The sequence below is a fragment of the Pseudochaenichthys georgianus genome, chromosome 6 (assembly GCF_902827115.2).
Source record: "Pseudochaenichthys georgianus chromosome 6, fPseGeo1.2, whole genome shotgun sequence".
NCBI classification, from domain to species: Eukaryota; Metazoa; Chordata; class Actinopteri; order Perciformes; family Channichthyidae; genus Pseudochaenichthys; species Pseudochaenichthys georgianus.
Genome location: NC_047508.1, coordinates 13,059,518 through 13,131,606, shown reverse-complemented (window position 1 = coordinate 13,131,606; position 72,089 = coordinate 13,059,518). Strand labels below are relative to the sequence as shown.

The 72,089-nt window shown below is 42.4% G+C and overlaps 1 protein-coding gene and 1 long non-coding RNA gene across 5 annotated transcripts; one reads left to right on the top strand and one right to left on the bottom strand.

The window, feature by feature from the left end:
- Positions 1–16,517: 16,517 nt before the first annotated feature.
- cbfb (core-binding factor subunit beta) lies at positions 16,518–64,453 on the top strand. 4 transcript variants are annotated; one of them, XM_034084968.2, is made up of 7 exons: positions 16,520–16,945; positions 17,493–17,579; positions 23,831–23,947; positions 47,709–47,825; positions 48,410–48,505; positions 50,453–50,518; positions 61,794–64,453. In XM_034084968.2, exons 1-6 carry the CDS (start codon positions 16,868–16,870, stop codon positions 50,480–50,482), a joined length of 525 nt encoding a protein of 174 aa, XP_033940859.1. In that variant the 5' UTR covers positions 16,520–16,867; the 3' UTR covers positions 50,483–50,518; positions 61,794–64,453. The 4 variants fall into 4 exon arrangements, with proteins under 4 accessions (XP_071059563.1, XP_033940857.1, XP_033940859.1 ...); XM_034084967.2 differs by having other exon boundaries at positions 61,789–61,878; XM_071203462.1 differs by lacking the exon at positions 50,453–50,518 and having other exon boundaries at positions 16,518–16,945.
- On the bottom strand, positions 50,752–61,774 carry LOC139434044 (uncharacterized). Its single transcript, XR_011643441.1, has 3 exons — positions 61,252–61,774; positions 52,557–52,651; positions 50,752–52,028 (listed from the first exon to the last, which is right to left on the bottom strand). It is a non-coding gene; the product is annotated as an uncharacterized lncRNA (long non-coding RNA).
- Positions 64,454–72,089: the final 7,636 nt, after the last annotated feature.

Here is a 72,089-nt window from a genome sequence, read left to right as displayed (position 1 = left end):
AACAAGTGTACTGACAGCGCAGCGTCATACTTCATTAATGAAAAGTAAACTAATATTAGACAAATATGAACTTTAAAGTTCATATTTGTCTAATATTAGTCATCCATGACATACTAATCTAGGATACAAGCCACCTGCAAGGTGAATACAGAACAACTGGTTACAAAATAAATAAACTACCGAGTGTTTGAAAGCGTAACAGCTTTATGATATCACTGCCCCATCTAAGACACGAGTGGATCTGACTTTAATTACATTTGAGTTGAGTGTTTCGTCAACCTAATGTGATGCTTAAAATAATGCTTCTGCATACAGTATGTGATGTGACACTGTGAGTGTTGCACGGCCAGATACGGCTCAGCTGACTCAGATAAGGAGATAATATAGGCTATGATATTATATGATCGATGATCTGATTGAATGTGATATGAATGTTAAGTGCGACACGTCGGCGTCTTCTCTGCATACAGCAGTTTAAACTGTATTTCCTTTATCCTGTAACAGTGGCGGCGCTAGGGGGTGGCTACTTGGGCTCAAGCCCCGGATGTTTTCTGAAAAGCCCCGGATGTTTCACTTAAAAAAAAAAAAATTAAAAACAAAAAAAAATTATATATTTTTTTGAAAACGTCTCGGGAGTAATGTGCAGTACCGGAGTCCACCAGAGAGGCAGCCACTGTGGGACATTAGCCTGCGTACTGCGTAGCCTGCCCTGAAGAAGAAGTGATCCTTCCTAGTGCCTGACGAGTTTTAAGCTAATAGCCTCTACAGTTATGGATATTAGAAAGTTATTGTCATCGAAGCAGCCGGCGCCACAAGCTGCTGCAGCAGCGGCAGCAGCAGCAGCTGACAACAATGTCATCACCAGCAGTGAAGAAATGGATGATGTTTCAGGTTTGTGAATCTAATGGTGATATCTGCACTCTGGCTGACTGAGTAAGAAGTGAAAAAGAGTGATGTAACGTTAATGTTATAGCTAGTAAACATGGAGTAACCACACTAAGTCAATACCCTTATATGTTAGTATGTATCCAGAACATGACTAAAGATTATCCTAAGATGTAACGTTAACCCTTCAGACCTCAGTCTGCTTTTAAGACACTAAAATAACGTATTCCAAATTTATTGTGTTTTCGCGCGTGGAATTATACCGGCTCTCGTTTCAGTACACATAACAACGGAACTGACAGGCAACCCTCTGAATCAGACTCCGATTGGCTGTGACTGCATCCACTCAGAGGGTCCGATTCAGAAACGTGACTCTTACACTCTTTACGTCACAAACAAAGATGGTGGATGAGAATAGATCTATAAAACGATAAGCAATGCGCCAGAATCAAGGTGAGACTATCCGCATCCTTTAAAACTCTACGCACATTCGTTTCACCTTAATAAGTAAACGACTATTTGAGTGAGTTAAGGCATTAGCTTGCTTCATTAAAGGGGGTTAGTGAGTGTTCTCCAGTGCCTTTTGTCCGCTTTAAGGTGTTATCTCGGGAGGAGGCGACGACCCCCCCTAAAGGATGTTCGGTCCACTCCCCACTTATAAAAAATAGCACTGTACCCCTGCACCCCCCCCCCAACCCATCGACTCCTGGGCTAAGCCCCGGATCTCCTACAATCCTAAATCCGCCTCTGTCCTGTAATATGACTTGATAGATTTAAACTCCGCACACTGAGCTCTGATTTTTCAGCAGGCGGTGCTTTCACTGAGTTGATCTCTTTTCTATAGACGCCGGAGGCGGGCAGCGTCAGGTAAAAAAAAAGTGATTTATAGCCTTCCCAAACCTGAGCCTCACGCGCCGCCTATGGGTAAAACCATCATAATTATTCTATATATAGGCTATAATTTACACAGTGCCTGTAAACCGGAGGAGAACGCTGGCATTTCTCCTCCTACTTGAACGACTACGGAGGGATAGGGTCTGCAAAATGAGTTTGTGTGTGTGCCCGACATTACCTTACGGCTGCGTCGCGTCGAAAAATAGACTTCAATCCTATTTCGAGCGGAGCCCAGCGGCGAGACGCTTCTGAGCCGTAACGCGGCGCGTCTGGTGGAATAGCACCCATTGACTAGAGTGGCCGCGATTCTTGCGGACGCCGCGGCCGTAACGCGCCACAGACGGACCCGGTGGAAACTAGGGGAAATGAAAAGACTAGACCACATTTCTCATACTTTAAAAAAAAATGAAATCTGCGTGATTTCTTTCAAAAAATAGTTTGATATGTAGGACACAATCAACAGTGTATATAATGAGATTTATGATGGGTAAATTGCATTCAGCCTCCATTCTTGGCATTATTCATGCTGGTTCACTGTCACCCTGTCATGGCCTCAGGACATTTGAATAGAGCAGACCCGTCGTTATTGTCATCAGTAAAACGTGTGCTTTTCCTGCTATGACAAATCATATTTTTGGCTGATATTGGTAATATACTGTTTTCATGGAGAGCACCACTATGACATCCTCAACAGGCAGACTCTGAATTCAACACTTGGTAAGGATCATTTTGAATTTGTATTTTACTTGATGATCTCACATCTGTCTGTCTTTTCATGACATGTTGAGCCTATATGGCAAAACAGGGGTAGTGGGGCTAGCTTATAGTTACAGTGAAACACAAATAAAAACACCTTCAATTAAATTCAATAAAAGTGACCTGTGTTCGTCGTCCATAACATACGCCTGCCCATACCATAACCCCATCACCGCCATGGGCCACTCGATTCACAACATTACCCTACCCCTAGCCCTCACACCAGATACTGACTGGTTTTCGGACCCCCCCCCAGACCCCCCCAATAAAGCAAAACTGCACGTTTCAGAGAGGCCTTTTATTGTGGCCAGCCTAAGGCACACCTGTGCAATAATCATGCTGTCTAATCAGCATCTTGATATGCCACACCTGTGAGGTGGGATGGATTATCTCGGCAAAGGAGAAGTGCTCACTATCACAGATTTGTTCAGATTTGTGAACAATATTTGAGAGAAATGGTTATTTTGTGTATATAGAAAATGTTTTAGATCTTTGAGTTCATCTCATGAAAAATGGGAGCAAAAACAAAAGTGTTGCGTTTATATTTTTGTTCAGTGTATATTATTCTGAAATGGGCCAATCTGCATAATGATTACTTTTACTTTAATTATATTTTGATGCTAATATTTTTGAACTTTTACTTGAGTAACATTTTGAATGCAGGACTTTTACTCGTAACAGAGTATTCCTACACTTCGTTTCTACTACTTTTACTAAAGTAGAATATATGAGTTATGAGTTATTCTCCCGCCTCTGAAAATGGTGTGACGTATCAACACTCCTTTACCACATGGAAATGTATTGTCAGGTATGCTGTTTGTAGATCTATCATTTAACCCTCACTTCACCAGGTCAAAGCCCCCAGTGAACAAGATTTTGGATATCTTAAATGTATGCTTGTTAAGAAAAAGAGACTGTCTGTGTTTCGCTTTTGAAACACATTTATACAGCTGACTGTGTACACTTGTCTGTACCATAGTGTCTTTTCCAATATTTTCACTAGAGGGCGCCAGCATTTTTAAACAGAAGCACAGTTCAAATGTTAGGATTATGCATGTGCATGACCATTTCAAAATGGAAGCAGCAAATACAACATAGTCCAATCATGGCTGTGTGATGAGAGATGAATACAACTGTAACACTGGACAAATGTTAAAACGATAATGAAAACAGAAATGTTCACACCATAGTTGCACATGTGTGAGGTGTTAGTGGGTTTTTTTGCACTCACAAGGAATATGAGAGCCCCCACACTCCCCACCTTCTTGTCTCTTTGGTGGGGAGACATACAGACAGAAAGACAAACAGACAGACAGACTGGCTGACCGTGACACTGTAACCGATATATACTAAAATACTGAACCATGCGCTGTTCCAAATTCGTCTCCCATGCAGCCACGGGATCCCGACGTCTGACCAAGAATAAACACACACATCCAGGCGTCTCCCCTGCTCTCTACTGTACTGTGCGTGTTTGTGTGCTGGGTAACACAGTAAGGGATTGAGGGGTGTCTGGCTGAGGAAGAAGGTTGATTCTCAGTCGCTGATGTAACCAGACTGGCAGAGTTATGTCACAACGTGCAGCTCTGTTTATGGGGCCGAGCCGCCTGGTAATCCTGTCTGTTGCTAATGGTCATTTAATCCAAAGCAGAGTTATTGACTCTTTGAAGCTGCTGCCTGTGGGCCCAACAAGCTCCACAGGCCCTGTTGAACTTTTACTGACCCTCAACACGCCTCATAATTGGTCGGAGAAAACGGGAAGTTAAAGTTCTTTGTCTAGAGAAAGATGTTGAGAACACATAACAGCGGATATAAGGCATAGTGGAGATTGAGAACAAATCACTCATGAATGATGCATAAGCTTCTTTGGCGCTCTATTTTTGCAGAAATGATTGTGTAGACTACATTTTCTGGTCCTGGTTTCTCTGTCAGAGCCACAGTCAGTCGAGAAACTTGGGAACATCTAATTTCTTTGAACATTATTAAAGAGGAGGAAATAGCACGTAGCCACACACAGAGAGATGAAAAGTCACTTTGTTTATATTCTTGCTCCATCTCCTCTTGTACACACATCAAGGAGATGAGTCGAGAATGGCATACACGTTCACGTACACACACATATTGTCTAGTCAGCTGTGTGTCACTGCAGCATCATTAGCGTTTCCTGCGCTATTGATGCGTTTTAAATTCCACTTCCACAGCAGCAGCATCTTCTAAACTAGCAAACAAAGCCAAGATATTTCTGAATGTGTCCTTGAATTACAATGAAGGAACACATCTGGAAATGTTTGACTTGATGTCATCGATGTTGGATCCACTTAATGTACAGGAGGGAAAGTTGAAGGGTTTGTTACTTGGGCCCCAGACAGCTAGCCCTTAAACATTGTTTTTTTTTGTATTGAAAGGGTACAAAATATAAGAATCGAAAAATACAACTCTTCTGTGACGGAGCGGATCACAGACTGACTGACTCCGCCACCCACCCACCCACACCCACACACACACCACACACACACACACACACACACACACCACACACACACACACACACACACACACACACACACACACACACACACACACACACACACACACACACACACACACACACACACACACACACGAATACTTTATTTGGTTCCACAAATTATATTACATAAGACAGGGAATCAAATATATCGGGGCTAAGCAGCACAGAACACTTAGGGGAACACATAGCATCTCCCTCTCCACACGGCTAAGCTGCAGCTTTAAGGGAACACACACTTTAAGGGAACACACACTTCTCCACACGGCTAAGCTGCCAATAATAGCTGAAACAGAGCAATATTTGGCAATTTGTTTGACTTTTCTCTTTGACATTCCAGCAATTCTCATACCAAAGTGCATTTATTTTTATTTATTTATCCTTTATTTATCCAGGAATGTCCCATTGAGATACAAGATCTCTTCTTCCAGGGAGTCCTGACCAACACGGCACACAACAAGTTTCAACATAAAACAAGGGCATTAAACAAAAAAAACATACAATTCAAATATAAATCCAGAAGGCCATTTGTGCAGTTGCAAGAAGCATAATCACATCAGCAATAGCATCAGGTAAAACAGTTACATGTTTCATGAAGGGCTAATCGTAGCATACCTTTAAAAGCATTTACAGTAGGAAGTGCCTCTAGACAAAGTTTTACCTGCAGCGTATTCCATAAAAAGGGAGCATAGTGGGAGAATGCAGCTTTACCAAGCTCTGACTGCATCAAAGGAACATTTAAAAGCATCCCATTTGCTGCTCGTCTGGTATTAAAAAAGCAAGTATAAAAGGACAGAAGTCTGGAGATATATAAGGGCAGCTTACCTAGCAATGACTTAAGGATAAAAATTAACATGTGTGATTGTCTTCTTTGGTACAGAGAGGACCATCCTAAGGACTGATACAAAGTGCAGTGGTGGGTGCGAGAGCCTGCACCCGTTACAAAACGTATAGCCGTATGGTACGCAGAATCCAGCTTTTTAAGCAGGGAGGAAGAAGCATGCATATAGATCACATCGCCATAGTCTAATACAGACAGAAAGGAACTCTGCACAATTCTCTTCCTGGCTTCAGACAGGAAACATTTCCTTAAACGAAAGAAAAAGCCCAGTTTAGGTCTAAGTTTTCTCAGTAGGTTCCCAATATGAACATCAAAGGCCATCTTTTCATCAATCCATATGCCCAGATATTTGTAGGATGCTACTTTGTCAAGGCATGTCCCTTCCAGTGTCAGAATCGGAGGGACAGCTGTATTAGCTCGAGAGCGAGAGAAGGTCATGTACTTGGTCTTTTTTGCATTAAGGACCAGTCTTAGCCTTAGCAAGGAGTGTTGCAGTGTATTAAAAGCATCCTGTAGAAGCTCTATGGCCTGAGTTAAAGAGGAAGCCACTGTGTAAACAACTGTATCATCGGCGTATAAATGAAACCGTGCTGGGTTTATCCCATTTCCTAGTTCATTTATAAAGATGGAGAATAAGACAGGGGCCAAAATAGAACCTTGTGGAACACCTTTGTTTACAGTAAGAGCAGCTGAGGTATAATCTTCTACTGAGACACACTGAGTTCTTTCAGATAGATAGTTTTTAAACCAGCTCAAAGCCATGTTGCCAAGACCTATGCAGCCAAGCCTCTGCAGTAGCAATGCATGATCCACAGAATCAAAAGCTTTAGACAGATCAACGAACAATGCTGCACAGTGTTTTTTCTTGTCTAGTGCTTCAATTATGTCATTTGAGACTAGCATAGCCGCTGAAGTAGTACTATGGCCTGATCTGAAGCCTGACTGAGACTCGCTAAGAATATTATGGTCAGTTAGAAACTTTTTCAGTTGTTCGTTTACAAGAGATTCAAAGACTTTGGCCATTACAGACAGTCTGGAAATAGGGCGATAATTATTTAGGTCAGAGGGTCTCCGCCCTTTAACAAGGGGAGAACCATGGCCGACTTCCATGAGCTAGGTAATTCACCAGCACAAAGACTGAGATTCAAAATAGAGGTTATGGGTTCTGCAATTAGACCTGCAGCAACTTTGAAGAAGAACGGCTCTATCTTGTCTGGGCCTGAATATTTCTTTACATCTAGGCTCATTAAAGCTTTGTGAACCTGAGAGGTCAAGATGGGGGCAAAGGTGAACAGTTGATCAGGGTCAAGTGGCGGAGGACCTGGCTCTCCTTCTGCAGCGATCATCCCTGAGTTGCTAGAATCAAAGATTGAGCCAGCAGAAATAAAATGATTATTAAAGCTGTCTGCAATATCCATTTTGCCCTTGATTTCACTCTGATTTACCCTTAAGAGATCAGGAAGGCTGTTAGGAGTGATAGAACCTGAGGAGGTTCTAGTTTCCAAAACTTTGCAGGGTTATTCAAATTGTCATGTATTGCATTAAGATAGTAGGCACATTTAGAGTCTTTAATCAGCTTAGTGCATTTGTTTCTTAATGTCCTATACAGATTCCAATCTAATGGAATATTCGATTTCTTTGCTTTAGCCCAGGCAGTGTCTCTCTGTCGAATGAGAGAGGATATAGAATCATTAAACCAGGGGTTGTCTTTACCGCTTATCCTAGATGTCCTAAAAGGAGCATGCTTGTCACATACAGTATAGCCAAGAAAGTGGATTTAAAATAATTCCATGCTAACTCAACATCGGTCATAAGTGAGACAATGTGTAAATCACTATTAAAAACATCATGTAGAAACGCCTGCTCATCGAAATGTTTGAATCGCCTCTTGTGAATGAAACGTGGCTTTCCTTAAAGGCCCTGTCACACTGTCCCGAAATTGACACCCGATGGACACACGAATATGGAATTGTGAATTTCGCACGAAGATGGCCCCGAACCACACACGAAGGCAACATTTACATTACATTTAAGACATACAACTGCAATGAAAGTACCAAAAACAATTATGTTACAGTACTATGATACTGTACTGATATCTTCAGACTTTGTTCTTTACTTTATCCGTCTTTATATGTAGAAAATATTACGTTTTCTCCGTAATGTTGTTTCCATAACAACAACAATTTCCTGTCAACTGTCCTTCAAAATAATATATTATATCCTTTTTAGTTTCACAGAACACAAATTGGATTATTTACATAATATATTTACATGATTTTGTTGTGCAATAAAACAACCCGATGGACACACGATAAAGGAAATGTTCAAATTCGGCTGTGATCGTAGCAACATCGGGCCGTTCGTGAGGGCATCTTAAGCCATCGTATGACCGCCGGCGGAGTTTCTCAGGCTCCGGCAGCAACTTCGTGAGCGGAGGCAAAATCTTTGGCATGCCAAAAAATTGCCGAAGGACCTTGCGAAGGTTCATTTTCGTGTTGAATTCGTGTATCAATTTTGCCCTTCGTGTTATCATCGGTGCCATCGGGCATTCGCCCCGATCAGAGTGAGGGTGAATGCACCGATGATAACACGAAGATGACACGACTTGACAAGATGCCCTCACGAGTGCCTTACGAAGTTGCCGCTCACGAAGTTGCTGCCGGAGCCTGAGAAACTCCACCGGCGGTCATACGATGGCTTAGATGCCCTCACGAATGGCCCGATGTTGCTACGATCAGAGCCGAATTTGAACATTTCCTTTATCGTGTGTCCATCGGGTGTCAATTTCGGGACAGTGTGACAGGGCCTTTAGGGATCTTACAGGTTCTCACACAAGCAATTGCGCAGTGGTCGCTTATATCATTACAAAACGTGCCTACTGCGGAGAAACGGTGAGGTGCGTTTGTAAGAATAACATCAATCAAAGTGGACTTCTCTAAAAAAATGTGGTTTAACCGAGTTGGCGAGTTAACTAGTTGCACCAAACAGAGAGAGTCACAAGTGTCCTTGAAAGAGTTTTTGAAATCCGTTTGCCAGTCCCAGTTTAGGTCTCCGAGTAAAACCATCTCGGATTTAGTCCAGTTATGGAGAAGATTGGAGAGTATATTCGTGGCTTCTCTTGAGGCAGCGGGCGGGCGGTAGCATCCGACCACTATAATGTCTGAACCACTTGGGAGCAATAGTTTAATTACAGAGAGTTCAAAGCATTTTGGTTTTGTTAGGGATTCGATGCAGGTGCAGTCTAAATGGTTTTTAACATAAATCGCAACCCCGCCCCCTTTTCCCACACGGTCTGTTCTAAAGACATTGTAATCTTTTATATTTATCATATCATTTGTAATCGACTTTTTGAGCCACATCTCAGAAAGGACAATGATATCAGAGTCAGTCGAATCGGCCCATATTCTGATGGAGTCCATCTTATTAATCATGCTGCGAACATTAAGGTGAAAAATATGTAATCCGTCTTTTGTTCTAAACTCCTCTGGTGTTTGCAGCTGAGACAGTTCTGGGCCTGGATTCGGTTTCACGTTACCCGACATCAGGAGTAGGACAATTAGAAGCCAGGTCCTCCTCGCTGGGCTGGTCGGCTTGGCAAGTGCGCGCTGCATAGGGGGAAAGTCTCCCATTTCCCTGGGCCCATAGACAGCGTAGTCCTCGCGGCAGAACCCCGGGTAGATGAGATGTCCATGAGAGAAGGTCCTCCGCGAGCAGCGGGGTTGTCATCATGGCAACAACTCTTACTGAATCCGGGGAAGCCATGGTGCCTGGGGTAGGCCACACATCAAGCGCAGGTGTGTCTTGTGGGTGTCCAATGCTAGGAATCGCAGACATGGCCAAGACTTCCAAATATAAGTATGCTATATCTACACTTGTACCCAAAGCTGGTTATCACACACACACACACACACACACACACACACACACACACACACACACACACACACACACACACACACACACACACACACACACACACACACACACACACACACACACACACACACGCACACACACACACACACGCACACACACACTTCCTGCTCTCTTCCGTTCGTCAATAAATAAGGTTAAATCCTCACTAAAACGTCCCTTTTTCCCCTTCCTTTCTGTAGAAGTGCACGCTTGTGAGTCTACAATTATTTAAACATACATTATTACACGATACTTACGTGGGGAGCGGCGGGCGGAGTTTCGCCGCCGTCTCCCCAGCAAAGGGAATATGGAAAAGACCGAGGCGCATCACTTCCATGATTTAAATAGGATGTCATGAACCATGCAATTTATTATTTATTTTGCGTTTATTAATTATGGGAAATGATTGTGTTAAGAGGTAGTTAACCTGTGTATGTTTGGGTCGGATAGTTTCGTCATATCTGAGGGATTACATTTTTGTTGACAATGTGGTTTTGGAGTTAATTGTGTAACCTGTTGACGGTAAGCCTGTGGGGAGGGGCTATGGGTTCAAAAGGGACGGTGTTGGCCCTGGAAGAGTCAGATCGGGAGATTGTTGCAGTGAAGGCAACAGCTAGAATGTGTTTACTTCATGAGTAATAGACAACCACATTTGGTAACTTTGATTTTGTTTATTTAAGTTATACTGTTTCACTTTTATCAAACAGTATATATTCTTTTGTTGCTGTTATAAATAAAGTTTTGGAGCTTAAATCATCCGACTCAGCCTATGTTTTCAAACGGACAAATAGAACCCCGTCACATAATGTCAAAAGTGGGATGGCTAGTCGGAAAAAGCTAACCCGCGTTACGAAGCAACGCACAGGACTACCTTACCAGCGTCAGCAGCAGGAGGAGAACGCAACTGCCAAATCAGAGCGGGCATGGGAGACGATGATGAAGACAGGTCCTGGGTGCCCCCAGCAGCTCCTACGGCCTCAGGGTCAACCAGTGAACCAGGGGGAGAACTACTGTCACTGATGAAAGACTTCTATCAGGGCAGCAAAGGCGAGAGGAGTTCCTGTTGGCAGAGCTCCGAGACCTACGGACTTCTGTTCCAGTTGGTAATCCGTTTCCTCAATCAGACTCCGATAGCCAGCCTGATCAGCCAACGCCTGAGTGGAGGCACAATGCGGAGCCAAAAATTCCACAGTACCAGTGCGGTGAGGACATTGAGAACTATTTATTGCGGTTTGAGCGCATTGCCAAAACGTGGAGGTGGCCAGAAAGAGAGTGGGCATGCCGGCTCGTTCCACTGCTATCAGGGAAGGCATTGGAGGCCTATACTGCAATGGACGAGGAGAGAGCCCACTGCTATAGAGACCTGAGAGAAGCGTTGCTGACAAAGTTCGACAGACGTATCGGGAGCAGTTCCGGTCCATGGTGGTACCGTCTGAAGAGAGCCCCATCGAGACCTAACATCACCTTAAAGGTCTCTACTGGCGCTGGATTCGGCCAGAGCAGCACACCAAGGAGGAAATTGCAGAGGATGCATCATCTTGGAGCAGATGCTTCGGATACTCCCACCGGAAGCGAGGACCTGGGTGAAAGAGCATGAGCCTATAGAGGGTCTTGCTGCTGCCAAGCTGGCGCTCCAGTACATCAACGCCCGCAGAGGAGGACCACCTGCACGCTCAACCACTTTTACACCCCAACCAGCACTCCAGCCCAGGCCTGCAAAGAGAGAGAATCGACCAGAGTCCTTAGGATATCCTAGCACTGCCCCAAACCAACAAGGAGCTGGTAAGGATTTCATTTGCTATTACTGCCATCAGCCAGGCCACATAGCTTCTGTGTGTCCCCTACGCAAAGCTAAGGTCACAGACGCTTGCTATGCACCCCGGGCAGAGTTGGGGATCAAGGGGAACGTGTTCAACTTCATAAAGCTGTCACTGTTAGTGGCCAGCAGGTCACTGCTTTGTTGGATACTGGTAGCTTCATGTCTCTAGTGAAGCAAAGACTTGTGCCAATTGGAGCTATGGACTACAGCAGACAAACAGACATTTTGTGTGTTCAAGGGGACACGCATCCCTATCCCAAAGCGGGCATATCCGTGATCATTGATGGACAATCGTACTTGAGTGTGGGGGTGGTACAGAACTTGCCGGTTGATGCAATCCTGGGATGGGATTTACCAATACTCTTGGACTTGCTGTATGGTTTTTCTCCAGTGTGAATACGACAATGTTTTTTGAAGTGTTTCCACACTCTTCCCAGCTGTATGGTTTTTCTCCAGTGTGAATACGACAATGTTCTTTGAGATTACCTTATGTAGTGAAAGTGTTTCCACACTTCACAGCTGTATGGTTTTTCTCCAGTGTGAATACGACTGATTTTGAAAATGTTAAATGGACTGTACTTATATAGGGCTTTATCCAGTCTTTAAGACCCCTCAAAGCACTTTACATACTACATGTCATTCACCCATTCACACAGAGCAGTGTATATTACTCTAGTTCCTAACATGCATACGCATTCACACACCGTTGGCCATGCCATCGGGAGGAACTCCGGGTTAAGTATCTTGCCCAAGGATACATCGACATGTTGACTGCATGGGCTGGGATCGAACCCACAACCTTCTGGTTGAAAGACGACCGCACTCCCTCGCAGCCACAGTCGCCCCTGAAAAATACATCATATAGCTTTTTTGAATGTCTCATTTAGAGAGAATGGCTGATTTTTTACCAAAAATCAAGACAATGCATTAGGAATATCTTTTACTATCACCAATGGACTGTAGCTAAAGAGCCACTCAGCCTCAGTGTTATTCCAGCGCTATTTGCCGGTAAACAGGAAATCTAGCTTTCCGTGCACTAATCCATGTTAATGGTATTTCACTGACACAGATGTGCAGTTCATCTTCACATCATTCAACAGTCTGTGTTGACTTTGTTTGACTTGAAAAAAATGTAGAGGGACAACAAAAAATACATCTTGGAAAAAGCAAGAAATAAGTTCCAATATATTATACTGTAACGCTTTCACAATGCTGCCCAGCGTGAACATGGTCCACGCTCTCTCCCTTGCTACTTTACCAGCACATTAATTAAGCTTTCAGCAAATTATGCACAATCATGTCACCAATATGCACATGATAACAAATGATAGTAATTTTTGAGGTTGTGCAATAGCTTCTTTGATTGGAGTTGGCCAAACAGCCTTTGGTTTTTCACAGCTTTTTTGCTGTACATGGAACCTTGATTTCCCCGGGAGATTCACCCAAAGGCAGTGATAATAGTAAAGGCAAGTCTTTCTGGGAACAAATCTCATCTCAGATGGCAATATTCTTTATCCATAATATTGTGCAACAGACATTTACTTCATAAGTTGCCACTTAAATGTAAGCATTGATGCAAATGTGTGTTTAAAGTATAATATGGACAAAGTTAACCTATTAGAATGTGAGACTTTAAAAGAAAACAAGGTGAACTTAAGGGAGCTGTGCTCAGTGTGCTGTGTGGAGATGAGAGCAGACTACATGTCAGAACTATTCGCCATGGCAACCACAGATGATCTAATTAATTAATGAGCCTTTTACTGCATCACCAGCTACTGTTGGTAATCACTCACACACTGTTTGGCCTGCAGCTAACACACGCACACACACACACACACACACACACACACACACACACACACACACACACACACACACACACACACACACACACACACACGGCCGGTTTGAGACAAGAAGTGAGCTCTGTGTGAACCTCAGCCCTCGTCTGAATGAAAGAAGGGTTGGCAAAAATCAATGACATGTGTCATAAAAGGAACGTTTATTTTCTTTAAGGGGTTCAGAGCATATGCTCTTGCCTGAGGACTCAAATGAACAGCAATGATTAAAACATGAAGCATTTTACAGAAGAACTACAAGTAGGCAGAACAAAATATATAGTTTCAAACAAATAACAAATCTTACATAACATACTAGGTTTTAGGAACAGTCTAAGAATGCAATAGATGCATAGTCTTCTCTGTTATGGTATATGTTCGTTATGGAAGCTGGTGTCTTAGTTGAATAGTTGATTCTGATCGATTCTGGCATTCAGTGGTTCGTTCTTTTTTCCATTCGGAGTGGAGAGTGCTTGGTTTTGGAGGGCTCCACACCAGAATCTTTTCACTAAAATGAACGGCTGGCCAACCATTTCCCTTCTATAGTTTTATGCATTTCATTTTTTCTTTTCTGTTGTCTCATGGGATCTCTGATACAAACATGCATTTCACTAGTTGGTCTCTCCAAACACACAGACAGCCCTAACACCAGCTGAACAAACAACAAAACATGTCACAACTCAGAATAATTGTATGTGAATGCACGCACGCGCAAACACGCACACACACACACAGCACACACACACACACACACACACACACACACACACACACACACACACACACACACACACAGACAGACAGACACACACACACACACACACACACACACACACACACACACACACACACTCACACACACACACACACTCACACACACACACACACACACACACACACACACACACACACACACACACACACACACACACACACACACACACACACACACACACACACACACCCAATACTATTTTCAACCTGCAGGTTCTTGTTCATAGTTCAATTGAGATCTGTCTAGGTGATGATGAAACTCCTGTGGAGGTCTAATAGTCATATTTACTCTTGTGTTTGTGTTGATACAAAGAAAAGAGCTGTGCTATTTCAGGGGCGTGTTTTTGTCCACCTGATCATTGCATAATCAAACATTCATTCCTCATTATGTTGCAAGGGCCAATAAGTCTCAGCTGTAGTGCTGTGAGATACAATTATCACTGTGTGAATGAATAAAGGTTTGTAATGTATTTCAAATCTATACAAATTCAAATAAGTTAGAAAACACATTTTTCAAACCATTTCCTACATTGAGTGAATTTATAATTCCCCTAAAGAATTTGATTATTGTGCTTTGTATCTCAAAGTCATTTTGCCAAAGCAACCACATTTCAATTACAAGTCAAAATGAGTACTGTGACAAAAACAGAATGTCCCATATTGACAGTGGTATAACTAATGTTATTTACTTACAATGCACTGTGTACACTTTTACAGGTGGCCTATTGCATTCAAAATGTTATTTACATCTGCCATATCTCCTTTTTGGACATGCTAGGAAACAGGAGATTATTTTCATTCAGCAGTTACAGGAAGAAATAATCATTTATTTGGAGTGGTGCTTCTGGTGATAATGTATATCATTTTAATATTCTCTGTCTTTCAGCTTTGTTGTTGTTCTTTAACAACTGCTTAGGAAATATCTTGCTCTTTATTTGCTTCATGCTTAAGCCAGTTTCTAACTGTGTCTGTCTGCAGTTTTAATGCTGGGAAACCCTGGCTGGGGAAAAACAAAGCATTTAACAGATACACTTTGCAAGAGCACCACTTGAGACCGAACCAGAACCAAGTCTAACGATTTGAAGAAATTGTAGATCCTACTACCCAAAGTACAATAGTATACTAACACATGTGTAAGGGATGGAATTTATTTATATAATGTAGCTAGCACATTCCTTTAAACATCGCAAGGCCTATGAAATGGTTGGCAGTGAGTTTTGTCAGATGTAAACCAGAAATGGAGTTCAATGTCCTGGGGTAAAATATCCTGGAAAGTTTTTAAAACAGACAATAAAACCATTTACATTTCCAAAATGGCAGGATGGAGTTTATTTAATTACTAACAATATTTCTTAAAAAATAAAAACCAAATGTCTCATAAATGTATTACAACACTAACACAATCTACTTGATACATTCCTATATTTACACAACATCCTCTTCTCCAAATCTCCACACTCTGGAGGATTTTTAGGATTACTGCAGGATTTAGTTGATCATTGAAACACCAACACAGTCTTTCCTCCCCCTCCTCTTCACGCTCTCCCCTCTTTCCTTCACTCCTCACATAAGGATCCCATAAAGTTTCTGCGGTCCGTGTCACGCATGCGCAGTGGCAGCCCCGAGTAACGTGTGTAGTAGTATTATTATTGTGAATGGGGGGGAGGGGGCGGTATTTAGGGTGTACAGTCACAAGAGCGACTCGACGGAGCCAGGAAGTAGACTATTGATGCCTTCACGTACTTTAGGAATTGTCGAAATTTTGAGTTTTAGCAGCTCTGTGTTAAAACGAGCCTCTGAAGTGTTACAAAGTGTGACATAAAAAAGAGATTACAGAGATTAGTTGCCATATCAACAACAGCTGGAAACATGAACTGGAGCAAAACTATTGTATGGTGTTACGTTGTATTTTATTGTTTGTGCAATTTCTTTTCATTAAGTTTTAGCCATAATTAAGAGTCATTTTCATTAGCTAAATTACGTGAACATATATTTGTTTGTTGGCTGCAACTTTATACTTAATGTCTTAATGACTTAATAGTCTTTATTTAGACTTAATAAATAAAAGCTGCCAACAAAGAACAAACATATCTGTGCCATTTGTTTGTTTAATGTAATACGTCACTTTATGGACTATATGTATTCATGCATTAGGTCTATTAGTGTCACAATGATTGCGTAATAATCGACAGGCCAAGGTGGAGAGGGCACTTGAAATTTGCAGGTAGAGGAGAGAGAGAGAGAGAGCGCGCGCGTCGTTGCCACTTGGGATCACACGCTCGTGAAGAGAGAGAGGTGGAGAGACATAGAGGAAGAGAGGGAGGGAGAGGAGACAGAGCCACACGGTGAAACTGAGCTTTGTCTCTCGCGCTGGGTCACTCAGAAAGAGCCACTTGGAGCCAGAGGCGACCACGGAGCGCTCAGGAGCCGCAGAACGACCCAGACCATCATAATAAGAGCAGCAGCAAGAGAGCACATTGCTGCACAGACAAGGAACACAAAAACACGGAAGAGAAGTGAATGAGGGACGGACGGCAAGACGAGCAGCTGAAGTTTTACTGTGCGGGATAATAAAAAGAGATTTGGCTGAAACTGAAGAGAAAGTGTTGGTGAAGATGCCACGGGTAGTCCCGGACCAGAGGAGCAAGTTTGAGAATGAGGAGTTTTTCCGCAAGTTGAGCAGGGAGTGTGAGGTGAGTCCGTTTCTCCTACACTGGGTCCATTCTAGACGGCGGAAATACAGACCTAGAAGAGGCATGCTGGCTTGTCGACTTATTTTATGTTTTATACATATATTTCAATTCATTGCTTCAGTGCTACAACATCTACAGTTGAAGAAAATCCCAAAAGCAGAATTGTTTAATTCAAACAATGCAATAAGTCTCCATCTGACATTATGAAGTAGATTTCTGTTTGACTTTTTCACTTATTAATCTTATATTCTTTCATTGTGTATATACTCAAAAATAATAAAGCCATTTTTTTTTAAATCCTCTCATCATACAATTGGACAGATCTTTTTAAAGAAGAGCAGAGACAAAGAATGGTGCCTTTTGCCTTAAATCAAAATTCCTGTGGCTTATCTGTAAACTGCAGCCTACTGATGGCAATGAGCATCGTCATTCAAGGCCAAATATCCCCTATCTATTTGGAGTGTTTTCTAGCCAAAATCAAACACCTGAAGTAGACTAAAAATAAATGTATTGGTTGTTTATGGTTTGTTTTCTCTTCTCTTTGTAGATTAAATACACTGGGTTCAGGGACCGGCCCCATGAGGAGAGACAAGCTCGCTTCCAGAACGCTAGCAGGGATGGACGATCAGAAATAGTGAGTAGAAAACTAAATGTATCATTTTCTTTTTTTGTATACACTTTGAAAACAATCGGAAAATTACATAAAGTAAAAACACACTGGCACAACTCATGAAATGAAATAACCATCTTCAACAGCAATTATGAATCTGGCGGTCCACAATGTAAAATACACATTAACTCTTATTATGAGAACACTATGTGCAGCAGCGTACAGTATACATTGTACACTGTGTGTGTGTGTGTGTGTGTGTGTGTGTGTGTGTGTGTGTGTGTGTGTGTGTGTGTGTGTGTGTGTGTGTGTGTGTGTGTGTGTGTGTGTGTGTGTGTGTGTGTGTGTGTGTGTGTGTGTGTGTGTGTGTGTGTGTGTGTGTGTGTGTGTGTGTGTGTGTGTGTGTGTGTGTGTGTGCTTCACGAGGAAGGAGACGTGCTATCAGACATGCAGACCCAGACTTCTTTCCTCTACGTTATGTGGCTGCCATCATCGCCTCAGCACACATTAGCACATGTTAACAAACAGGCACTTTATGGTTTACAACACTCCTAGGGCTGTAATTTTGTGCCTAAAATTGTGCACCGTAACATAAACATTACCTGTCATGTCTAATTTGCAATAGACAGTTAGTGAACAGGAAGATACAAGACAACACCTTTCTGCATGCTTACAAATGCAATTTAGCCCTATAAATACTGCTATCCCTTAAATGCGTGATTTTTGTTTGGAGCTGAAACACTGAATCAAGTTGCAAATATTTTGATTTTAAATTGATCCTATTCTTGCATAGATATCACGTTTCAGCTTCTCAATTGCGAAGATAAGCTGCTTTTCTTTGTGTAATGTGATTGTAAACTGAATTTATTTGAGCTGTTAGTTTAAAAAAACAAAACCTAAATAAGATATCACATCAGGTTTGAAGTTGTGACAGGCATCTTTTTCACTTTTATTGATTGAAATAATTGCAGATGAATCAATATTGAAAATAATAATTTGTCATAGTCCTATCTTTGTTTGGACTCAAGCTGTTTTTGCTGTGATTTTGTCGCTAGATGTGGTGTAGTGTTGGATTAGAAACCTGCAGTGTTTCTCTTTGCTTTCATCCATAGAGGGGCAGCCATCACATAGTTGTTGCAGTGAGAGATAGTTTGTGGCAAAGTGTCTCCCTCCGTTTCCAGACCACACTTCTCTAGCCGCGTCTTCGATTTGCCTCGGATCACATTTTCAATTTGAAGCTTTCAAAAAGCAAATGAGCTGATGTGAGCTCTTTTATCCAATGTGAAAACTACTGTTTAAAATATGATTCATTACAAGTTAAAGTCATGTTTTCAAAATCTATCAAAAAGATAAATAAAACAATACGCAGTAGGTTATGCAGGCAAATGGTCTCTGTCAGAATTGTATTTTTTTATATTGTACTTCTGGTTTATTAATACTCATGCACACGTTAGCATCATTTATAGATTGTTTACTGGATAACAATGCATCATATTTTACAAGCTCATCATTCATTTGCAGAGTAAGTTCTGCCAGGGGATACATGTCGACTTCAACACGTCTGCATGTCTTTCTGTCTCCACTAATTCTCTGCAGTGGTGAGCTTTATTTCCTCCAAGTGAACCCATGTGACCTTTTTTGTCTTCTTAAAAAATCAGTGTGTAGCATTTTGATGTGCAGTTTATAACTTAAGAGCAAGATGGGACTTGTTTACAATCACATTATTTAATTACTCTGTGTGGCCTGCTAAGATCTTTCTATCGAAGTGAAGCGTAGAGCCTTCAGGCTAACGACACAAACATGGGGGCGACTTCTACTGTCTTAGTCATCCTCGAGGTATTTTCCCAAACATGCTGTCATCATCCCAGGAGGGGGGGGGGGGGCACATCTAGATTTACCATATTTTAGTGGGCCATGATGCGTCCGTCCGTCTGTCTGTCCTCACTGTATTATAAGCCTCTTCTGTGAAAATTGATGGCCCCGGTTTAACCGGTTTGATGGCAGCTGTGAAATCATGTTGCTGATTTATCTATCGGCCAGACGCCTGCTATTTTCATGGTCAGTGTGAACGACTACCCGGCACAATGAGACCCGAACGTGCTGTCAAAGACTTTTTTTAGAGGAAACGGCGCAGAAAACAAAAAACTGTAAAAAATGAATACCATTTAGTATAAAACTGAATTGTTAATGTTTAACATCCTTCCTCAGTCAATACAGTGTTTTGTTTGTCGTTTCTTCACATGGATGCTTAAAGATGCATATGCAGATTTTGACACCTAAAGACCGTTTTGACATTCACCTTCTAAAGAGGGAACGTTTTCTCAGAGTAAACCTAAAGTTGGGGGTTTCCGCTTTTGCATACCAGGTCCGCTATTAGCTCTAACAGTTTAATTTTATGCAAACGGCTGACCCCGCAGTTTTCATTATGACACGTTTTGGCAAATAAAAAAGTATCCTACATTGACAACATGCAGAAAGTGTCATAGTGCTTTAATGCAACTTGTATTGCAGTAGTAACATGCAATATGAAAACATGATTACAAATATATAATGTTTGTCTATTAACAAACTAACAAAGGCGCTAGTGTCTGACATGCCAGGCGTTGGCCTGCTTTTCTGCCAAGCCGAGGCCGGCAACATGACGGTGGTCACATTTCATTAGAGTTGGGAGAGAAGAAGACATCGTGTTCATGTACTTTTTGGAGTGATGAGGCAAGACAGCATTTGGTGACAGCCTGGTGGCCCGTCTGTACATTTGATGGTTAATAAATGCTTCAGCTACTCATGACCTAAGCTAAACTCCCGTACTTTGGTTTCCACCTGCTGTTAATAGTGAGGGTGGTTAGCCCTGAAGGTGGTTAGCCCTGAAGCTAGCGACCACAGCCTGGCTCGCTTAAGGTGGACTGACCATAAAGCTCGACCATCTATTCTTATTTTAGCGACACGCCGCTCCACCAATTGTTGGTCGACGTGCCATTGAATGAAGTGGGACACCTTGTGGTACAATTCTGTATACCAGTCTGGTCCGTTGTTTAGATAGATATCAAACTTGTTCGACAATTTTACAGCGGCCTTAGGTCACTTAAAGATGTGTATGTCATCACATCACAACTAGTCTGGAAGCCATGTTTCAAAAGGGACTGTATACAGTCTCTCGTGTACATGCACTGAGAATGGACATCATTTTAAATGGAAGTAGTAATAAGTTATTACAATTTTAATTATTTTACATTTCATGGTTTTCTCTACAGCGTTTTTATTATTGACTAAGGGAATTTTTTTGGCTAAAATAAATAATAACTCTGCATTCTGAATGTTTTAAAATAGGATACAATATTGTAAAAAATAAAACGTTTTTTTGCCTTATTCCTTTTTATTATTAGGAATCTCCCCAATGTTCGCACACACACACACACACACACATCACGCATGCACGCAAGCGCACGCACGCACGCAGGCACACACCCACACCCACACCACACACACACACACACACACACACACACACACACACACACACACACACACACACACACACACACACACACACACACACACACACACACACACACACGTGTAGCTGTAATCACAGGATGACTCTAACTGTTCAAGATTGATCTGATAAATGGAACAATAATTCAAAGTCAATTATCTTCAGCTCATTAGAGATGAGTTGCTTTTCCAAACTACTATTGATTCCCATGCTGCCCTGGTCTCGCCCTCCTCTCTTACACCATCTCCCTCTTTCTCTGTTCACTACTCTTTCCCCTTGCCCCTTATTCTTTGTCTCAATTCCATACCTCAAAGTTATTTCCTCTCTCTCTCTCTCTCTCTCTCTCTCTCTCTCTCTCTCTCTCTCTCTCTCTCTCTCTCTCTCGTTTTCACTTCACAATCTGCTGCTTTTACCACGCTCGCTCTTTTTCCCTCCATTTCTGTCCCTATTTCTAATTTCCTTCATTTCTCCCCCATGCTTTATCCTCCTTTGTCTGTCAGTTTCCTTCCATCTCTCTCGTGTCTCTGCCGCTCTTCCCCTCTCCCCCCCTCCCAGCAGTAGAAGGCAGCAAATGAGTATCAGATGGTTGTAATCCAATACTTCAAATACAGCACAAAATGATGACTCTGTGTTCTTTGAGCTCTTGTTTCCGTGAGTGTGTGTGAGCGACTTTTCTCTTTGTGTGTGTCCATGTACACACATTGTCAAGCTTTTTCCTCCTTTATTTCCCGTTCTTCCACTCTCCATTGTTTTGTCCTTATTCTCTTTCATTCCCTTTCTCTTGTTCTCTCACAGATTTGACAGGGTGCATAATTCATATGCTTCCAGCTTAGTCGCAGCCCTAATGTCATTAGTATTGATCCGTTTTAGCACAGCACAACACAACACACACACACACACACACACACACACACACACACACACACACACACACACACACACACACACACACAGATGCGCATACAAAACAGACATTTCTAACTTGATTTTCTGCCTCGATGTAATTCATTGCCTTCTGACTGCAACAGGGCAATGTATTCTATTGATTTTCATTTTATTTGTTTTTCTCTAAGTGTGTGTGTGTTTGTGTGTGTGTGTTTATCTTAATGGAAATGCCTCCCATTAGAGCAAGAAGCCATTTTATTTACCGAGGAAAGCTGTGTGTGTGTGTGTGTGTGTGTGTGTGTGTGTGTGTGTGTGTGTGTGTGTGTGTGTGTGTGTGTGTGTGTGTGTGTGTGTGTGTGTGTGTGTGTGTGTGTGTGTGTGTGTGTGTGTGTGTGTGTGTGTGTGTGTGTGTGTGTGTGTGTGTGTGTGTGTGTGTGTGTGTGTGTGTGTGTGTGTGTGTGTGTGTGTGTGTGTGTGTGGGGAGCATGACAGTGTTGTTGCACTCTGTTTGAGAAGGAAGTGGTAATTTCATGGTCAGAACAAGAGAGAGGAAAAATTGAAGGGTTAAAGAAAGGAGAGAAATAACAACTTTGATCGACAAAATGTTTAACTCTCCCAGTCTTAGACGCGAATAAAACATTGAAATGTACTCTACCACTGATTTCTGCAAAAATATTTGGAAACTTGGCATGGAGAAGTTAAAATATTAATCCTGGCAAAAAATATATTACAAAAAGGTGATGGCAAAGAAACTCAGCGATGTGTTTATTCTTTGCGTTTTCTTATCCCAAAAACTATTATATAAAATGCATAATTTGAGCCATTTTAAAAAAGAGAAAATGATTTGGTTATAATTGAAACAATAAAAAGTGTTGATCAACTAAGATTTTGTGAACTAAACAATTTAGAAAATAATCAGCAGGTTAATTAAACTGAAAACTAGCCCTTAAAATAATGTTAAAAAAACAAAAAATGGCTGCGTAATATTCCTTCTTATATAACTGAGTTTGACATTCATGTACAGTATAGAGAGTGATTCATAGCGCTGAACCCAATACATCACGCCTCACTCTGCCGCTTTCCCGCCCATCGGTTCTCCAACTGTGCATGGACTGTGTTTCACTCTCAAAGCTCTCATCAGCAACCATAAGCAGAGCATCTGTGTCTGAGCACAATACAAGAGCAAGAGCTAAAGGTCCACGGTCCAAGCAGCTGAAGAGACTTTGGTGGATACATTTTATTTGGCCGACGCTTCTATCCAAAGCCACTCAGAATAAGTGCAATAACCATAAAGATTCAAACTCCGAACAACAAGGAAAGAGCAGATATATTCACTTCAAGTCATACCGTTGTTAGTGTGGTGAATTAGTTACAAGGCCTAGTTTCTGCTGTCCTGCGGAGCTCATTCCACCATTTAGGAGCCAGGATAGCAAACAGGCGGGATTTTGAAGGGTACCTGGGTCCCACTAGCAGTGATTGAGTAGCATGCAGATCGGCTGAAGCAGAGTGAAGTGCACGTGTGGTTGAACCAAGGCCTGGATGTAGGAAGGGGCTGATCCCTTCACAGTAGCAGTGTCTTGAAGCAGCCAGTGAAGGGAGCAAAGTAGAGGTCGGGTGGCGTTTGCAGGTCGACCAGCCAGGAGGGAGTTGCAGTCGTCAAGGCGTGAGATGACGAGAGCCTAACACACCAACGCAGATCTAAAATGATAGTGTAATGAAAGTGACTTTCAAGACATCCGCCAAAATACCTTAAAAAGCAAATAGTATATCAGGCTGTGTTTGAGTTTATATTTGAATCGTTCTGCCCCATAACGGTCATATATCACTAATGCAGCTTTTCTGGAAACTGCTCTTTACTGTCCTTTTTACTGATATTATTTTCTCTCTCCCTCTCCAGGCCTTTGTAGCTACAGGTACAAACCTCTCTCTACAGTTCTTTGCAGCCAACCTGCTCGGAGATCAGAGGCAGGTTCCTGCGAGGGAGTATGTTGACTTCGAGAGAGAGACGGGAAAGGTAGGACAAGTGCAAGATAAGCACACACATCACCTTTTGCAATGGTCCTATGGTCTGAGTTGCAGCAGAGAGGTTGGACTTGAAAATGTCTTTGCTGTTTTGCTCATGGCTTTAGTCATGTGTGCTTGATTCATCCTTTGTTTGAACACATGACAGCATTTGAAGAAACACATATATCTTTGTCTGTTCTTTGGCTCTCTTTTCCTCTTTCATGTTATGAGATGAAAATGAATTTCCACCCGCCTAATGGAGACAAAAAACCTAATGTGAATTTATAAATACCCATGTTGAGTTTCGACCTCATGAACATGTCAATGTGTTTGTTCACTTTAAGCCTTATTCCAATTCAAACAAACAGATGAGTAATACAAAGTGTATTATATTTACAGTTGTCAAGAACTGAGGAATTATCTATATTTTTGTTCCACGTTGTAGACACATCAATCACATTTAGAGTTTAGAGAAACTTAACAATAAAGAAGGGAAAAGAAAAGAGACCATGTGGATAGCGACAGACGAGGGATCCATCTCACTGGTGTTAAATAGATGTTTGTTAGTGCACGTTTATTGTTGTTAAATGGGATATTTTTACATAATAGTCGTAGATTGATCCTTTTTGGAGCCAACCCTTAAATGGAAACTTTGTTTTTTGGCACTTCCACAAAAGCTACTTTGTTCAGCCCCAGAGATTGGTCCCAGTACACATGCTAGGTCATTTCTGGTCTCTTCGTTGTCTCCTATTATCCATCAAACATACTCTGACATATGGTGATCCCAATCACACTGGTGAAATCCCTGCTGAGCTTCTTGGTAAGTTGCTTGTTCTTAATCAAGATCAAAGTTAAACAACTTAAAGAGCTCAGAAGATGGTCTGAAGTTGTTGTCAAGGTGATATCCACTGAACAGTGCAGTGGTGCTGCTGCTGTTGTGTTTATGTATATGTTAATTGTCTCCCCTGGCGCTAAGCCTGGACGTGTGTGCGTGCGTGCGTGCGTGCGTGCGTGTGTGTGTGTGTGTGTGTGTGTGTGTGGTGTGTGTGTGTGTGTGTGTGTGACACTGGCCAGCTGAAATGAATGCCGGCTGGCGGCTCATTAAAAATGCATTCTGGGGAATCGATGGACCTCCATGCCCCAAGGCTGACGGACTAATCTCACACCGTTAATTATTTAACACAAGTGCCACGATGGTTGGGAAAGGTATGTGTGTTTGTGTGTATGGGCTTTTTTGGTAGCACAATATTTTTACGGTGCAGTGGCAGCCAGTGAGAAGTATGCATGTACGTGTGTGTTTGTGTGTGTGTAACATGATACTTTCTTCTTTGTCACCTCAATGGTGCTCACAGAACTATGAAGTTTTAATAAGGTTCGGAGTCGTCAATGTAAAGCAGTTTCAAAGTGGTTCTGTTACGGCCCGTCCACACAGCGGCGTGCGTTGAAGCTTCCAACGCTTCTGCCCATTCACTTTGAATGGGGTGACGTCACTTTTAGCCGAACTGCATTTTTGGAAGCGACGTGGAGCGTTGCTGGCGTTGCTCGCTTCAAAAGTTGAGCAATGTTCAACTTTTGGCGCCTCGGCAGAAGCGTCAGCCAATGAAATCCCGTTTATGCAAATCTGTCAGTACAAGTGCTAGCCAATCAAACAGCGTGTATGCTGGGAGAGACTACGCAGGTCTTTTCCTCATATTCCAAAAAATGGAGGGAAAATTAATTATAGCGGTAGTGAATCACCCGGTGCTATATGATCAGTCTCTGTTCACCTACCGGGATACAAACCGGAGGAGCCAGGCATGGAGGGAGGTGGCAGAGACAGTGGGTGGAACTGGTAGGTTTTCGCCTGATTGGGGAGTTTATATCCAGTTGACTTCGTTTTAACATTGCTATTGCTTTGTATGTCGGGGGCGGGAGATTCATGTGATTGGTTGTTGGTCGCGTTGCTCGCAAAAAATCCCCAAGCTTCAGATACGCCCACCTCCAAGCGTCAACGCATGCCGCTGTGTGGACGGGCCGTTAGGGCAGCAGCGATTCTCAACACGTTTCGCCAGATATTAAACGCTCTTTTTCATGAAGCTAGGGTAAAAGACACTAAAAGTACACAGTTTCAGGCTTTTCTTATGTGCTTTTTTGTTTACTTTACATGGATAAAGGATAGAAGGACAGGCAAGAAAATACTGTTTGGTAGAAAGTGTACAACTTCATTAGGTTGCTCCAGTGCAGAGCCTTGAGCCGTGTAATAGTGCATAAGTGTAAAAAGGATCCTGCAAAAAGGATTCTACGTTCAATTGCATGCACACACACACACACACACACACACACACACACACACACACACACACACACACACACACACACACACACCACACACACACACCACACACACACACACACACACACACTCACACACACATCGTCCACACACACTCACACACACTCCCACTGGACCTCCCTGTAGACAACAACTGTCAGGCCGTGGCAGATCTGTGTACGTTGCAACTTCTTCTCTTAATTACTGTCACAGCTAAACCACACACATTTCGTTCAGCTTCCCTTCTTTTGCTTGTGTATCTTTATTCTCGTGGTATTTTGTATAGACATCCACACTATTGTCTCCTCCATTCATCCAGGCTTCCCTCTTTATATTTGTTATGCTTTTTTATCTTACATTATCGTTACCATGGTGTATCCCTCACTCCCTCGTGTAATTTTCCCCTCCTTCGCTCACCTCTACCCTCCCTCGTTTCGTTCTCCCCCTCCGTTCCTCCCTCTTTCCCGCCTTCATTTTCAAACACAGACAGTGCCAAACCATGAGGATAGCGCGGCCAGGTTAAACTTTGCAACTGGATGTGTGTGTGTGTGTGTGTGTGTGTGTGTGTGTGTGTGTGTGTGTGTGTGTGTGTGTGTGTGTGTGTGTGTGGTGTGTGTGTGTGTGTGTTGTGTGGTGTGTGTGTGTGTGTGTGTGTGTGTGTGTGTGTGTGTTGTGTGTGTGTGTGTGTGTGTGTTGTGACAGAGAGAATGAGTTGCAGTACAGGCTCTCAGTGTCGTTGCCAGGCTAATGGGAGCCAGCTGTGGACGAGGTTAATTTAGCATTAGCTGCTAACTTGCAAGCAAACACTAACCCAATCCAGAAAATGAATTGTAGCATCAGCAGCCAATATGAAATGCAGTCTGCTTCAGTGTTAGAGTTTAAATACAGTATATAACTTCAAACCTACAGATATATGAATTATAGTCATTACAAAAATTGAAGATTCACATTTTTCTAAGTTATTTGAGTATTGATCTACAGTATTAGAAATGTAATAGATTCCTTATCATAACTGAGACCACCATATGTTCTTATACAATGGGACTTAAGCTTATCTCTCTTGGTTCTTGACATAAATGTTAATCAAAAGTTTTGTTTTTGCTTTATTTTTTGAATGAACTCCTTTATCATGGAATGTATTGTCACCCAAAGCGTTATGTTAGTGGTTTCCTTTGTGTGGAGTAACTGCCCTGCTTCCTGTGCCCTTTAGGTTAAACAAAAACGGGTCCTTCCTCCCTGTCCCACACTTAATATATCCAGCTTGCCTAACCACCTCCCTGTGTGTACAAATGTAACATGTGGTCCTGGGATGCTGTACTGAATGTGTCACTCAGAACAAAAAGAGAAATAAGGTTAGAGGAGTGAGTGCTGTTGGTGAAACATGCTCCTTTTCATTGCTCCCAAGGTATCAGAGCTAAGAGGTCTCAACAAAGCAGTTTGTCTGGCCTCAAACTATTTTTCAGTCATGGATACTTTTGGGTTCGGTTCAAAAACAAAAAAATCAACTCCAGGAGAAACCATAGGCACGGTGGAAAAGTCATATCTGAGGACGTGAGGTTGAAACCACAGGAATTACTCTGTAAGTTTCATTGTTCAAGGTTGTTTCTGTGTGTGTGTGTGTGTGTGTGTGTGTGTGTGTGTGTGTGTGTGTGTGTGTGTGTGTGTGTGTGTGTGTGTGTGTGTGTGTGTGTGTGTGTGTGTGTGTGTGTGTGTGTGTGTGTGTGTGTGTGTGTGTGTGTGTGTGTGTGTGTGTGTGTGTGTGTGTGTGTGTGTGTGTGTGTGTGTGTGTGTGTGTGTGTGTGTGTGTGTGTGTGTGTGCGAGCTCTGTGCAATACCCCTGCATGCTGATGAGATGATGGCGCCAGACTGATTGCTAAACCTGACATATGCATATCAGCGCACAAAATAACACACAAAAATATAAACGGCAAACAAAACCTAAACAAGGCCAAAAGAGACAGAAAGAGATTAGTGGTAAGGGGAGACAAAATGAGAAGCAGACGAGTGTCAGCTTCATGATGGATGAGGGTGGCTTGTCAGACCAAACAGAGAACACACATGGCTTCACTCATTCTCAGACCATTTCCTGTCTATGAATTCACACAGCAACTTTATTTACCTACAAATTGTGTACAAACATCTGTTGTGATTGATTGTATGACATTTGATAATTAATTTACATTTTCATCCAACTTGTGTGCATGTTTTAGTTGTCGAGAACTGCCCCTCTGATTATAATCACACATATCACAGTCCTCTCCACCAGTCTTCAGCAAAACACTTGCGTGTGAAATTGATTGGTCATACATAGATCGATAACAAACAGGAATTCCTTCCTTTAGTTAGATAATACTTGTACAGTGCATATATTGGTATTTGTATATTATCTATTCTACACGTCCAGCAAATGTGGTCGCAATTGAAGAAAAACGTTCAATAGTTATGATAGTTTTGTAATATAAGCACAGCTCCATTTGAGGACCATAGGAAAACTGTATGGGAAATCAACAATCCCAAAGGTTTGTTTTGTGCACAGATGCTCTGGAGGTTTGGCAATGATTCCTTTTAATGTGTAGAAAGAGTAGCTGAAAAACACATTTGGACTCACATTGGTCTGGACCAAGAGAATCCAATAAAAAAGGGATTTGCTAAGACTGTTTCATCACATTTAAAACAGCACTCCCTTGTGTCCCCAGCAATACAGCTTTCAAAGGTAAAATAGATCAGAGGAACGATTCTCGAGATATGTGAAGGACACACATAGTTATAGTTATAGTTTGTTTCTGAGCGTGGCTCTTTAATGCCACATGAGGTAATTACCCTACTTTCATTTCCTATTTCTTATATCTTTGGTCTCTCTGTCCCAAAATAGAGTTGTCCTAGTGAAGTGTTTCCCAACCGGAGATACGGGGACCCCCAGGGGTACTCGAGGGGAAGCAGGGGGTCCGTAGCAAGATTAGGGATTGCAATTTACTTCCACACAAATACACTTTTTTGAATCAATTATCATAATGTAAGCGTGGTGTCCGGTCCAGTTCAGCGTCTGCTAGAAACAGTTCCTGCCGGGATGGTGTTGATTGTAACACCACTAGTTTAAAGGGGACCTATCATGCAAAATGCACTTTGTGATGTCTTTTATACATACATTTGTGTCGGGGAACTCACGCCGCGTCAGAAAATAAAACCCTCTCTCTTTTCCTCCATACCCAAATCTCTAAAAACGGGTGTACAGCGAGTGGATACAGATTTCCATCCGCTGTGACGTGTCCATCCGAACTGACGTCATAGCGACGGCAGACCCACAGAAAGTTGCTATCAGAAACAATTCCTGACGTGTTTTGGACGTCTTTGTTTACATTAGCAAGCTTCGCTAACACTCAGAGCTAACCTGTACTGAAGAGCACTGTTTAAAAAGCAGGAAATAAAAAAAGAACTCCCCTTGTGATAAACCTGCAAGAGAAAAAGCATTTGAGCTCCGTACTATTTCAGAAATAATCCTTGACGTGGTTTAAACAGGATGGCGTTTTATCACAACCGAATTTAACTATCTCTGGTAGAATTCTGATCAGGCATTAGCTCCGCCTCCTCTTCTTTCTTTTTTTTCAAGCTAAGGACCCAAGATCTGCCTTTCTCTAACAGGGCTGCAAAAGAGGGGTTTGAGCAGTATGAGGCATGGCTACAATGGGTGATCTGTTTGGTATTTTGAAAAAAAAACTTCACAGATATGTTTTATATAGGTATGGCCCTACAATATATTTTTCAAATATAGCATGATAGGTCCACTTTAAGTTCATGCTGCAGTGGCGCTCATAGCAATTAGATAACATTAGCTGTTTAGTGGCGGTAAGAATGGATGCATGGTTAGGCTGGGCCAAACGTACAGGTACTATTACCGTCGCTGCGGAACATACATCTGATTTTCCACGGCAGCCAAAGTGTTTTTAAGCAGTGAAGTCCTGGCAAATAGTTATTTTAATTTAATAATCATAGTGTATTTCACCCGTGAAGTGCTTAACACCTTCAAATGTTAAATTGTATCTACTGTATACTATGACAAAACAGATATTTTTACTAAGCATATTCATATCAGTGGCGTAACTATCGCCGGCCAGCGGCCCATGCAAAACATTTTTTTTTATTTTGTTTTAATATCTTTTTTTGGGGGGGGGGGGCCCCAATGGCATTGATCGGTTCACGCAGTCTTCAAAAGTAACCAAGCAACCTTAATTAATTTGTCTGTCCAATGACCTTGCTCCCTTTCATGTGATACCTTGCGTGACAAATGAACCGTTTAATCAACCTCACAAGTTATAGGTACTGTAGTTAGCAGCAGCAAGTTCGGCAGCATCATACAAAATTGAATAGTTTGCATTTATAATGTACAGCAAACCAAAGCACAAGAGCGGCGCTCAAAAGAGAAAGGACAAGAGAGAACAAGGAGATATAATGGCTAAACTGACGAAATTAGACAGTTTTTGTCTCATACATCGTCCTCCAAATCTCAATTAATTCTGTAAAGTGATTGTGTGATTAGTTCGCTGTGCCTTTGTCAGGCTGTGGTGGTCTGAGGCCAGGGCAGGCTGTTATTGATAGCCTACATGTGGCGCTTCTGAGTGGTTGTGTGTGTCCTTGCGTGTGTGAGCGCATCAGCGTGTGCATATGTTTGGGGGGGGGGCAAAACAATATTTGCACCGGGGCCAATCACAACCTTGTTACGCCACTGATTTATATCATCACATTGAGACAATGCATATTGTTGGAACGGCATGTTTTCCATTTATTCTTTTGATGGACATGATAACATGTAATCTCAGCCTCTATCCCCCAAAATTAAAAAGCTCTTTCAGTTGACAGAGATGAAAAGCCCTCTCAGATCATTTCTTATCTGACACCTCTGTTGCCCTGTAATTTAGTCATCAACTTTAAGCTTCCAGGATTCTCCTCTGTCACATGCATATCACCATCAAGTGTGTGTGTGTGTGTGTGTGTGTGTGTGTGTGTGTGTGTGTGTGTGTGTGTGTGTGTGTGTGTGTGTGTGTGTGTGTGTGTGTGTGTGTGTGTGTGTGTGTGTGTGTGTGTGTGTGTGTGTGTGTGTGTGTGTGTGTGTGTGTGTGTGTGTGTGTGTGTGTGTGTGTGTGTGTGTGTGTGTGCGTGCACACACACTGTGTGGTGTTATGTTTCCCTCTGAACGGAAGCCGTGCCACCAGTGCGTAACTTGTCAGTGACATCATCAAAGCCAGACCACTAATTGGTTCCCTCTGCTACTGGTGTGTGTGTGTGTGTGTGTGTGTGTGTGTGTGTGTGTGTGTGTGTGTGTGTGTGTGTGTGTGTGTGTGTGTGTGTGTGTGTGTGTGTGTGTGTGTGTGTGTGTGTGTGTGTGTGTGTGTGTGTGTGTGTGTGTGTGTGTGTGTGTGTCCTATTGAGTCTCTCTGTTAAAAGACATGAATGCACCTCAAAACCTCTTCCCTGTACAAACACACACAGTACCGTCGCCGTCTCCTCCCACAGGGTTTCATATTCCCTGCTCCAGGCTTTATATTAATGACCACACCCACTCCCATAATGCACTGCCGCACAGGCACAGCCAAGGTCCTCTTTTGATATGCTCTTATTGTGGGATCATGTCTTTGTTACAGAATCTCTGTCTAAGTGCATTTACGCATACATGGTTAACAACAAATAGATAGAAAACTGTGTAGGGAGAGGTCAGTCTGGTGTGAAAACCAGCATGTGGGTGTTACTCCATTTCTCTATTCTTAGACCTTCTCTTCCAGTAAGTGTCTGCTAAGCTGGACCTGGGGAATGCACTACTCACCTGGACTTTAACATTTGTGCGTGTCTCTGAAAGCTGCAATTTTTAAGATTTGGCTTGGAATTCAGTTAAACATTCACAACACGAATTAACGACCAACAGAATGTAAAAAGGTTTCAGTGTTGATATTAAAGCCATTTACGTATTGTGTTGCAAAGATAATCACTGAAATAAGCATGCTAAGAAGCTAGCTCTGTCTCTCCTGTCTAGAAATACCACTTGTTCTAAGAGCCGATAATAAGTCACGAGCCAGGTTTACATCCAAATCTATAATATTTTTGACCACATTTTGATTTAATTGTCAAACGAAAATGTGGGAAAATGCTTGTTTCCATCTATTACAGATATGCGATTAAAAGCGTTTTGTGGTTACAGGTAGAGAGATTAAGAGAACAAGTATTGTGTCTTCCGCAGAGCAGAAGCTTTGTTGGATGTTTACATGCTTCCTCTCTGTAACCCCAAATAAACTACACATCTGGTTACATTGCATGTTTTCGCTTTTAGATTTTATGAATACACCAACGTTTACACCTCATTCAAGTGTTAATGTTCTTTTTGAGATAAACACAGATGTTTTTAGAATATTTTCTTTTCTGCGGCAATTGTAAAATATGCATAACAAGGGGTGGATAGATGAACATGCCCAGTCTACCCTTAGTGTTTTATTGCAAATATGGTCTTGGTCTTAAACTAAGCTAATCACGGTTTAACGTACATTTTAGTTTAACGCCTGTCTATTTGAAGTGGAATAATGGGATCTTTGCTCAACACTCTCCTCCTTATGTTCTGTCCCACGCTCTCTGTTTTTGTAACTCAATCTTCAGCCTGTGTATACATTTGCATGACATTTCCATGCCCATGAAAGACATAGGAACAAACAGTGGTTTTTGGCCCCTCTGTGTGCACAGAGATGACTTTGCATAGCATTGATGCGCATTATGTGTCTACAGGCAGTTAGAGATGTTGTGTGGGCCGGGGCCAACTCACAATGGAAATACAAACTACCAGTGAACAATTACTTTGCAATAGAAAACATATGAGGAGTGTGGCATAGTGGATAGAGCCTTGGTGTTCGGATCAGGGGGTCACAGGTTCAAACCCCGCTGCAGTCAGCATGTCGTTGTGTCCCTGAGACACTTCACCCCAAATTGCTCCTGTGTGGATTGTCCACAATATTGAGTATGTAAGTCGCTTTGGATAAAAGTGTCTAACAAGTAACATGTAATATGACTTGACAAGAGTCTTCAGTATTTCAATTCTAAACATAGAACAACTGACAGAACTGAAGAATAAGATTTTGAGTCATGAGTCTGGCAACGAGTTTATTATAGCAACATTTGTTCAGAGGAAGGACAATGAATAAAACAAAAACAAAACAGGCTTCTTGATTTCTAGAGACCAACCCAAAGTCATATGTTGTTCCTTTCACATCTGGCTAATACTCCTTGGAAGTAAAACATATTTGACAGTCGCTTTGATAAGTGTTGTGATGTGTGTGCTGCACAATATATTGTTCTTTATTGTTGTAGTTATATTAACTTGGTCAATCAGGGCCAATGTAGGGAAAGAATATAAATTACATGGAAAAGCAAGGTTATATTCTAAAATAAATTATGTTTACATGAATAATCTTTAAAGATTAAAGCTGGGGATGGTTGGCAACATATTTTTTATGTAATTTGTCAACATTTGTAACCTTTATATGGTCATTCAAGTGGTCTTCGAGAAAGTAAGGATTATCCGACAGTCTAAGTAAAAATGTTCTGCACTGGTAACAAAAGTTTAAACATCAAAGTAACACAAAAAAGGGGGCCTTATCTGGTGGAAGCACAACATTACATTACATTACATGACATTGCATTTAGCTGACGCTTTTATCCAAAGCGACTTACAATAAGTGCGTTCGACCAACAAAATACAAACTTGAAGAAAACAGAATCATATAAGTACATCAGGCTTCATAGAGCAAAAACATTTCAAGTGCTACTCAACTGGCTTTAGATAAGCCAGTCCTTTATTAGTAATGATAATTACCAACAAAAAGGCAGAAGGACTGTAATCTCTAATTCTGACAGAAATACAGCCCGCACTAACGTGTATGTGTGGCATTTCCTGTTTACTGGTGTTAACTGTGGTTTCATGAGGTTTTCCAATACATGTGTGACTTAAATCTCAGGGGATTTCAGAGTTTCTGGCACAATCTTATAGAATACTCATGTTTGCGTTTTCGTAAATGTATAATTGTTGGTGGGGAAATGTGCCCCTTTAATCTCAGAGATAATGTCTTTCTTACATTTATGCATTACTATTCATGTTTCTTTTAAATTGAAAAAACATCTAAAAACGGACCTCAATTGGCTTTTAATTTAACAACATAAAGTTACAATGTTTTTTAATTTTTTAAATCAAATAAGCAATTTGTATTTTAGCAGTACACAGTAAGCAGCAGAACAGTATTCAACATTATCACTTATCAGGTGTCAGGTGTGTTGTTTTGCAGCCTTTGTAATTACAGGGTGGGAAGCAGAACCAGAGAGAGTGACCATGCAGTGGAGAGTCCCGTACTATTGTGTGTGTGTGTGTGTGTGTGTGTGTGTGTGTGTGTGTGTGTGTGTGTGTGTGTGTGTGTGTGTGTGTGTGTGTGTGTGTGTGTGTGTGTGTGTGTGTGTGTGTGTGTGTGTGTGTGTGTGTGTGTGTGTGTGTGTGTGTGTGTGTGTGTGTGTGTGTGTGTGTGTGTGTGTGTGTGTGTGTGTGTCAGAAGGCCAGTCACATGCTTTATCTCCACCAGCTCTCACACCTGACACACACATACACTTATTACAGCTACACCTTCCTCTTTCTGTCTCTTTCCTTCCCTTTCTCTCTTTTGCTAGTAATTGTCAATTCCTCTTTATAATAATTGCTCTATAATTTTTCCTCAAAAGAAAGTTACCCTCACCACATTGGAGGATTTCATCCCTGTCACACGGCCCTAGCATGATTAATAATAATACGCCTCATATGCATTTGTTACATATTATAATTAAAATAATAATTAGAATACTACCAACAAATATATAATAATAATAAAAAAAAATAATAATAATAGTGGTAAATGATTTAATATTATTTATTATTAGTTAATATTATGATTATTATTATTATTATTATTATTATTATATGTATCCAATTCATATGAGACTCAATTTGTGTTCATCGGAGCCAAATTATTGTGCCACAAGCATTGTAAAAATAGATCTATTTTTATTTTATTTATGTTTGCTCACAAATTATTGTATGTGCGATGTTTAAAATAGAAACAATGGCACTATATGTATTTTTTTTTACATTATATTGATAATTTGTCAATGTCGTGCAGCCCTACCAGAAAGAGTTGTTTCTTATATGGTAATGCTATTACAATACTTGAGTTATGTTTTGTTTGCGAGGAATCTAAAAACATCATTTTTATGCTTCTTGATAATCTACCCATCTTTGCTTCTCTGTTGATGTTGAGTGGTCATTTCATCTCACCTTCATGTCCTACATTTTTTATAACTGCAGGAAATGAAAACATGGCCTTGTTGTTGGAGTTGTATTCAGTGGAGGGATTATGTCTTTGGTGTTGGCTGTGAAAGAGAAGCTGTGAGTTAATGTGTTTGTCAGTGTGCCGTGGAGATGGAACATGTGATATGAAGTACAGTGCCATATTGTCCTGGCAGCCATCCTGATGCTGTTTTTTCTTTTGTTTCTGGTCATTTATTACCTTTTTCTTTTTTTTAAATGATTGAATGCCTTTCTGGAGACAAGAGAAGAGGATGGTGATATTATTGATCTGATAAGACACATGGAAGGATAGTGAGGAAGAAAGAAAGACAAATTAGGGAGCCTGAGTTGCCTGTGTTGGCTGCTGACTCAGACAGCTGCTATTGTGTGAATAACACACACATACACACAGATTCTTATTCTAAATGTGCAAACACACTCGCGCACACACACACACACACACACACACACACACACACACACACACACACACATATAGACATAATGGTGGAGGTAATACATCGTGCTGTTGTTTATTTGAATGTGTTTATCAGTGTGTGACTGTGTGCACTTGCATGTGTGTGTGGGAGAGACAGACTGCCACAACTCACGAGGCTGAAAACACAGTAGCCCATTGTGTTCGCACACCTCGTGGGCATTGCTGTGTGTGTATTTGTGTGTGTGTGTGTGTGTGTGTGTGTGTGTGTGTGTGTGTGTGTGTGTGTGTGTGTGTGTGTGTGTGTGTGTGTGTGTGTGTGTGTGTGTGTGTGTGTGTGTGTGTGTGTGTGTGTGTGTGTGTGTGTGTGTGTGTGTGTGTGTGTGTGTGTGTGTGTGTGTGGTGTGTAGGGTGTGTGTGCATCATAAAGTGTGTTGGTAGTCAGTGTGTGACGCAGATGTAGCGGGATGTGTTGGCATACTGTGTCTCATTCAGCCTGATGCCAACCATCTAGTCAGCACAATTGCCCACTGCCACTGCCACACACACACACACACACACACACACACACACACACACACACACACACACACACACACACACACACACACACACACACACACACACACACAGATACACAGTAGGAAGTACTTACAGTAACTTGGAGAAGTCTAGATCAAAAGGAATAGGTTGGTGTACGGCCTAAGTTCACATCTTTGCCCAGCAGAGGTTTTGGTTTAAAGTGGTTGCAATACAAAATTGGGCCTTGTCCAGAATATCTTCCAAGAAAAGCCTATTTCAGAGTCATGACAGATTGTTCTATGCTGTGTTCGATGATGAAGGCCATTGAAAAGTGTGCCTGATCCTTGTTAGCAGGTAGACAATGCCCACCCAAATATAAAGGCATTCAACTGCAGTGTGCACACAGAAATTGAAATGTTCAAACAGAAGTCGCAAGAGGATGGAGAAGTGAATGCCAAACAAGATTCATATGACATAGTGTCAGTAGTGCATGGACATAGGCAGGGGCGTCGCCTGGACCTGAAAACATTCGGGGCTTAGCCCACAGTGGCGGCGGCCGCGCTACAGTGGAATTTTCTACTACAACACTCCCCACACGCATACACAGTACACCCGCGACTGTTACAATGAAGGCTCGATAATCAGCTCATGGCATATAGGCAGGGGTAAAGTGCTATTTTTTATGAGTGGGGGGCGGACCTCACCTCCTCTAGGGGGGTCCGGGGGGATGCTCCCCCGGGAAGATTTGTTTTAAATATTGAAGTTAAAAGCATCAATCTGGTGCACCTTATTGTGTTTTTAGAGTATGCACATGCACAGAGAGAACACACCAGAATCCTTGGATCCTAATCATGGATTTGAATGGATTTAAAGTACAAAAATAACAGCTACTCAAATGAGGAAGGAAATTAATTTGGCACATTTGTTAGAGCTCATGGAAACACATGATGCATTCTAGTGAGCAACACTGAAACTAAAGAAGAACACAGGGCAACAAATGTGAAATTTACATTTACAATTATCAGAAGAAAGTTTAACCGTTCATTATAACATTGTATAGGATTATCAAATGTTTTTATGTTCACATTTATCTGCAAAAGGTTAGAATTGTAATCTGTATTTTAGACAAAGCTAACATGATACATTAACAGTGCAGTTTATATTATTGTCCAGATGTTCTTAACTTTAATTTAGAAATCTTCTCAATATAATTACTACAGGTAAATACAAATCAGTAGAACAACACACGTTTTCCCACATGGTCTCTGACACCTAGAGCTTTACAAAACTCGCTCTTGGTTTTAAACAGTATAATATCCACTGCATTTCATTCTCTATCTTTCTTATTCACAGTGTGCTGCAGTGTGTGAGAGTTATTCTGTCTTCGTGTGAGTGTGTGTTGGTAAATGGATGTGGGGGTTTGACATGGTTCTCTCTCAGAGGAAGTCTGTGGTTGGGCCGTTTCTACACACACACACGCGCGCACACACACACACACACACACACACACACACACACACACACACACATACACACTTTGCCTGTCAAGCCAAATGGAGTTTCCTTTAAAAGCAACATGCAGCCCCACAGATGTAGAAGCCATCTTTCCCTCACACATCTCTCTCTGTCACACACACACACACACACACACACACACACACACACACACACACACACACACATTCACTCACTCGAATAAACACAAAAAAAACCTAGTCTCTTGGAGTGCGGTCTCCCCTGGAACCCCGGTGCAGTGTGGGTAGCTGCAGTAAAAGAAGTCCCTATGCAAGGCTGTCCAAAAATAGCTTGAATAAAAATGTAGGAACATGAAGTTTGCCTAGTGTTACACAGAAAAATCCATTTAACTGGGTGTATCCCCTTTTTGAAGGTAGTGTTTCATTTTTAAATGAATTCCTAAATATTTATTTACTCAGTTAAAAATACCACCTATAACTTTCTACCCTGGGAAAAATAGTCTGAGTGTGTTTCCTTGCCTCTCACTGTGTGTTGTCTCTTCCCCATGGAAATCAGTGTATCGTGGGAAAGAGGAAGAAAAAGTAAGGAATTTAAGACAGCAACTGTATCACACTTATGCAAGGTTTGAATAATATTTTAGGTTGAGAGACACGTTTATACAGCTCTTTTTGAAAGGCTAATCAAACATTGCTTCGGTAAATCTGTTTCCTTTTTTTGCTCACAAACATAAGCGTCGTTTTGATGATGCTTATGTTTCTGGCAACTCGTCTTTTAGCTCTGCTTTGGTCTCAGACAACTTTTGGCAGATAAATGTCTAGCTTGTAAGCTGCTAAATGCTCATTACTAATGATTACTTAAAGGGGACGTATCATGCTATATTTGAACAATATATTATAGAGCCATACCTATATAGATCCTGCATTTTAGCCATGCTCTTTCCAGCGCTGTTTTTGCAGGGACTGATTCTGTGAGCTGCAGCTGACCACGCCCCCCTGCAGGAGAAGGGAGCGTGCTTTGAGATCAGCTGCTGGGCTGTCAGAAGAGGGGGAGAAAAAGAGATCTCCATCCTCCGTGTTTTATTCTTATAGAAGTAAGAAAATAAGTAATGGGGCAGAAACCCAGCAGAAGTCTGATGCTTCAATTAATTTTAAACAGACAGTTCAACAGAAGGATACCCAAAAAAATGTAATTTTATCATTTAAATTCTGAATTGTTCTCTCTTAGTAAGATCCCATTTTCAATAAAATGGTGGTCTTACCTTGACTTGAAGATGAAGTCCATTTGCCTATCCTTCTGGACAAAAATGTCTATTACTTTGTTGTAAAAGTCCTCCTTATCTTCTTCTAGTTTCAAAAGTCTATCATAAATCTAAATGATGGATTTATGATTTGAAAATGATAAAAGTCGGGTAGACATGTGGATATTATCCGGCTGAACAAAACGTACATTTATCTAACAGCTACGTTTCCCACAGATCTTATTTTGAGCTATTTTCTAAAATCCTATGGAGAAATCTCATTGCTTTTTTGTGGAGGGAAGCCATGCGCAGCTTACTTCCTGGTTTTAGGACGCGTCTCTCTCCTCCTCTTCAGACACCACACTTTTCGCGGCACACGTACTTACAGCCAATCAGCTCTGAATTATGTGAGATTACGTATGGTGGGGTGGCAGCTCAATGCCCCTATGGTCATTATTTTTTGCCACACACATTAAATAGGAAAATACTCTGAGCATGCACAGTGTAGTTTTTACAGTCACCGTTCACTTAGACAGTGAGAGGGAGGGGCAGGATCGGGTCACATGGCTCTAAACAGCTCAATAGGCACACACTGTGAGAGGGGTCTGTCTGCAGACCTCCACTCTCAGGACAATTCCGGTGCAGACCTCCACTCTCAGGACACCTCCACTGTCAGTACAGGAAGTGCACGCTAAGAATTCCAAAATAAAATCACCACTATCAGTACAGTGCCACTTTCCAAACAGGAAATGCACGCAAATACAAAATAAAATCGGATCGTGACACTTATTATATACATATGTATATATCTATATATATATATAGATATATACGGACACCTTGTATTGTAGTTACTATCAGTACAGGAAATACACGCTAATACAACATAAAATAGCACTGACACTTATTATCTATATAGATATATCTATATAGATATATATATTTATTTATATAAATACGACATCTTGTATTTTTGTTACACCCGCTAGATAACAGTGGAAGGTTCGAGAAACAACCATGTTTGCCGGGTGCACCGCGGCGGAGGTGGGGAGGTTCCAGCTGGGAAACTCCACCCCGCTGCGGGACCCGTGGGACCCCTGGACGGTGCGTCTTGGTCACGCTTCATATCGGTCGGCGCGGAGGCCCTCCGACAGTGGGTCGCGTTTGCCATTCGATCAGTGAGAGGAGAGGAGAAAAATGCAACAAAAATTGTCAAAATCCGTTAATATATGGATGAGTGTGGGGCTGGACACAGGCCGTGGGGGGACACCCGAGACCGGGCAATGTCCCCGGTAGAAACCGGGTGAAATAGCCAAAAAAATAATAAAACCGGGGAAAAGTGAAAAAAAGTGTCCGAAAATAGGCACTCGTGAGGAGGGCAGAGTCCCCTGTCAACTCCCGTTACATTCCTCCATGGTGTCATTTGAGCGAAAACCAGGCTTTTACGAGAACCAGGCTGGGGGGGTCAAAAGGGCTTGACCAAGGCCGACCTAAAGTGCGCGGTGGGTGGACTCATCACCTCCGTGATGAGTCTCCATTGTGATTTGAAAACTTCCATCAAACGAGTCCTTCGGTGGGCGGGGAAAAAACGCATCAGAATCGTCACTTCCTGTACTGACATTGGAGGTGTCCTGAGAGTGGAGGTCTGCACCGGAACTGTCCTGAGAGTGGAGGTCTGCAGGCAGGCTCCCATGCACACTGTAGACACTAATTAGAAGAACACATACTAAAACAGCAATGTACAGACGAATCAGATGATTAAACATGATCTTAACATATATTTTATATTTTTTTTTAATTAATTTTTTGCATTTTGTTGTTATCATTATTTTTAATACTTTCTGCTGACACTAGGTGGGGCTGTGCCCCTAATGACCAGTCGCCACTGCATATAACTATTTTTTAAATCAATAAAATCATTTTCTAAATCCATAAAAGCATTTCAATTAATATTGGGCGTCATATCGTTACTTTGTTGAGAATGTGGCCATGTAATATGCGGGATAATGTGCAGCGACTTGGTCATTATGGAGAAAATAACACCTTCAAGCCGATCTAGATCCCTCCGCTTTACATATGATTATAAAGAGTCATTATTTATTTGTTTTAAAGCAGGAGGCGCAAACGCTTACCTCGGGGAGGGAGAAAAAGAGCCACAGCAGAGAATAAACAGAAGGGCAACCATGGAAACCATGCGCGGGAAGTCTTCTTCGCTGCTTTTGTGGCAGACTACAGCGCCACTTACAGGCCTGGCATATGTACTACAGTGTCTCCAGCGTTTTCGAGCGGCAATGGCCGGCCGTGGCCCAACCTCTCATTCCCCTGATAGGTGGAGAATTGACCACTAAGCGGAGCACCCCTTTTGTGACGTAGAAAATAATTAAAATCTGGATCAGTCTGTATCAGATCCGTTACAGCCCCTTTTTTTAGAGATTTGGGTATAGAGGAAAAGAGAGAGGGTTGTATTTTCTGACACTTGGTGAGTTCCCTGACACACCGGGGACACATATTCATGTATAAAAGATGAACAAGAGTGCATTTTGCATGATAGGTCCCCTTTAAATAGCTAGTTAAAGGTTGGGTCGGTAAGTTTGAGAAACCGGCTCGAGATAAACTTTTTGTTATATTCCATGGAATGCAATTAAAATCCCGATAGCAATGAATATCTTAAGTGCTTTGACAAAAAATCCATACAAAAATGTCATCTGTGGAAGCCGTAATCCAATCGTCTGAGCTGGCCCGGCTAAAATAACTGGATGGCCTACCTGCCTGTCAGCCTTCCATCTGTGCACAAACTTATCTTGTGCCCTCATTGGTCATGTGCACGTTCGTGTGTGTTGGAGGAGGGGCTCTGTAAGGAAGTGGCAGATTTTTTCCGGCTGTGTATTTTCAAATTATAGCGCACTCGAGCTGGTTTCTCCAAAATTACCCACCCCACCTTTAACTAACTCTGTGTTGTGACTTTATTTTTCATTAGAATTGTTTCTATTAGTTTAGAGTAATCTACACTGCTGCAGCTCAAATGTACCAAGATAAATGGTTCTGTGATCATATGTATACATTTCCTCGTCTCATGAACATACACAGATTCGGCCATACTTACATATGTTCTCGTTACATTGCTGCCCTTCTAGAATTGAGCCATGTTATATTATCAGGAGTGGAGAAAGAGACCAAGTCTGTGCCTCCTCTGTCTGTCTGACACTGTTGATGGGCTAACTGTGCTATACATGATTAACAGAAAAGGATTAAAATGGGTAACACTTTTTATCACTGCTCATTGTCCAACTGTTCTGCTCTCCCTCTCACAGACAGGCAAAACATAAACTCACACGGTCTGACAAAACCGAGGAAATGATCTGTTGAGAGCCTGCTGAAATGTTGTTTTGCACTTTGTTTGGATATATCAGGTTGAACTGAAGTCACATGAACATCAACACAGCATCACATTTATTTCCAGGAAACAAATTAAGTTCTCATTCATAACACTCCGTTCGATGTCTCACTATGGGATGCGCCTCATTGCGGAGCAAACAGAAGCATCAATCTCATTACGCCAATCCTGATTGGCTGGTGATCTTGACGTCAGCGTCAGGGGAAATCACCCCCTATAAGTAGCTTGCGCCACGACGCATGCGTCATTCAAACACCTCTTCTCGCTTCAGAGCACATCTCTACAGTAGCCGGACAAGCTTCACTGTCCACAGACTGAACCCAAATACCCATTTCGGTCGACGGGCGCTTAAAAGGATTTAAGGAGCATACTGCCACACCAGTCAGTATTCTCCGGGAATAAAAGACCCACACTGTCCTTTTCTCCGGATTAAGGACAAGGTGGTTTTATCTTTTCTCCCGTCCCACCTGTCGAGAGCGGGCCCTCTCCACGCCACGAGGCGACTCCTCACACCAGAGGAGTCAGGGACTCGGTGGCTCGACTCTGCGGCTGCGGGTTGAAGATATCGGGCACAGACACACACCAGGTCTGTTCGTCCTGCCTCAGGCTGGAACACGCCCGAGACGCTATCGACAACCCCGGCTCATGCGGACATTGCGTCCGCTTCACTGTTAAGAGCCTCCGCCGAAGGTTAGCTCGACAAGCTAGCCTGTCGGAACAGGACCCCCCCCATGTCCACGGACCCGCCGACCGGCAGTCAGGACACGGGGGCGTCCGCCACAGAGACTGAGCCCCTCTCCGTGTCGGTCTGGGGCTCACTATCTGCTATGGCTATAGAACCGGAATCCCGCGCCCTGGCAGGCCGGGACCCGGTGACGGCAAGACACGCGGGTTTCCCGCGCTCCACCAAGCTGGGGCTCCCGGTTAGACCTCACCATGGATGTCCTCGGGCCTGACTACGAGGAGGACGAAGAGGAGGACGAAGAGGAGGACGCCGTGGCGTTCCTCCTGTCCGAATCGGATGAACAGGAAGAGGATACCTTCATGTCACCGGCTCAGGCTGCAAAGCCTGAGGCAAGTGCTGCTCTCCTGGGCGATAGCACACCAGCTTCGCCCGGTCTGAGCATGGACCTGCAGGCCGTGTGTAAACGCGCTGCGGTCAGACTCAACGTCCCGTGGCCCGAAATGGCCAAGGAGACCTCCGGGTCCCGCTACGAGGGAAAACATCTTCCCCAAGCAGCGGGGAAAAAGAGACAACTCCTCCCGGTCTTCCCGGAGATGTTGGATGAGGTGTCGGTCTCGTGGAGAGATCGGCCCTTCAGCAACAAGGTCCCAATCCAGGGTGCCTCCTCCTTAGACTGTGACGGAATGGAGAAGCTCGGCCTGCTCTGCATGCCGCCCATGGAACCCCAGGCTGCCAGCAAAGTCGGACCGTTTTCAGTCAGCAATGACTGAAAAGGCCTACAAAGCGGCAGCGTTGTCCGCCAGGGCCCTGAACGTGTCCTCGCTGTTAACCGCCTACCAAGCGGAGCTCTGCGAGGACCTGTCGGGTAACCCGGGGGCAGCCACTCTGGACGAGATGGCAACGGTCACGGACATTTGTCTCTGTGTCCAACGCTGCGCCGTCCAGGCCATGGGCAAAGCGATTGGGATCATGGTGGTGCAGGAAAGAGCGAGATGGCTCAACCTCACCACTCTCCCAGACCGGGAAAAGGAAGATGTGCTGGATATGCCCATCGTTCCCGAGGGAATCTTCGGCTCTGCTCTCGCCTCCATGCAAAGGAGGTGTGAGACGAAGAAGAGGGAGGACGAGGCACTCCACCTCTAACTCCCTCGTAGGGTCTAGCCGCTGCTCTCGCAGCAGCAGTCCTCTGCCCAAGCTGCCTCGAACTCTGCTCGGTTTAGAACACCGAAGACGCAGAGGCCGCAGCCCACCCTGAGTCCCCAGCCCAGGATGGAGACAAGGGCAGGCTGGCCTAGAAACTCTCCGGTTCCGGCTGCAGCTCAGGCTCAGCTAACCCAGAATTTCGGCCAGCAGTCGAGGAAGAAGAAGCGAGCGGTGTGACAGCCCCTCCTTCTCCCCTCCGTGAATGTGTTCCCGCCACCTCGAGAGATGCCTAAACACCATCCTCAAGTCCGCACAAACACATGTCACACATTGGTTGATCATTCTGTCATAAAACATTTGCCGCTGACGCATCCAGGCTTCAGGCCGAGGGCGCAGCTCAAAAAAATGATGAATAGAAAATCAATAAAGCCAATAAACAGCCCGCCAATTGTTCCCCCTTGAGAGCAGCTACGGCATCTCTCAAAAAAAGGCGGATTGTTGACGGGTCTGTGAAGGCACCACCGCCAAGCGCATGCGCAATGCCGGCTGGGGCTGTGAAGGCACCACCGCCACGTGCATGCGCAGTGTCGGTGGGTATTGTTGATAAGGGAAACCACTGTGTTCAGACACTAGAGGGCCCCATAACACAACAAATAGAGACTCAGAGGGGAGGAGATGTGACAGCCTCACTGGCTTTAAGGAGCACGCAGTGGGAGATGCTCACATCATCCGCTTGGGTTTTCAAGACAGTAACAGGGGGCTACAGACTCCAGTTTGCTGTCACCCCACCTCGCTTCTCGGGCATTCTGCACTCGCAGGCCCGAGGAGAGTCAGCCCTCATTCTGGAGAAAGAGATTCTCTCACTCCTAGAAAAAAGGGCTATATCTATTGTACCCGCCGAGCAGAGTCAGGGCGGCTTCTATTCCAAGTACTTCCTCGTTCCCAAACGGGGAGGGAACGGAATTCGGCCAATACTTGATTTGAGGGCTCTGAACAAATATCTAAAAAGATATAAGTTCAGAATGCTCACTCACACATCTCTGCTGCGGCTCGTGCGACAAGATGACTGGTTTACATCAGTCGACCTGAAAGATGCGTATTTTCACATCCCAGTATATTACCCACACAGGAAATATCTGAGGTTCGCATTTCAGGGGATCTGTTATGAATACAGAGTACTCCCCTTCGGTCTGTCTCTCAGTCCAAGGGTGTTTGTACGGTGTACGGAAGCCGCGAATGCCCCGTTGAGACAACGGGGCATTCGCCTGGCGACCTACCTGGACGACTGGCTGCTTCTCGCACAGTCGGAGCAGGAGGCTGTTACGCAGACAAATGTCCTCGTAAAGCACCTGCTCAACCTGAGTTTTGTAATAAATACAGAGAAGAGCATGTTGTGCCCCGCGCAGACTGTACTCTTCCTGGGTTTACGCCTGAACTCGGTGCCCTTTTCAGCTCGCTTGTCAGCGGAAAGAGTGATGGTTACTGTGAGATGCTTAAGGGCACTGCGCCACTGGCTGCACCCGACTTTTCTAGTACGAGGTGTGCCCATGGGTTCTGTCCTTCCACCCCTGGCTCTGATACCTCCAACTCTGGCCAGAGTGAGAGAGCAACGCCACACACTTATTCTGATAGCTCCACACTGGCCAGCTATGTACTGGCTAGCGGAGATATATCAGCTGCTGTGTGGGCAGCCTTGGCAGCTCCCACTACGCAGGGACATACTGTCCCAAGCGGGGGGGGCGATCTTTCACCCACACACTTGCGCTTGGCTCTATGGGCCTGGCCCGTGAGCGGTACCATGATCGGGGGTGCTTTGTCATAATGACCAAGCCCCCTGTGTCCTGGGCTATCCCTTACAAGGGCAAGTCTATTACTAAGCAACGGCTCTCCCACTGTTGTGTGGAAGCAATTGCTGTGGGGCTCACAGGCACCCTCGGGTTCGCGAGTTTTCTCTTGACTCAGGGTCTGGCGGCATCCTGGGCTCTGTCCACATCCTGGGCTCTGTCCAGGATGTCTCCCTTTCAAGACGTTGGTGCAAGCGGCGAGCTGCTCACTTGTGTCCGCCTTTTAACAGTCTGGGCGTTCTACTCCCAGGTTGACTCAAGCAGTGCTGGGCACCTGGTTGAGTCGGAGTCCTACCTGTTAAAATTCTGATCGGTTGGCGATTTTCGAGATAAGCTCGTCTGGCAATACGGGAGCTACAATATCCCATAGTGAGACATCGAACGGAGTGTTATGAATGAGAACTATAGGTTACTTACGTAACCATAGTGTTAAGAGTAACATGAAGTGAGATGTCTCACCAGACGGCCCTCCTTGCTATGGTGAAGCGAGAAGAGGTGCTTATTTTGAATGACGCATGCGTTGTCCCATAGTGCATCCCATAGTGAGACATCTCACTTCATGTTACTCTGAGGACTGGGGTTACGTAAGTAACCTATAGTTATTACCTATGGTTATTACCAAGGATTAGATACCACAAAGTCGTATTTTAGCTGGCAGTCTGTGAAAAAGTCATAGACGGCAATGGCCATTAAAAATAAAATACACACACACAAATACAAATGACAAAGATGTTTATTAGGCACATGATATTTATTTTTGATCACTTTTTGTGTATTTAGTACAATACAAAAGGCCTATTAGCCCAAAACACTGGACTGACATCCTGCAGCAGCAAGCACAATGACATACATTGTACACATGTATGGTTGCAGTCCCTTATGAAAACACACTTACCTCCATGGGTTGTGCACATGGGCACATATGTACATGCATGTCAAAGTGTGCGTGTCTGTGAGTGATTTAGAAGTCTAACACTCAATTGTACTGTAGTTGGTGGTTTTTCCTTTTTCACAGCACTAATAGCGAGGTTGGGATGGCTTCCATCCCGGGAGCAAAGAGCTTTTTAAGATTCTTCAAAAACAGCTGTCAATTTTGGATTCAAAACTTGCTATTTTAATTTTAACCTGTTATTTTATTGGAAAGGTATTGCTTGCCAAATTAAATCTTATATACTGTAGTTCTGGACAGCGTCAGATCTATGTCTTTTGGTACATTCTAGATTTTTCAAATTCTACATGTCACTTTTTGCCATATTAACACCTTATAAATAACAAAAACTGGACACATTTTAAATCAAAGCAGGTCAGTGCTGCAGTGATGTTGCACAAATAATAAAAAATATATCTGCTTTTTGCATTAATCTCTCTCACTCTCTCTCCATCCAGGTGTATTTAAAGGCTCCCATGATTTTGAACGGGGTGTGTGTGACCTGGAGAGGCTGGATTGACCTACAGAGACTGGATGGGATGGGATACCTGGAACTAGATGAAGAGAGGGCGCAGGTAACACAGCACACACATGCAGACTGATGTATGTCTTTTGGTGTGAATAACCCATTCTAATTCTCAACTCGTCACATACAAACACTTGGTCAGTACTCCTTGGGTTCACATTTTAATATAATGAGTAGCCCTATGTGTCTAACCAGCAGTGGTTATTGTTCTGTATTGAAACAAAAATAACTAGGTTAGGTAAAGGATAAGATTGTGGTTTGGGTAAAAAAAAAAAATAAGTCAAGTAACATCTTTGAAATAACTCCCTCCTAAACAAACTTTATCACTACGTCAGGTTTTCTATGCATCTCATTATAACATTAAAAGGTGCCTTCATAATCGGGATTATGTGTGTGTGTCTGTGTGTGTGTCTGTGTGTGTGTGTGTGTGTGTGTGTGTGTGTGTGTGTGTGTGTGTGTGTGTGTGTGTGTGTGTGTGTGTGTGTGTGTGTGTGTGTGTGTGTGTGTGTGTGTGTGTGTGTGTGTGTGTGTGTGTGTGTGTGTGTGTGTGTGTGTGTGTGTGTGTGTGTGTGTGTGTGTGTGTGTGTGTGTGTGTGTGTGTGTGTGTGTGTGTGTGTGTGTGTGTGCCTGCAGCAAGAGGACGCTTTGGCCCAGGCAGCCTTTGAAGAGGCTCGACGCAGAACCAGAGACTTTGAAGACAGAGACCGATCACACAGAGAGGATCTTGAGGTGAGAGGTCCTGTAATGGCGATGTTTAAAGGGAAATGATGCTTAATCTAAAAAAGAAGCTGACTGCTGCTTGATAGTTTAGCCCCAATCGCGTCTGCTTCTGCTTGACACCTGTCTTAGCCTCGCAAAGCCGGCCTAATCATCAGAAAAATATCTGAGTCTCGTTAACATGCCATGTGAACTATGAGTTTAACCTCTTTACTGTGTTTTACAGATGAACATTATAATGACTTTTCCCCCGTCTGACTCAACCACTTATTTAAGATTAACTTAACTCAGCATCACTGTTGGGTGTGCATCTTGGAGTACACCCAGTGATGATTTATTGTCTCATGCCTGATTACACTTCTGCACCACTGGAGGACATCAAGTACAGTACATGCATTTCAGCTGTTATTAAAAGAATACTTCACCCACAAAATGACCACCACTTACAAATGATCCTTCAATTCTTAAAGAAAACTGTGTTGTTCTCACATGCTTTCTCCCAGTAAACAAAGAATCAAAGAAACTGAGAACATTTTTGATAAACTGAGGTAAATGGGGGCTGGATTTAACAATGACCTGACCTGATGACTGCAGATGTTTTAAATGTATTTTTCTGTTGTTAAACTGCTGTTTTCTTCAATTCATCGAGAACTTTCTCGTTTTCTTTAATTTGCATTCACCGTGTGGAGGCATGCGTTGTAAAAGATAAATGTTTTCTTCAAGAATTCAATATAGCATGAAGTAAGTAATTAATATACAAAGGCCAATTTTGTGAATTAAGAATTTCTTTGTAAAGCAAGAACTGTTAATGCAAATTAAAACACGATTCAAAACGTCCTTCTTTTTGGAGCTCAAATGTATGTAGAAACAGAATTTATTGAATGAGGTCTTTCCACAAGAGAATTGACCAAAGATATTCAAGCAGGTGGCTCATTCATCTGACCATGTGTAGAAACATTGTCTCACATGTTGAAGTCTGAGTGAAGCTGTTATTTCTCTGATACGAGTCCTCCCTTGGGAGACGACCTTAAGCAAAAAGGGAAGTTTCAGATTGTGGGCTGGCTTTGTTAGTCTAGTCCAAGTGTATAAGTCTAGCCTCTAGATTTGCAAAAGGTGTTTTCAGATTTTTTTTTAAATATGACACCTAAATAAATCATCATCTAAACAGCTTGTTAACAGTACATTGTGCACCATGTTCTTTGCAAAACATTTCAAAAATATTAAAGTCACATTAAGAGACTTAGTAAATGATAAATACTCCAGATCAGGCAAAAGTGACTACAATCTGTTCTAAATGTGTCATACTTATGTCTTTGTAAGTCTTTAATTAATTGTAGTTACGATATGGCAGGACACCATTTCATTAAAGACATATAGACGCAGTCCAAGTCAAATTTCCATTTGGGTTTTATTTGCTTAGCACCTGGGGTGGCTTTTGTGTGATGTGTGGTTGTGTGCTTTTACAGTATTATTTTAAAATGTAAACATTCCATTTATAGTTTGAATCATAGGTTAAGTGCATGATCAGTTTGACAATAAATCTAATCTGATTATTGATTTGATTTTACTGAACTATTGAATGACTTATTCAGTTGTTGTGTCATGTGTCCCAAAAGCCTCCGGAGGAAAAGTAGTTGATTCACCCGTGCTGCAGATCACAGAAAAATAACGTCATTTTGAATAACCCAAATTACAGGAATTGTGAAATACCAACCTCACAAATTGTCGTAAGATCTGTTCTTAAATTAAGTTTTGTTAATATAATCATCATGTTCACATTTCTGCTCAGTGTCCTACTCAAACACATTAACAAATATAAACACTAAATCACTGTGATTTTTGTAACCATTCCAAAAGCATTTAACAACTTGAAGAAACTCACTTTCCCAGCAAGGCTTTGGGGATGTCAATGGCATGTGGACGAAGTTACAAATGAACCCCAAATTGTTTATTTTGTAGGACCCTGTGGTTTCTAAAATCTGGGACTGATGACACACAGACAGGCAGCCAGCAGAAAAGAACATGGTCTGTGTCCTTCATTTCTCACCATCTATCACACTGTCATGCACTAAACCACCGTGTGTGTGTGTGTGTGTGTGTGTGTGTGTGTGTGTGTGTGTGTGTGTGTGTGTGTGTGTGTGTGTGTGTGTGTGTGTGTGTGTGTGTGTGTGTGTGTGTGTGTGTGTGTGTGTGTGTGTGTGTGTGTGTGTGTGTGTGTGTGTGTGTGTGTGTGTGTGTGTGTGTGTGTGTGTGTGTGTGTGTCAAAGTAAACTCTGTTTTGATTTTCATTATGTGTCTGTTCATAAATATGCATGCTCTTCTTTGCTTCTGCTTTGTGTATTAGCTGATTGCATGAGAGACACAGAAACTGCTAAATGTAACCATTTCACAGCGTGTTTGTACAATGGTGCCCACTTGCACACATAAACACACACACACACACACACGCACAATTCAAGCCCGACCACAGATCTGCGGCACATGGTGCTTCACAAATTAGACAGAAAGGGAAGGCAGGGACTCAGCACATGTAGGGAAGAGGGGCGTGAGAGAAGCACGGACAAGGGAGACAGAAAGACAGGAAGGAAAGAGACATTATGAAGGTCATCTTTCATCTGACTTATCTCATGTTTCCTCCCTGAGGCTCTTAGAGAAAAAGAAAACCCTGTGTCTCCTACTCAATCAATATAAGCGCCATCACCATCCCCTACTCTACACCAAAGCAAATCCTACTTAGCAATAAACTGATTTCAATGACTGATTCTTAATAAAACCATCCACTTTGTAAAACAATTATTTAGATTTGACATTAGAAATAATTAAGGTAAAATTAGACTTTTGTCCCACTTTAGTTTCTATTCTAGCTTTGCCGACATGTATTCATTATTTTTATCAACATGTTTCACTCGCAGAGGTTTTGATAGTTTTCAATGATGTGTATAATGAGAGAACATTAAGCTAATAGTTTATAAGAAGGTCAAATTAAAGGAATATTCTTTTTTGGTGGAAAATGGACACCTTTCTCTTTGAGACTGATAAAAGAATGAAGACATTTCTCAAAACATCTAACTACCCTAACAAATATATGTGGTGGCCAAAGCCTGAAAGGAAATAGGAACAAGCTGAAAAACAGCAATACTGTTTAGTGTGGGGTTTTTTTCTTGCTCATTAAGTCAAAGGTTAAATTAAATGAATCTATCTAATATTTACAGTCCAGTATATGTGTAAAATATACATTTCTTCCAGTTAAATCAATAATGGATGATCAGGAATAGAAGCAAAATGCAGATATTTTGCCCAAAATCACGAACAATAACATTTTATATTTTCATGCCAAAATATTGATCTGAGTAGACATTTTAGATGAAGGTATATTTCATTGCAGTAATGCTCAACAAATAAAACAGTAATGCAATTTTTTCACTGTGTGCTCCCAGAAAGCTGTTTCTCTTTCCATTCCTGAAGCGTTGTCATTTTGGCAGATACAGCATATCCAAAAGAGGTGATATTCCAGTTATTCAAGGTCAGAAAGGTCCTGTCAGAATGATGGATAGAGAAGCAATATATATCGTGAAGTCATGCACTCACACACATACGCACACACAAACCAACACTATTCTCAAAGTGCTCAGCAGAAATAAATGTGGTGGTGAATGATGAGCTGGCATTGAAAGCATTAATATATAATTAGTATTGATCGCCATCAGACCCCCTGCGTTGGTCACCACACACACACACACACACACACACACACACACACACACACACACACACACACACACACACACACACACACACACCTCCAGTATTGAGTTGTGGTTAAGCAGCCTATAGTGGCCGAGCAGGCTTCCATCTGTGTGCAAATCAATACAACAAGCTCTCCTACCCTTATGATTAGCAAAGAGACCACTCCCTTTTATAAAGAATAAACACTACACTACCGCCATGTATCAGCATCATACATCATAGTTTAAACTGAGCGGGAGTTGCAGGAGTCTGGTTGCACATGACTACTTCATCCACAAAATTAATATTTGAATATTAATCAATTATCAAATGTTACCTTGAATTCATTAATCCATCCATCCATCCATCTTCTCCCGCTTATCCGTGGTCGGGTCGCGGGGGTAGCAGTTCCAGCAGAGAGCCCCAAACGTTCTTTCATTAAGAGAAATAAATAGTTGGTTTCTCACGCATGCCTCCAAGGTGAATGAAGAATAACAAAAAGGAGAAAGTCTTGATGAGTTTAAATGAATAGAGACCACATTGAAAAACAACAAGACCACATCAAAACATCTGAATGCTCACATTCAATTGTTTTTCATTTATTCTGCCGTATGCTTACCACTTTTCCAGCGCATGCATTATTCCTATAACCTAACAATTGAATACACTTCAGTCTTGTCCTGACACTGAGGAGTAGGGTGTACACATAGGTATAACTAATCACATGACTAACTACAATACTTGATGGAGTAAACTGTTAATGCTATGGCTGGAACTACTACTCATCATACATTTTTTAATAATAAAAGGAAAATGTGCTCTGGGACCTCATTTATAAAGCTTTGTGTAGGATTCACGTGGGAAGGTGGTGTACGTACCAGCACAGGTTTTTTCCTCTGTCCCAGATGTGCCTCCTACACACGGTCGTAATGAGCCCATGAGGGCCATTATTACACCTCGTGTGGACAGCACTGCACACACCTCCGCTCATCCCTCAGGGGTGTTGAGCGTGAACGAGCCTCATAAGCCACTTTCACACCAAGTACTTTTCCGTACTTAGTGGCCAGCACTTAGTGCCAGCACTTAGTACCCGAACTAAGTACAGATCGCGTTCACACCAGAATAAGTTCCCTGAGGATTACGTAAAGGAAGCCGCTGAGGTCACTTCTTCTTCTTCTGCTTTGGGTTTACTGGCAGGCCGCAAACCACTTCATGGCGTATACTGCCACACGAAGTTCCCGGCTGGAAGTCCCCGGAGTTGGGGACTGGCTTCAGTAGTAAATCGCCAGAACGCCGACACCTCCTCATCACTCCACCACTCCCATGTTTTTTTTTGTGTTGCCATTAGTTATGCTCTCTTCGTTGGTGCGCGGGGCTAATGCTAATAATGCTAATGCCAGCAAATAAATTCACAAAACTTTTCAGAGTTTTACGGCGGCGCGAAATTGGTACTTTTTAATCCCCAGGATAGTACCACCTCTCTAGCAGGCACTAATAATGGGAGTAAAAGTTCTCGGAACTAAGTACTCTTTTTGATGTGAACGCAAAATTCCAGGCACTATCAGAACTAAACTAGTCCGGTGTGAACGCGCCTAATGTCCGGTTTACGAGCCTGGTCCCGAAAGAGACAAGGCGGGGGGAATGAGACCCATCCTCGATCTGTCAGTGTCCAATAAGGAAATGGCCTTTTCACATGCTGACGATCAAACAGGTGCTGGAGTGTGTTCACCAGGGAAACTGGTTCATTTCCATAGACCTGAAGGATGCATACTTCCACGTAACCATCATCCCGAAACACAGCAAATTCCTGCGTTTCTCATTCTTGGCTCCACGCACTTTTTCAAAGTGTGTGGAGACGGCTCTGGAGCCGCTACACAGAATGGGGATGAGTGTTATTTTACCTGGATGACCTGCTGTGGCTGGCTCACTCCAGGGAGGAAGTCGCTTCACAGACGGTACAGCTTGTATCTCATCTGTCAAGCCTTGGTTTCATTTATAAACTGGAAGGAGAGCTGTCCTCTTCCCTCCCAGATTATCATTTATCTGGGAGTGGAATAAAACTCGGCCACCATGAGAGCACGGCTCTCACGGCAGAGAGTGGAGAAACTGACAGCTCTCCTCCGGCGTGTCACACCCTGCAGCGTGGTGACAGCCCTCTCCGTGATACAGCTGTTAGGCATGAGGTCAGCTGGTCATGTGGTGATCCCCCTGGGTCTCCTTCACATGAGGAGACTCCAGACGTGGTCATTCGCCTGCACATCGACCCGTGCGTCAGAAGAGACGCATGGTGTACATTCCTCCGTCCGTGGATTTAGATTTAACCTACTGGAAAAATCTCCACGTCCTGTCAGTGGGGGTGCCCCTGGGCAGAATGACGTCACACACCTCGGTGTTCACAGACGCATCTCTCTCAGGGTGGGGAGGAACGTGCGTGTCACAGGCGGTGGGGGAACAGTGGCCGGCTCACATGTCTCTCCACATAAACGCGCTGGATTACTCTCCGTATGGAGAGTAATCCAGCACTTCGCCCCGTTGCTGTACAATCAACATGTTGATTTGCACAGACAACAAAGCAGCAGGCATGCTTACATCATTCGCCATGCTGAACACAGCCAGGCAGCTGCTGTGCTGGGCGCGTACACACGTACTCTCTATCAGAGCAGTGTATATTCCCGGCGAGTTGAACAGAGGGTCAGACCTCATGTCCAGAGGAGGTCCTCGCCAGGGGGACTGGAGCCTCCGTTCCAAACTGGTCTCCCAGGTATAGAGCAGGTTCGGGAGAGCAGAGGTGGATCTGTTCGCTGCACACGGGAACGCACAGTGTTCCCTCTAGTTCCCTGAGAACGCAGGACCAACCCCCCCCCTGGGGTTGGACGCGTTCGCACACCAACCTTGGCCCAGGGTGTTTATATACGCTTTCCCACCAGTCCCACTGATCCCTCGGTTCCTGGACCAAGTGCAGGAGGAGTGGCTGACAGCGGTCTTAATAGCCCCGGAGCGCACGGGAGCGTTCTGGTTTCCATGCCTACAGCGGATGCTGTCAGGCAGACCGTGGGAAATTCCGTGGCGCTGGGGCCAGGGCTCGAGCTTAAGGACGTCCCGTCGTCCCGGGGCCGAAAAAAATAGTGTCTGGGAGGATAAAAAATAATTTTGGGACATACACGAAATCCACACACATGTAGCTACTGCTGTGCCGCTGGCTGTCAGCCAGCCGCCCAGCTGGCTGTGCCCGCGAATTCCTGGTCTGCAAATTCGCGGGTCTAGCTCTCTATGGTCTAGCTATGTACTGAGTGTGTGTATTTCACGGGTTGAGTGATGTACAATGACAATGGCATCCCGTGGAGGAATTCTGAAATGTTTTACCGTTACATCACAAAAACGCACAGCAGAACCAGACCCTGGAGCGCCGGCCTCTTTATTTACTTACTCCTCTTCATCCCCTATGGGTAATAAGGCTGAGATGAGAACTCTCCATCGTATTTAGTCCTTAGCAATATGCTGCGCCTCTCCCCATGTAGGGATGGGTACCGAGCCCCGGTATTAAACGGGCCCCGGGCCGGAATTATTAAAGACAGTGGTAACGTTAAGCTCCGACGTTATCAGACTTTTTATTGGTACAGGAGATATTTAAAAAATATATGTCATATGTATTATTGCTACATACACATTATATCGCAGTTTTAGTTTCACCAACTCCGTTTCTAATATGCAATAAGACTACAACATGCGTCTATGATGTATTTTCGAGCTGTCCAATCCAGACGAGATCTCTCTCTCCCGTCTGTGTGCGAGGGGGCGGGGCCGTTTGTAAAGGTCTCCTGACTGTGTTACAGACTGTCATCCTGGTTAGTGGTTACTCTGGGTTCTGTCTTCAGGACAGTGTTGGATTTTTTTGTTAATTGGATGGGACTTGATTGGATTCAATATTAGAGTAATTTTCTCGTTTCTGTGTTTGTTTAAATATATTTGGCCTTTGTTTATGTGATTGAATGATTTACTCAAATAAAAAGGTTGATGAATTATCATCTAATGATTTGTATGATGTTTTATTTATGTTAAAAGGTCACTTTGAATGATTTTAACTAATGATAATGTAGAGAAACTAAAAAAAAAAATTCGGGACAGTCCACATTAATTTCGGGACGGCTTGGATTGTATTTCGGGACGGTTCCGGGAGGATGGGGAAAAAAGTTAGTCGAGAGCCCTGGCTGGGGCACTCTCTCCCAGGTGGAAGGAGCGATCAGCGGTCACCCAGTGATAGGCCAGCGTTTGTGGGCATGGCCCCTGAACGGGAACACTTAGATGGGCTTGGCCTCTCTCAAGATGTTGTACGTGTTGTTTGACAGGAATTTGGCTTATAGCACGGTCAAAATATATGCTGCTGCCATTTCATCTTGCCACGTAGGTTTCGGTGTCAGCACGGTGTTTATTCACCCTCTGACAAAACGCTTTCTACAAGGAGCACAGAGACCTGTGTCATGCGCTTTAGCCCCTCAATGGGATTTGGCTTTGGTGTTACGCGCGCTGAGTAAAGCCCCATTTGAACCTTTAGATCAGGTTCCCACCCAAAGTAGCTCTGCCCTTGGCTCTGACATCATCTAAAAGGGTAAGTGACTGGTCTGCTCTCTCTCTGTGGCTCCGTCATGTCTCCGGATCCAAGGAGTTGGCAGCTCAGCTGTTTTGTGCCCTAACCCGGCTTTTATGACAAAGGTTATCACAAGCTCCTTTAGATAGAGAGTGATACATTTGGATGGCTTCTTTCCTCCTCCTCACACATCAGAGGAAGAAGCCACATCTCATCTCCTCTGCCCGTGCGCACGCTGTCCTGCTATATTGCACGTAGGGTTGCAAAATTCCGGGAATTTTCAAAGATGGAGACTTTCCACGGGAATAAACAGGAATTTATGGGAATAAATTGGGAATTTTCTAAATTGAAGGTTGGCTCTTCATAGGGAACTTAAATATAGTTGGGGAAAGTATATTTTAGCATAATCTTGACTAAAACAAACAGATGTCATTCAAGTACACTTAAATATCCATGCCATAGCACACTGCTTACTGCATGGCTATTGAGACCACACAAAGGTTCGCAACAGGCTCACAAATGTGAGAGTGGAAAAACTGGTTGGCATTCGGGCAAACCTAAGGCTCTCTGAGCCGGACACAGAGCCATCCTCAACAAGGCTGGACAGTGACACTGAAGAGGAAGAGTTAGATGTTGATGAGGCCCAGGAAGAGCCCGTTGACTGAAAGGGTTTAGCAAAAATGCAGAGGATTGCTTAAAGGAAGATTTGCATGTTTAATGGGACTTTTTGGAGGGAGAGGGGCTCTTTTCATTTAACATTTTGAATGGGACTTTGTGGGGATTTTTGGATGGGAGGTGCATTTTTGTTCATTTTTTAATGAGTGGGGTTGGGGGGATGAGTAATATTTAACTCAACATTCCTGTTTTCGTTCTTCAATGAAACAAATCATTTTTCTTTTTTAAATAATCTGTTGAAATTGCATGTTTTTTTGTTTTTTTCATCGAATATTTCCAAAATTCCCCAGCTTAACTTGACATTGAAACTCTCCAGAAATTTACCGGAAACTTTCCGCCCCTTTGCAACCCTAATTGCACGCACGGCTGGTTTGCGCCGTTCCCAGCGCCTGTTTGTGCATTACAGAGAGCGCTCAATAGGGCAGCCTCTGTCTGCACATCGCCTGTCACTCTGGCTGTGTGAGGCTGTGTCACAGGCATATGTCTCCTCTGGGGTGGATCCCCCGGAGAACATCAGAACGCACTCCACCAGAGATATTTTCATCCTCTACGGCTTTGCATGGAGGAATGACAGTGGAAGACATTTGCACTGCTGCATCTTGGTCTTCCCCCTGTTCTCTTATGAGAGGGATGTTCCCTTTTTCCTCTCTGACACACTCTGTACTGAGTGTGTCAGAGTGATGTCGGAGACTCAGCTGAGCGCCCTCTCTCCTGCCTATCGGCACGCAGAGAGCTGCCCTTCCCCCCCCCCCCTCTTTTATCGTTTTAACAAAGTGTGACATTCGTCTCTACTTTTCACAACGACAGGTTTTTACCTGCGTCCCCTCATGGAGAATATATTTTTTTTTTAAATGCTATATTTCCAGGGGCTGTGATGCACCATTACGCACAGCGTAATGAGCATGGGTTATTAATTGAGTAGATGTGTTTTTGTGCTTCTGGTAACGGAAGGACCAGTGGGGCGTAAACTACATCCTGCTTCGCCCTTAACCCAATAGCGATAGCCAGAGGGCGAAGCCTATATGATGCAGAACTGGGGTTACGTACTGTAACCCAGTTTCTATGAGTATAGGCGCAGCCCTCTAAGGTTCGGGCCCCACTGGCTCCGCGAATAGCTGAAGAAAAGCTGTTTGTGTGGGAGCAGATTGTCGGACCTATACTTCCTATTTATACGGAAGTGAATCCGTAGGTGGGGCCCATGGCGTAGGTGGGCATGGATTAAGTCTGTCAGTGCTGCGCATGCGCAGTGGGATTACCACTTCTAGTCAGAGCAGAGCACGACTCATGACATTTCCCTGTGTTTGATTTTTATATTTGCTGTTGTAATTTATTGTCTTCCGTTTGCGAAATGTACTTATGTGTTATTTATTATTTGCATGTACAGCACTTTGGCTCGACCAAAAATCTTTTTAAAATGTGCTATATAAATAAAACCTGATTTGATTTGATTACCCAATAGCGCCTATCCTCATAGAATCTGGGTTACAGTATACGTAACCTCAGTTTTATTATGTAGTTTGTGATCCAGCTGTCAATCAGCTGTGTGCAGCGTTTCCACTGCACCCTGTGTGTCTCAACCCCCCAGCAGCTATCCACCAGTTAAATGAAATAAAACAAATGTGTTGTGTTATATCAGCTGTAAAATTTACCAAATATATGGTCTTCTTAGATTCTATACCTTCTGTATTTTATGAGCGACTTATCAAGTCTTGGCAAACGTCACAAAACATGATTAAACATGATGGTATATAAAACCACGCTCGTATCTATACAACCTATAGAAATTCAAAACGGCCTAAGTTTAGACGTAATTCTGTTCTTCTGCTTACCGCATCATTTATGAGAATACATTTCATAACATTAACGCAACATATTCGAGGTGGTTTTCAATAACATATCCGTATTTATTTATTCCTCCAATTTATGTTTTTGTGTGCACTGAGGAGTCGCAAACAGGCGTTTGTTTAATCATTTTAAGATTGGCTTTAATCATTTTTTGCAAATGAATTCTTCATATATGATACATAAGAGGTAACATTATATTTATGGTATTATTTTCACATATTTATCTCCATTCTTCCTGCCAACGGTGTCGCAGTTTCTCATCTATCCCGTGTTTGTGCGTACACATGGGTCATTTTCCCGTCATGTTTGTTTTTTATAAATCGCAAAGATTGCTTAGAAACTGGAGTATGGCATATTTTGAGCGTACGCCATGTTTATAAATGAGGCCCCATGCTCCCAGTAATATTGTGTTAATAACAAAAGAGACAGATTTGACAGGAAATAAATGATGATTATAAACCCTTTTTAACTTCTAAAGGGCAGGAACAAAATAGGAACGAGTGATTGATACCAGATGAAAATGTAAAAAACATACAACAAAAACGAATTTAATTTAAAATGTCTTTAGAAGCAGTTCTGATAGAGCAACCAAAATCCTCACTCGAGGAGACAGACATAAAGTGGAGTCAGTCTGGCTGTGAGGAATCAAAATGGTAGTATGCTGTATGTGTTTGTGTGACTGTGTGTATGTTGCTATTATGGTGAGTCATTGAGATGACATAAACTACATTCCAGTTGAACTAAGCAACCCCTTTACTATCTATATCTGCATTTCTGTCTGCTCTCCGACTCCCCTCTCCCCACTCGTTATCACGCGTCGTCGTCCCAACTCCCCATTACTCAACCTCCCAATTCTGCTCAGCTATCACTTAAGTGTAAACATATAACCACAAATGTTTATATTTTGTACAGCAGTAGCAGGTCATGCCATGGGCTCACAGACACTCACTCATGAAATATATTTAAAAGTCTTGTCATACAGCCGGCTTATAATGATGACCTAATAATGAATTTGGTGTTGGTGTGTTTATGTCTGACTGTCCGTCTGCCTGTCTGTCTGCAAGCTATCTTGACTAATATATCAGTCAGTAAAGTGTATAAACAGCAGCTTCGAGCCTTGTCTAAAATAGTACTCTGGCTTCCTCTACTGAATGTTTTTGGAACTGCAAATTGTTTTCAGTTGACATCACATCAGCCTGTAGTTGTAGATTAAGTATAGATGTTTTCACATTTGAGAACGCGTTGGTTACCGACTAGCTGAAGTGGTGTTGTATGAGTTACTTATCCATAGTCAGTGTTTTACTTTCAACAGATTGTTGGAGAATCAGACAGGAATATCATAATGAAAACCATACTGCGGTGAAAGAAGGCAGCAGCCAAATATATTTAAATGTAGAATTGTGTTATCACTTTCAGATGGAGAACTGAATCTGTAATCTATACTCTTTTCAACGCCACCAGTTTCCATTAACAAATATTAATTTTACCTCCCAGAACAAGGGAGTTGCTGGTATACGGCTGTCTCGAACAGTTAGTTTCTGTGACTTTGGTGAATCCAAATTAACCCCTTAAAACACCAAAATGACGTATAATAACACAAACAAACTAACAGATTAAAGGAAATGGAACACCAGCAACTACCATTTGCTGCAGGTGAAAATTAATGTTTTTGGCTGTCTAAAGGCAGAGTAACGTGGTCAAAGTAGTCTTAATATTACGTACTCCAAAACTGATATTCGTTTTTATAGCTAGGTTTTTGTTTTAGGTATCTCAAACTCATTTCTGCTGCATCCGTCCACAAAAATCATGTTTTTTTCAAATAGGTGGCGGGCCAACCGATATCTACTGTATGTAAAACTATGACAATGGATAAGTGCATAATACAACCCCCTTTTAAAAAACACATACTGTAGGGCTAAAAACTTACCGTAGAGTAGGTGCCCTTGAGCAAGGCACCGGACCTCCCCCTTCTCCCCTCCCTCCCATTGCTCCCTGGGCGCTGTACACTAGCTGCTCTCTGCTCCTAGTACTAGACTCCTGGTGATAGGATGAATGCAGAGAACAAATGCCACTGTGTGTGCTGTGTGCTCTGCATGTGTGACCATTACAAAGGGTTTCATCCCTCCCAATTCTATTCTTCTATTCTATTGTAACCAAATATAAGACATTTCTCAAGTGTTAACAAACTTGACTGCTCCCATAATTAATTAATTAGATTAATATCCTGGGTATAAACAGTTAATACTTCACAACACAGTTTAATATTGTTGTAATCGGTTATAACTGTATGATGCTGTTTTGAGATTAATATTCAAGTTAAGAGTTACCAGTTTGACTTTACACCTGTTCGTCCTTGAAAAATGTACTCAATCAATCTCTTTCCCTCTATACCCTTTCTTGTGTCTTGCTCCATCACTCTTTCTTTCTTTCCCTCTTTCATCCTTCCATCCCTCTCTCTCCCCAGTCCAGACGACAGCAGGACCCCAGCCCTGGCTCCAACATGGCCAACGCTGACATTGAACACAAGATGCGCTGAGGCGGAAGAGAAGGAGGAAGTACTGGAGGAACAGAAGAAAAACCAGGGCTGGCTATCCATTCACTTTCAATATAATCAACTGTAAAAAAAGGTCATCTGAAATTGCAATTTTGACCAATGTTTTCAACATGTGTTCTTTGTTTCCTTGTTAGTCTGATATGATTTTTCTTTCCACACTCAAAACATTGTTCTTACCTTTTTACATTTAGAAGAAACACAACTTCCTTAATTGATTGAATTGAAAGTGAACCAAACTCCACAATTAAGGATTCACAGGAATAAGTACCCAACAGACCTGGGCAAAAAGTAGTTGTATATATTTAAATACAAAGGAAGGATTATGAGAGGTTGAATTAGCATTATATTAGCATCATATTGCAAATATGACACATCCGAGGTTGAAGTTGCTTCTTGAGTCAAATGAGTATCTATATAAAGTATAGATCAAATCACTCAGACTTCTATTTATTTTTTTCCAGGTCTTACATGATTTGATGGAAAGATCTAAGTACCAAAAGATATATTTTCTATCAATACAAATTGTGAAAATAATGGAAGGGGGTAACAGATGCCAGTAGTGAGGGGAGGCAAAGGAAAGAGAAGAGTAGAAAAAATTGAATTGAAAATAATGCGTCAAAAGTAAGGTGTTGAAAAAGAAAAGCAGTGTGACTGCGTTGTTCATTGTTTTTGCAACGCCTCACATTTGGGAACATGCCTTTTGTTAACCCTAATTATGCATAGTTAAACTGCTGTTTTCTTAGACCAAAGTTCACTTTGCTGGTAAGGGAGGGAGGGAATGGAGAAAGGTACGGGATACAATAACAGAAAACTGAGTTGCATTTAAAGTAGGCAGGTGGGAGGAGAGCATCCAGAGAGAACTATGCTGTTTTGTGTAGTTTGAATTGTTTGCTGTGCTATAATATTCAGTTTCTCTTTAAAACATCGGAGGCCCATGACTATAGAATCCTCGGTTAAGTAGCAACAAGTTTTACGGCCAATTTGCACTATGTGATACAATCAGACTTGTTCTCAACATGGGTTTTTCTTTATAGGCATGAAACCAAACATAGGCCAATGTCTTCTATTGTTACCTATGCAGCCTTTTTATTGTGAGAACACTCCCTTTTAAAGCGCTTTGATAAGGAATAACTGGGATTTTTAAAGGCTACATCATAGTGATGCAAGATGTGGGTGTGCCCAACCAGTAGCATGCTCCACAAAGTATAAAAGCTGTTGTTAAAATATAATTTGTTTTTTTACCAGGATGTGTCACCCGGTGGAGTTGTGATCTGGGGTTGACTATCAGGCAAAAATGAAACACATCCTTTTGCATGAAGGCTTTTTCTTGATATTGACATGCTACTTTTTAAATGGGTATTCAAAGGCTTCTTTCTTAAAAATACACACCATAAAAATCAGTAGCATGTGTTGCAAGTCACTTTTATAGAAGTAAGGTACCATTCCAACTTAAAATCCGTCTATTGATCAACCTATCACCCAGATATTCCTCATCATTAAAGGACTGTACAAGCCTAAATACAGTCTAAATAATATTCCCTGTCCTGTTACAGTACAAGTGTAACAAAATGATATGTTGTTTTATTGTTTTGTTTGAGTGAAAGTCATGATGTTTGCTTTTGATATTACTTCTCACATCCGTATGCGTATTAATTGTTGTTCATCTTTCAGCTTTGTTATGAAATAGTAGTAGCAATGGTAGGCTATTTTATGTAATATTGAGTCGCGTTTCTAGACATTTGGGAGTTTTAAGGACTTTTGTTACTTTCGCTTTTCATGTGTTTCTTATATGTATTATTTGTATTGTTTATTTTTCAAAGGAAATCCATCCAAAGGAATGTGGATTGACTCAAGCCCTTTTATTTTTAAATTGTGCAACTAGAAGCTGATTTCATTTTCCATTGTGTTTTCCACTTAGTGCACTCAACGGTTTTATTCTTACTATTTTACCCAAGACAGTCCAGTCCAGACAGTATGGGATGGACTCTGTACGTTGTAAGTTTATTATATGTTATGTTTGAACTATAGCTTGACAGTGACCACTGGGCCTACATTTTAAAAATAAAACCACCTGTGGGTGGTCTCATCAAATCTACCATGTCTGTAATTCAACCATCTTTATTGATTGAAACAGCGTGTTTTTCTTAAGAGACATTATTGAGGAAGTGATTATAAAAGACGGATATGTATAGGTGGTAGAAGGTGGTCCCAGTGTAACATGTGCTCACCATTACCCACCCAATGTATTATTGAACCAATATTTAAGTAGTACCCACCTCAGTTAATACCACATCCCTTTATTTTCTTACTGCAGGCATTAACGCAAAAAGACACGTTTTTTTTGCCTTTATTTTTTCCTTCTACTCCGACCGTTTTGGTTTATGTTATTTATTCATTGTTTTTTTCTTAGAGATCCTAGAAGAACTCTGTGATAACTAGCCACTTTCACACACTCCCCTAGTTTCTTGTTCTTGTGGTCCTACAGTTTTACGGTTGAGCTTGTCCTTTTCTGTAATATAACATTCATTACAAAATGTTTGATTTATTTCATAATAAACATGTATGAATTCTTGCATTTTTTGTTTCTTCTTTAATATTAGCGTAACCTTTGCTAGCAGAAACATGTAAGTATTGTAATGCTATCAAAACCCTCAAGATTTTTCGCAGATCGCTCTTTAGTCAGGAAGGAGGCTTTCAGTGAAGAGTGAGGTGGCTCTTAAAAGAGCCTTTGTGTTTCGATGGGCTGGTCTCGGGGTCAGTTTAATCCCTCTCTCCGCGGATGCGGCGGGCCAGCTGGATGTCCTTGGGCATAGATTGTCTACTCTCAAAGTCATGTATTATAGTATAGAGAGGCGAAGTCACGCCCATCTACTTCCGGCCCATGGGACCCCGGAAGCGAAAAATTAACATTGAATTCAATGGAGAGAGAACACGTATCTTTTGATCCCGTTTGAATTGTGCCACGAACTACACATATGATGTTTGTCAATCTTAAACAATAAGTTCCATGTCAAAAAAGTCACATTTTGTCGTAAAACTGTTGAAATATAAGACTATGAAAAATACGCGACTACAAAGACTACAAATCCCAAATCCCATTCTGGCTCGCGTAAGTGATGTCACAGGCGATAATTCTCCAAGTGGTTGCGACTCGTAATTAAAGCGAAGAAGAAGAAGAAGATCTCATAACCGATTTATTCCCTCCAATAAATAAGAGATTGCTAAAAATAAATTCACTTTTACAAGATGCATGTGTGCTTTGTACCAGGTTGTAATCACATAAGTGATCAAACCACTTGCTCGTTCTATCGCTTCCCGTCTGATGAAAGGACCAGGAGTCGCTGGATCAGACATCTCAGGTAATATACATGTTGTGCATGGAACACAGTCAAGTTAGCTACCTAGCTAGTAGCGACGAGTAGCGAGCACGTTAGTTAGCATTACATTACGTAGCCTTGTCATTTTTAGTAGCCTTACCATGAAGTTATTATTTTATTACATGAAGTAAGAGTAAGAGTAGATGGTAAGCATTTCGTGAAACATTTGAAGAGTAGCCGACTGCGCCATCCACCGGGTGCTAGGGAAGCAGTCAGGGAGAGTCGAAGGCAGGCAGGGAGCTTTGCATGACAGATTCTTCTGGACGTGTTTCATTGTGATGACAGTAAGGGTGAGTCAATCTGTTTGTTGGAAAGACAGTAGTTGAGTGATTACTGAGAGAAAATTATTAGAAGAGATAATTATTCAAAGTGTTACTGTTGTGTTACTTTAAAGTGTTGTTACTGACCTTTTTCTCTTTTATTTCCTTTCCCTCACATGCACACTGACCTGCTCTGGCAACCTGATTTCCACTGTACGTAATAGTATTTGGTTATGGTATATTATTTATATACATCAAAGGCACAATGCACCCCCCAGAGACACACATGTATTGAGTGTGATATTGTGCATAGGTCAAGTGAAATCATCTTTACATACTAGAAAACTGTAGGAGCGGCAACTTGTTTTGAAATTGAATTTTTAATATCCGAAAATGAAGTTGATCTGTTTTCTTTATTCTTCTCTCTTCCCAGCTCCATCCATCACCGTGCTCTGTTCCTGCAGGTCCTGCTTGATAATCATTATGCTCATATGTTTTCACACAATTACAAATAAAGTCAATGTATTGTATGACATGAAGTTGTGCTTCATTCGGAGTCAATAATACATTCATTCTGCCTTCAACTGCACAATGACTGTGGACTGCACCGACATCCATTTAGCTGCCCCCAGTAAGATGAACCAAGCAAAGAGGGTCGCCATCATGCCCAAGGACATCCAGCTGCATCCGCGGAGAGAGGGCTTAGACTGACCTGAGACCAGCACACCCAAACACAACGGCTCTTTTAAGAGCCACCTACAGTTTCAAAGAGTTGCAATCCTACGTTGTTATAATGATCAAACCGGTTCATGTGTCACTTAGTTTACTGAACCGTGATGAATGAAAGAAATTAGTGAGGTAGTGGTTTACTGAAGTTACAAAGACATTACTATATGAGTAACAGGTCAGTGTAAACGCAAGCTTCTGTCAATTATGGATCACTCAAACTATATACAAATAATATGTAATAAAGTTCTAAAATAAGTATTCGGTATATTCCTTGATAGCTTTTGGAGAAGGTTGTTTTTAAGTTTACTAAAAATCTATCGTTTCAACTGTTTCACTTTATAAAAAGGAACAGGTGAGTAGAGCATTATTGAGTTTCTTATTCTGTCAGTAAATTATCCAAATGAAATGTTTATCATTATTTTAGTCAACCCTAAACAAATTGATTGTACCTTTTTAATAATGACCTTACATGGTCGGCAAAGTTAAATTAACTTCAATCAAATCTGTTCTGAGAAAAAACTAATAAATGTTTAAAGATAGGAACTTGCCATCCCACTGAAAAACAGTCCGTAGAGATTTAAAGGCGTAGTTGTAGTTCAGTCCAACGTTTCATTTGGATTCATTTCGCCAACAGGCAACTATTTTCATAAAGAATATATATATTTTTCAAAGTCAACTTTATTGTCAATCTTACTCAGTTTGTGTTTATAGACAGAGAGATCAAAAAGACGTTTCCAACAATCCCAAATACGAAAAATTAAATTATACAATTTACAGATATGTAATGTATACAAATATATATATCCTATATACACCATCATGTATAATGATGGTGTATGATGTAGAAGGAAGTGTGGTAGATAACAAGTAAATATAGAGTTGCATACAATGTATGTACAGCAAAAGATGGAATAACTAAGAAGCACGCAGTATAATAATAATTACATGCAACAATTAAACTGCTCAGCATCTCCACCACAATCCCAATCTGCTGTGTCCTGTTTTCCTCCCCTCTGCATAACACCCATCGCACATACGGAACACAACGCAGAGTCTGAGGGTGTTAAGAGTATGTTTATTTAAATGTCCTCCTCTCTACTGGCCAACACAGGGAGCATATGCTGGGTGTAGAATTGTTCCAGGAGGAGGAGATTTCCATGCCATGCAGGGTCTTTGGGGATGAGGATGATGATCGCCTCCTTCGTGGTCCACACAACAAAGTAGCAGAGACTCCGGTCTGTGATGTGCAGCTGCCCTTGGACCTGGTGCCAGTATGGGTGATATATGACCCACCCTCCTCACGGAGACAGAAGGATGGTAACTGGACTGCCTCCGCGATGGTCATGTTCATGTCACCAAAATCCTTGAATCTACACACAGCAAATAAACTCAAATGACACATCGAGATGTAAAAGGAGATCACACATACAGTATAGAATATCCTGTATAGGCGATATAAAACTGGCCGCTTCAATCTGAAGAGCAACTAAAACAAAACACGGGAGTTTACCTTGTTCTTGTGAACACTAATGTTATCCACAGCACACACAGACCACGAAGTTCTAAAGGAGAACACTAGTTACTGAAACAAAACACGTTAGTGTACCTTGTTAGCTAATGTTAGCTAGCTGACATTAACGTTACACATTGCACTCATATTACTCACCAACATCTTGTAAAGCCGGTCCCGCTGCTCTTACAGAACCGACTAACTCCCCTTTCGTGTATGTACAGCTCTCAACGTGTCCAGACTTGTAGTCACCTCGTTTTATACTTTTATTCTCATTCTGAAAGAAACAGGTGAAATTTGCTAACGTGACGGCCATCTTTGTGATGGTGACGCGTATTGTGCGAGACGAGAGACCTGTAGTTCACTCAGCGGTTTCACACAAAAAAATGTGTAACTTCACAGTTTTACGACACATTTAAAAATTTTTGACTTGCAAAATATTCTTTTAAATTGACAAACATCATATGTGTCATTCGTGGCACAATTCAAACGGGATCAAAAGATAACCTTTCTCTCTCCATTGACTTCAATGTATAATTTTACGCTTCCGGGGTCCCATGGAGGCTCCCGGAAAGGGAGGGAATTCGCCTCTCTATTGAGTCAATCATATATTAACCGTGCTTTACCTGAACCTCATCATGAGAGGACGGCAGGAATGTAATTTCCCGTGTTCAGTGAATGCAACAGAGGCAAGGAGCCAGACCAACCAGAGAGCCCCATTTATTTTCCTCACAGACGGAAACAAAAGTCCGAAATTATACGATTTAAAATAAAAGCAATAATTGTGGCTTGATATTGAGTAAGAACATGTTTTTATGAACCACACAGCTTCCGGTCTTCCACGACCTGACCGGAGAAAAAGACGTGCTGCAGGCACGAAACACACTACCAGTAGAAATACATTGCTTTTAACCTCAGGTGGAACTGAGGGAATCGTCAATTCTTCCAAAAACTGAGTCATATTGGTGGTGTCTGATGGCATCTCTGACTTATAAAAGGTAGAGTAAAAACTTAAAAACACAGGTCAAGTTGTTAGAGGAGTCTAGAATTTTAGGAATTAATCGGGAGGCTGCTTTGCGTTTTAATTGGTGCGCGAGCAATCGACTAGCCTTATCGCCATGTTCATAGTATGTTCCCCTTGAGTGCAGTAGCAAACGCTCTGCGTCTTGAGTAGATAGAAGATTGAATTCCGAATGGAGATTCAGGCGCCGTTTATAAAGATCTGGGGACGGGGTCGAAGCATATTAGCGGTCTAACTCAAGTATCGCCTTAGAGAGCTCGTCCAGCCTAGCTCTACGGGTCCTGTTAAAAATAAGAGGCATAAGAGATTATTTGCCCTCTGAGGTAGGCCTTGAGCGACTCCCATAGGAGAGAATGGGAGGTGGAGCTTGTCTTGTTAGAAAACAGAAAGTCATCAATGGCAGTGGAGATTGTACTACAAAACTTGGCATCAGAGAGCAGAAGTGAATCGAATCTCCACCGTGAAGGTGTACGAGGTTGAGTAGACAGAGATATGTCCAGAGTTAAAGGACCATGGTCAGAGATGATGATTGGTAAATATTCTGAAGAGGTAACCTTGGGCAGCAATTTATGGTCAATGAAAAAATAGTCAATGCGAGAAAAAGAATGATGTACATGAGAGAAAAAGGAGTAATCACGAGACTGAGGATTATTATATCTCCAGGGGTCGGCAAGGCCATTCAGAGACATAAAGTCAGAAAATGACCTTGCCATAGTGGACGGAGAGAACGAGGTGGGAGAAGAGCGGTCTAAGGATGGGTCAATAGCACAGTTTAAGTCCCCTCCCAGTATTAAAAGGTGGGTGTTGAGACATGGGATTTTGCTCATCAAGCTGTTAGAGAACGCAGCATTATCAAAATTGGGAGCATATACATTCACCAATACAACAGGAGTTTGCCAAACCATACCAGTAATAATTAAATATCTCCCATTTCTGTCAGAAATAATGTTAGTGGTGGAAAAATGTATCCTCTTATTTATGAGGATTGCAACACCTCTGGCTTTGGAGTCAAAATCTGAGTGGAAGACCTGACTATAATGTTGATTTTTAAGCCTATGGTGGTCTTTGATGCGTAAGTGTGTCTCCTGTAAAAAAACGACATCTGCATTTAACTTTCTGAGGTCAGAAAAAACTCTTGACCTTTTGACAGGGCTGTTCATAGCCTTTACATTCCAGGACAAGAATTTTGTGGAGTTAGGTCTATCTGGAGTCAAACCATTATCCGCCATCTATCCCGTACAAACTGGAAAGTGCAGTGGCCCAGGCAATTGCAAAGTGGAGAGAAAAAAAACAAACAAAAAAAACAATAAAAGCAAATATACAAACATACCCTCAACAGACAACAATATAACAACTCACCCAAGTCCCGTGCCCAGGTCCCCATCCCCAAACGATGGAGACGGCAGGCAAGAAAGCCTTGCGGTTTCCGGTGCGGAGGCGAAAAGCTCCTACTATCTATAGTACTCCTAACACATAACTGGTAGCTCTGCAGCTTGTTTACATAATCTAACTAGAGTATGGAAAACACATAAGCATATAACAAAAAGTGAGCTCATTTGAAAGATGGCTAATAAGAATTGCAGTAAAACACGTCTCAATCAGACCTTTAAGCACATCAAAGCCCTGAGTATAGACCCAGTTAAACATAATATTCCAAAACATCTCCCTTAAAGTGAATTTAGGAAAAAAAACAGCTTAGCAAAGCAGGAGACAGAGCTCTGAAAAAATGCTTCAATAATACTTAAGTTAACTTAAAGAAATGAAAAATGAAATTGCTTCAAATAGGCTGACAATTAAACGTTAAAGGATAAGTACACCAACCTATATCAACAGCCAGCCCAGGCCATGTATCTCTTAAATGTTTATAGATCCTCCGTCGGGTGTCGCCTTCGGCCGCGCCGCCGGAGCCCCGAAGTGGCGCCTGGCGTAATCCAGTGCAGCTTTACGGCCCGTCCACACAGCGGCGTGCGTTGAAGCTTCCAACGCTTCTGCCCATTCACTTTGAATGGGGTGACGTCACTTTTAGTCGAACTGCATTTTGGGAAGCGACGTGAAGTGTTGCTGGCGTAGCTGGCGTCAAAAGTTGAGCAATGTTCAACTTGTGACGCCTCGACGGAGGCGTCAGCCAATGAAATCCTGTTTATGCAAATCTGCCAGTACAAGCGCTAGCCAATCAAACCGCGTGTATGCTGGGAGAGACTACGCAGGTCTTTTCCTCATATTCCAAAAAATGGAGGAGAAATTCATTATAGCGGTAGTGAATCACCCGGTGCTATATGATCAGTCTCTGTTCATCTACCGGGATACAAACCGGAGGAGCCAGGCATGGAGGGAGGAGGCAGAGACAGTGGGTGGAACTGGTAGGTTTTCGCCTGTTTGGGGAGTTTATATATATGATATTCTGAACAAACTGTGCTGTTGTATTAGCTGTAACGTGTCTCTACTGTAGGCTAGTTTTATTATATGTACAGCACTTTGGCTTGACCAAAAATCGTTTATAAATGTTTATAAATGTGCTATATAAATAAAACTTGATTTGATATATACAGTGTACTTAATTTTAACATTGAATGGACAGCTTGCAGGCATAGACAGTATATTTAGCCAGCATGGAATGTAGCATAACATAGCACCATAGACATTAATGTCATAAATGTTCATCATATAAAGTGTGAATGTAAAACCTTTTATGCAAATGACAGTGATAAAGGGATTTGCTTTTCATTAATGGAGGAATAATTTAGTTCTTCAAGTAGTTCAACAAATTAACTTTATTATTTCATTTCATTAGAGGAATTGTGCAAGGTGGAAGTCTCTGAGGGACAGGTTCCGGAAGGAGAAAGCTAGGGAGAAGGAGGCAAAAAGAAGCGGGGCAGGGTCGTCAGGGGGATATAAGCCCTGGCGTTTCACGGCAGTGATGGGTTTTTTAACCCCATTTCTCATTGACCGTGAGACGTCCAGCAATATCCCCCGGCAAACCCTGCCTCCACCCCCCTGTACTACTCCTGACCCCAGCCAGGTGCCAGAGGATGAGAGCCAAAGCCAGCTAGATGAAAGCCTTGGTGAGACTCAGCCAGCCAGCAGCCAGCAAGCTGAGGCAGGGCAGACAGGAGAGGAGAAGGATAATGTTGAGGGCCGGGGAAAAAGGAGAAGGGGAAGGGAGATGTCCGCCTTTGAGAAAGGGATGCTGTCAGCCATCGCTCCTGTTCTCTCCATGCCACTACCTCAACCTCGTCCAGTGGTGGAGGAGGACGAGGACGAGTTGTTTCTCCGGGGCCTCTTGCCTTCATTGTGAAGGATGTCCATGTCGAAGA

Excerpts from the sequence above, each read along its gene's own strand:
- cbfb (XM_034084966.2), top strand. The coding sequence starts at position 16,868 with ATGCCACGGGTAGTCCCGGACCAGAGGAGCAAGTTTGAGAATGAGGAG. Across the intron at positions 16,946-17,492 it reads AGTTGAGCAGGGAGTGTGAG|ATTAAATACACTGGGTTCAG; the intron begins GTGAGTCCGTTT and ends TTCTCTTTGTAG. Across the intron at positions 48,506-61,788 it reads CACACAGAGAGGATCTTGAG|TCCAGACGACAGCAGGACCC; the intron begins GTGAGAGGTCCT and ends CTCTCTCCCCAG.